We start from the raw sequence: 72089 nt of genomic DNA on the forward strand, positions 1-72089 counted from the left end.
AGAAGATCATGTGGAACACCATAAACATTGGATTTGTAGAATTAATGGATTATGTAGTGATTAATGGAAGTTAATGGGCTATTGGAGTTGATTCATAGGAAGGAAACAAGATCTTGGAGTGGCTTACGACGTGTTTCCTTAGGATAGAGATGCTTTATCATGGACCTTGGATCAATAGACTGAGCACTTGGATTGTGGTGATTAAATTCAAGTTTAGCAGCTTATATGCTCTACCCATGGATTTTTAGGGGTAGCCATTCATATGAGTTTGGGGATAGTTGACATGTATATGATTTTGTTAGACCTCCCCTCGGGGAGTCATGAGGATATGAATAACATGAGTGATGATTGGAGTTGACCTATACGGGGTGATTCTTTCGGTAACATGATGTGATTCTTTGGAAGACTAGATAGAACGATTGGCATCTCAGAAAATGTGCTCAAGGATGGGATGATAAACATTCACTCGCACACTAGAATCCTTGAAACCCTTACGCCCTACCAAGCCACAACATGGTCGGATCCTGACCTTGGGCTTTGGCTCTAGATCGATAAGACCTTGGCCAATGCTCAACCGCGTCCATCACCAATGCCTCAGCCCACTTTACGTACCCCATAGACTTCATGGAGTGCTTGGACAAGTTAGTTGTCATCTTTCTTTGATGACATACTTGTCTACCCGAAGACGGAAGAAGAATCGTTGAGCTGGTCAAGGAACATCTGAGGATCGTCATGTCTAGGAGGAAGAACTACACCAACCACCATCTTCAAGAACTATACCTCCGCATCAAAGACCAGGCATATCTGCAAACCACTTCTCTCAAAGGAACCAAGCATTTCCATGTCAAAGGGAAGCTCACACCAAGATTTATCGTCCCTCTCCAAGATCACTGCAAGACGAAGAATAGACGGCTACCAGCTAGAGTTATCTCCTGAGTCACCCACTGTGCACAACGTTTTTCCACACGACACCACTCCGGAAACGTTTCCAACTTCCCAACTAGCCTGGTCTCTACAAGGACATCGACCACGAGCCATCGACCTCCAGCCCAATCTGACCTATCACAAGCTACCCATTAGAAACCTGGATCAAGAAGAACGTCATACACGAAGACACACCAACAAGTACTTTAAGTTCAATGGAGCACCAAACGGAAGCAGAAGCAGTATGAGGACGTGAAGACTACCCCAAATCCAAGTTTCCGTACTTCCTTTCCGCGCCTAGTCTGGGAATCTCGGGGACGAGATTCTTGTAAGGAGGGTAGGTCTGTCACACCCTGATTTTCATGCCACAACGCTTAAGCTAATAAATCATGATAAAATGTGGTTTGACAAAAACTTTTGAGTGTTTTGGACCTTGCCTTGTTTGGATTTTTGTCTATTTTTTGCAAGTGCTCTAAAAATCAAATAAATTCTCCAACTCCTAACTCCTATACTTCATCTCCTTGCTCCAAACTCTTGAACCAATGATCATGCCATGTGTATAGGACATAAAAATAATTTCTTACAAAACTAATTTGGACAAAAAGTATTTTCTAAAATTAGTTATCCAAAAACCCTTGAATTGAGATTTGCACTGCAAGTACTTGATTTGAGGTGTGAAAATATTCCAAAAATATGTTTGACTCCTATTAGATATAGGATACCCAGAAACCACAAAAATATAATTTTAAAAGTTATTTCCTATTTTATTTAAAGAGCTTTTTCTTAAGGCCAGAAATGGTCTTTAATAGGGAAAATTATTTTATTGTTTCAAAAATATTTGAAAATCAGGGAAACTCAGGGGGCATATATTTCCATATATAAGAGTTTCAACACATGGTCATGTTCAAAATATTGGTCAAATCCCTCAAAAACCCTTTCTGGATATTTCAAGCTTTTGAAATATTTACAAAGGAAATATTCCCCAAAAATTCCAAGAAAATTCTAGCATGTCACATATGACATGTTTGATGATCTTGCCAAGTCTCATGTCATGGAGAATAGTATAACTCCATGAAACCCTCTCAAAACCACTTCTGTCCTTTTTCAAGTTTGAACATTTTTGCACTGTCAAACATGTCCAAATACTCTCAAACTTGGTGCACATGCTAGAATGGTGTAACAATGAATCTAGACCAAATGGCACAGGTTGGAGAGAATGTTATCTTGATCAAAGTACCCCAAAACCCTCTCTGACCAGAATCAAATTTGAACAAGTTTGTACTGCCAACTTTCTCTCCTTGACCCCAACTTTTGTGGGAATGTTCACATGACCAAATGAGGCCAAGGCCACTACACCAAGTGGTGCATCAAGGGGAAGTGATTTCCTCAACTAGATCTACACAAGTTCATTTCTACTAATTTCTAGGGTTTACAAAAGTTGCATTGGCAACTTTGCCCAAATAAGCTCCAAATTGGTGGAAGGCCCTAATTATATGTGTCATTTCACCCTGTGGAGTATCATGCCAAATGGAATCCTTTTCCTTGCCCAAACAAGCAACAGACACCTTCTGCAAAATTTCCAAAACCACCTTTTTGACCACTTCCACTAATCTCCATGACCCTATCTTTTTACCACAGCTCCTCCTAGTCTTCTCCTATCTTCAGTAACTCTTCCCTGGCCTCATCTCAATGATTAAGGGTTGAAATACCCCCATTTACCCTTCTGGACAGCAACATTCTTCTCCTTTCTCACCTCCCTCCTCATTCCAGTGTCCCTCCATGGCATCCAATGCTTCCTCCCCTTTCTTTACTACTCCCTAGCACTACTAGACACAAGTGGCCGCGCCCACTTCCCCCTTTTTATACCATGGCATGCCAGAGGGGTGCTCCAGAGCGCGCTACAGTGCTCCCACGCACTGTAGCTGCTCTCTGCCCAAGCCACCCGACCACCTCGAGCCTCCCCCTCACGCCAGTCGAGGTGCCTCGACGTCCGCAACATGCCACGCCCCTGGCCCCCTCCTCCTTCTCCCTCCTGCTGCCTCCATTCGCACGCGCGCCGGCCGCCCGAGAGCTCCAATGGGCATGCTCACACGCGCGCTGCCCTAACGCTCCCCCGCTCCTTGTCTCCTTTCCTCTGGGCGTAGACCACCCCTACAAACACCCCGGACACGCCCACGTGAGCCCCCGTGGCTTGCAGCGACGGCAACAGCCTTGCCGGCGCATGGGCTCACGGTGCACCATCGCCCCGCCATATAAGGCCACCCCGAGCCCTCTCTGTTCTCCGTTTGCTCTCTACCCCTCCCGTGCATCACCTTGACCAACCTACCTCTCCCTCTCATGCCCTCCGCCCACCTCCATGGCCGGAGCCATGTCGTCGGCCTCCTCCTAAATTCGCGCTCTGTGGTCTCTCCCCTCCCCTTTAGACTCCACTAGAGCATCACAAACCTCCCCAAGGACATCTCCCGAGCTCCATTTCTTCCTCTCCGCGGCTGCAGCGTCGTGTCCCACCCTCGCCATCACCGCCGTCCGCCGCGGGCGATGCACTGCTCGCGTCCGACCACCCCAACGATTGTGGCGCACCTCGACTGATGAGGCATGCTCTCCTGAGCACGCCGGTGTGCTGGGCGTCGACGGAGGTGGCCTGTGCCGCCGGGGAGAGCGTCGGCGCTGCTCGGCCTAGCCTCCTCTGTTCCCGTCGCGCCGCGCGGGAGGTTGAAGGCGACCTGCCGCTAGGGCCCGCGTGTCAGCAACCCAGTGGGCGGGCCCACCCGTTTAAGTGGAGACGGCTTCCGCCATTACCGCCTCTCCCGCGCGAAAGCCTATTTTCAGGAAGCCGCCTCCGACGTGGCCCCTGCGCGCGTGCAGCCGAGCCGCTGGGCCAGCCCGCTGCCTATCTCTCGCCTTGCACGCATGATAAGGGTAAAGCCCCCTTTCCCTTTTTCTTTTTCCCAGTAAACTTCAAAAGCACTTAAATAAATCAAATCAACTCCAAATTTGATGATTCAAATTTATAGGGGATCCACAAATCATGATCTATCACATGGTGCTATTTGCACATTTTTCCAGAAACCTTCTCTTCAGAAATATTTATTAAAACCCCATTTTCCATTTCTGTGATGAACTTTAGAAAATCATAGAGTGCTCAAATTTGATCCAAATGCCATGATTCAAATTCCTAGATGTTTCTAAGTTCATAACTTAGTTTATGAACATTTTTATTAATACTTTCTGCACCACATAAAATAATGAGCCATTTCTTCATATTTTTCAACTTTGCAAATTCATAGGAAATTCATTTGAACTCCAAATCCAGTGAAACCAACTCCTAGATGCTTCTAAAATCATGTTTTGTTAAATGGGTGCCTTTTCTCATTTTTCAAAAATCTGTTTTTGTACACTTCTTGCAATTCCATAAACCCCTTGATTCCATCATATCGAAATGTTTAGAAATATCCATTGATCCACTTCCAATGAAATCACTTTGGTCATTCCTCATATGACCAGAGGTATCCAATAAAATTCAACTTCATATTTTTAGAGCACATTTATTCTTGCCTTGTTGTGTTGCTTATTATGATTGTTTCCGACGTTAGTTGCCGAAGTAGACGGAGTACTTGGAGAAGGACCAGAAGATCTCAAGACTCTGATGAACCAGGCAAGCAGCCCTTTGACCATGATGAACCATTTTTTCATCATAATAGCATTTTCGTTGTTTCATCGAGTGCATGATATATATCTTGAATGGCAACCTTTCTAGGCTTGCCTCCGTTGCATACTCCATTGATACTTGCATTGTTCATGACTCTACCCTTGCTTAGAGTTGTGTTGGTGGGTTGTAGAAATATGCTATAGTAGATGGCTACGCAAAGTGGGTCAGGGTTATGCATGGAAAGAAACAAGTGTGGTTTGACATACTTGCAAACAGCCCAGTGGGTGCCACTAATGCCCCTGGGAGATGACGATGAACTAGGTCACTACTTGGTGGAGAGGTAGTGTACCTAGGCTCGATAAAAGTGTTGTTTACAGAGACGGATTAGATTTAAGATTTGTCGACTGTCCCAACCTTACATGCGCAACCACTCTACCCTTATATGGGAAAGGGCATTATTGATTACCTAGGCCGATACTAGCTTGGAGCCCGCATTACTAGTGAAGGGAGAGTTGTTGTTGCGCTCTCTCGGGACGGGGTCGTGCCAGGTAGGACGGCCATGACTATCTTCACAGGGCACCGGACACACCGTTGGTACCCCGTGCTTGTGGTATGTGATGAAAATGGGAGCGAGGCTCCACAATTTTAAGATGTGAAATGTTGGGCACGGAGGTTACTGCCAATCGAGTGGACTCTATGTTAGTGTCGTCTAGGGAAAGATAGTGATCGGGTGCTTACCCCGGGTACTTGAGGTACCGCGGGTCGTGGATGACACGGAAGTTCCCCGGATCTTGTGGGTAAAGTGTGCCACCTCTGTAGAGTGTAAAACTATTCGAATAGCCGTGTCCACGGTCAAGGACAGTTGGGTGGTGCTGCTTAGACTACGTCCATATGTTTCTGACGAACAACACGGTATGGTGAACCTTTTGATGTGATTCGTGAGGAAGTCACGATGAGCTTGAGTATGAGTTGTTCACAACTCTATCCCGATGTTGATGTCTGTAACCTCCTGATACTTGTTGCAGACGCATTCATATCCTTGATAAATGTTGATCATACTTGCATGAGAAAAACTAGTTTTCCACAAATGCCAAATTAGCAGTAGTGCCTTGCATAATAATTCTGTTATCACCCTTGGGTTGCTTGCGAGTACATTCAAAGTACTCATTGGCTTGCCACTGGTTATTTTATTGGCCAGGCATGAGAGAACAGGATATGAAGAAGAATACTTCGGTGACGAGCATGCGAGCTAGGACGCTTCCCAGTCAGAATGCTTGTAGGGTTAAGGCAGATGGCATGGGTCCAAGTTATCGACGAAGATTTCCGTTACGATGCTATACTCAAGACTTGACCATAATGGTCCTACTTGTGTAATACGGTATGTATGGATGTAAGTCTCTTGTTATTCAGCTTCTGTGTGTTCAGTGAGCATTGATCTCTGGGATCACTGTACACGTGCATTTGGTGATCACGACTTATGAGTTGGGGTCCCCACATCTTCTTTTATTTTGGTTCCGTAGTCGGACGCTGATTGTATCTGGATGATGTAATGCCTTATTCATGTATTGTGTGAAGTGGCGATTGTAAGCCAACTATGTATCTCTTTCCCTTATGTATTACATGGTTGTGTGAAGATTACCTCACTTGCGACATTGCTTTCAATGCGGTTATGCCTCTAAGTCGTGCTTCGACACGTGGGAGATATAGCCGCATCGAGGGCGTTACATCATGTTATCTTCTCTCCAGGGTTTTGTGATGAAAAGTATTTGAATTCATGGAGATCATAAAATTCAAAATGAAAGTTTGGGAAAGTCCTTTTATTCCCTCTCATTTAACTTTCAAAAAGTTTCGAATTATACTCAATTTCACTCAAGCAATCACACCACAATCAAACAATAAATCAAATCTATCTATTTATTATAACATTCCAAAATTTAGAATTTTGGGATGTTACAAACCTACCACCCTTAAAATGAATCTCGTCCTCGAGATTCAGAGAGGCTAGAAAGAAATAGGTTAGGTTTGGGGTCTTCTCAAAATCCATTGATCATCTCCGAGGTCTGGGGTTTTACCACCCTTAGAAACGTTGTTACGGTCCCATCAATACTCATATACTCCATCCTTATTCTTGACAGGGCCCGTCTTCTCTGGGCTCTTCCGGTAGTGGCATAACCTTTACCGCAATTCTTCTGTCATTTCTTCTTGGTAAGGCTCTTCCATGACTGGGTCTTCTTAGCTGACGGGTCTGGCGCCAATACTAACCAACTATCGATATCTCATGGTGGTCATCAATTTATGGTTTCTCCTATAGGAAAATGGGTCTGGGTTGAACCTCACCGTATGTCCTACGATTGGCAACAACTGCCTTGTACAAGGGAAAAATACCTATACCATTCTAAGGTTTAAACAAGGTTTTGATCATCATCTCTCTACTATGGGTAAGTCACTCAGATTTACCATCCCATATAGCAAGGAAAATAATAAGAGTAAGTCGGTATGGTGATCAATCCATCCCGCACCCAAATCATTACCTTGTATACGGTTTAGTGAATCTCGCATTCTAACACTCGGTCATCCTCACAAGCATTGCAGAATTTCTCTTGTCGATGAACCATGTTCGGATGAATCCATCAGTTCTGCAAGCTGAACAAACATCTATCATTCCTTCACATCTCTTAGGTTTTGCGTAAACTCCTATAAGATCGTCTGTCGATAAAAATCGTAAATTCTTCCAGGGTTTTTCCTTCAGCAAGAGTGTGCTTTCTTCTTGGTAGGTCCTGGGGCCTGTGGGTTATGGCCCATCTCATCACTTGAAATCCTTGAACTCATCGTTGGGGAAACTGATCACTATTCCAACATCCAGCTTCCTAGCATTCTTAAATCCATCCAAATATACTGTCTCCCTTCCTTCTATTGGCACCAAACTCAGACGTGATTACTCAGCCTCGGACTCATCTTGGAATTACCATTGCTCCATATTACCAACATCATACCACCTTTATATCAAATAGTACTTCATCCCTCCGTACTCTTGGGGTATCACACATATCGAGGCAAAACTCATACTCATTTTGTCCGAAATCCACTCAGTGGAATACCCTTATCTTCTCCAGGGGTCAAGGGTCCTCACAGGGTACTACCACCCTTGAAATGCACAAATTCATCCATAGACCATATTTCTCATATCCTCGAAAAAATCCTTCTTCATAGAGTAACAACTCATAAAATCCATATCAGTACCAATGATGCCAACTTTATTTATTCTCCAATGATTACAATCTCTCGATTTTCCATTACATGCCTCAAATAAACACCTCAATGTAAGAGAAATGTTCCCTCTACTACTACTACTACTACTACTACTACTTCTTTTGTTGCAACTCAACTATTTATCCCAAGTCTCCTTCTCTTTGGGACAATCTCTGGCAAAGTGCCCTGCTTCATTACAACAGAAACATATTACTTCTGACAAGTCTCGTGGTTTCCTTGTGATTACATAGCCTCCTTGGGTCCTCGGCTTCCTTTTTGGGCAACTGCTAAGGTAGTGCCCTAACTCCTTGCACCTGAAACAGGTGATATGACTCAAGTCCTTCCTGAAATCCAATCTATTTCTCTTCCCGGACTTTTTCGTTCCAATTAGGGCTTCTATTTCCTGTGCGTCATACTCTACTTCCTCCGTCGGGAATTCTACTAGATCCCCATTCATACAATTCTGGGAGATGTGTCCTTCTTCTCCACATGAATAGCAAGACTTCGTGCAGGGTTTAATTGGCTCTTCTTCGGGTGTGTCCTCCACCTCTTCCTTCATCATAGAATTCTTCTAAACTTTCCATGAGGGCTCCTTTCATTTCTTCTTTCTTTTGCTGGATGGTTCTTTGTACCATGGGGTAAATGTGACACTGAGCAGGGTAGTGGGTAGTCCCTTCACACAAGAAACAAGTGATCTGCCTAGTTGGGCATTCTTCAGGTGGGTGACTTCCTTCACCATTAGGGCATTCATCCTTGTGTTCTTTATGGTTGTGTCCTATTTCTCCACAAAGCTTGCATGCACAAGGTTTCTTCATATCCTTTCCAGAAGGCTTCAATTTCTGGGACACAAACCGAGACTTTAGCAAAGTCAACTTAAAATCTTTCCAAGTGGTTACTCCTTGCCATCCATTGATGGTTTGGTACATCCTCCACCAAGTAGCAGCACCTCTTTCAAAACACTGAAGAGCATGTTGGGTCATATTCTTTCCGGCTATAGTGCTATTCTTCATGAAATCTTCCATGTTCTGAATCCATCGGTCCGTCTCCAATTGACTCATCGGTCAAGAAAATACAAGCTCATCTCCATTCATCCTCTATTGGGTCCATGGGTTTTGGGGTGAGATAAGAGAGATAGAGAGGGATACACACAATGCAAACAATACTTTTGAAGAGACAGATTTTATTTGTGGCTGTCGGAATAACATCAAACAAATGACAGCTCACAATCGTCGCATCTAACGTAGGTATATAACAGTGGTTTGGTCTTCTAAAGGTCAATGAATCTTCAAAGTCGTCAAACTCTTCACATCTTGTTCATGTCTCTGATGGCTACTTCCGATCATGCTTGTCCTTCTCAAGTTCTTTTGCCAGATCATCTCTGTTGACGCGAAGTCTCTCATGACGTCCTTCAATATTCTGGCGTTGCGTTCCAAACTTCTGGGTTTCAACATCCTTGGCATGAACCATGGTCCTACTGTCCTTCAGTTCCTGACGGATCTCTGGTATCTCGAGGTTTTGCTCCTCCAGCTTGGCTTCCTTCAGCTTCTGGGTCCTGAGTTCTTCACGTAACACTTCTTTGTCAAACATGGCTTCCTGCAGGTCCATCCTAAACTTCTTGAGGTAACACTCCAGATCCTGGCGATACACCAACTAAGGTTAAAACTTCATCTTGTTGATAGGTGCTTCATCAGCCTTCTACCATCCAATCATTTCGAAGAAATGTATGTTTAACTCAGCGCGGTGACCTTAGTATCAGTGGCGATGACATCACGGAAAACCATGTTTCTGCCCTTGTCATTGCCATGAGCTATCTTCCATAATTGATATCTCCAGCCTTAGGGTTTTCTTAACAAAAACTTTGAGTTTTTAACTCTCCATGTTCCGGTCTTTCTCCGACACACCTTGATCTCGGGTATGGACAGCTTCATTAGTCTGCCAAGTTCCATAAGAGTAATCTTCCTAGGTCATACAAATATGGGAATTCTTCAGAGCCTTCAAATTCTCCTAGTCTTCGGAGTCTTCAACCATTGTAGTTTCCATTATTTTAATGCACGGCAAAATCCTCTTCATTCCAAAGTGGTCTTAGTTGTCCGATATCTTATACTTCTTGGAGTGGACTCATCAGTCGAATCTTCGAGTGGTCAAAAGGAAAAAAGGGTATGGTCTCACTAAAAGGGAATATTTGAATAAGCTCAGAAGAGAAGAGAGGTAAAAGATCTATTTGAAAAGAAAGTTGTAGAGAAAATCTTTCCTATGGGCTTGCCAGTTTCTAGGGGTCACGTCCTATAGTCAACATGTGCTCTGATACCATCTTGTAGCGACCCGACCTCAGACGGTCAAGTCTCTTTGCTTAAGTGTCATCCCTGGATCGGTATGCTGACACACACAGTACTCGAGAATTTATAACAGAGGTAAATCACATCTATAAAGTAACTAAATACTATTACGTCAATACATATAGCGGAAGTAACAAAGGTTGTGGATTCCCATCAACACCAATGGAAAAGTTGAGTATAGAAATCGTAACCCTAACGTATAACTTACTCGTCGTAAGAATTCCTGCAACATGAGACGTTGCAGCCACAAAGGGTCAGTACATTGAATGTTCTGGCAAATTCACACAATAGGATAATGATGAATAATAGCTATCACTACATGCATATATGGCAGGTGGAAAAGCTCTATGGTTATCATGTTTTTGCGAAAAGCCAATTTTTCCCTACTACAAAGGAACATAATTTATTTAACTACAAAGTTGGTTGAAAATATTGAGAAGGTTCCTCCAACTCAATCCCAAATTAACATCAATAACCCAACAAATTATTTAAGTAACATGATGAGATCAATATGATAATCCAAGTACCATAGACTCAAGATGTCCATAACCGGGGACACGGCTAACCATGATTAGTTTGTACACTCTACAGAGGTTTGCGCACTTTTCCCCACAAGACTCGATCTCCTCTGTTTGATTTTCTCGCATTACATGGTGTTTGAGAAATGGATGGCCGAGACACAGTCTTTCAGGAGCATTTACTCTCTACTCCGGGCAGACCGGTACACCTACAATCCCCCTACATCTGCTAGTCCACCTCTTCAAGAGCTCAGCAACTTACTTAACTATGCCAGAGCCCATAATCGCTTGTGGATGCACACGAAAGTTTCTAGCATGAATAATCTTATGATCCCTTTGAGCTTGGGTGGCATTCCATAGGTTGATCACACGGGTCCTCCGGGATCCCCTTGGGCAAGCACTGGGTTCTCCAGGTGCCTGGGCAAACCACTGGGTGCTCTAGGGTGCCCCTACCATTCCACCCAGATGTGTATTAAAGTAGCCACCTTAAGTTAACCATTAATTATGAACTCTCAAATCTGTCATGAATACAATCAACCAAATCCATGTCTACGAGCATAGCATAGTAGTATAAGCATAACGCATAACTAACTCCCAGGGTTTGATACAGGACAATAGGTTCTACCTCATCAACTACTTCCCAATACCCACATGTTATCAAATCCTAACCATGCAATGTTTGAGGGTGAAACTAATGCATAAAAACTCGGTATGAAAGGGATATGATCTAAGTGTGAACTTGCCTTGTACAGTTGATGAAGATGATTCGCACTCATAAATCATGATAGTTCTACTCGTCACACTCTGTTCAATCTATCGTGAGCAAGCAATAGTAACCATACATAAGCAATCACTCAAAAGATCTGGAAGAACAAAGAAGACAGTTCAGAAAACATCAAAACCAACAAATAACTCTTGCAACATAAAACAATTTCTAACAGTACCAAAATTATGTGAATTTGGCCTTATTAGAAAGTTTAAGTCAAGAGCTTCGATTTGCGAAAAGAATCAACCAAATCAGAGTTACGAAACTCAAGTTATGATCAAAAGAAGTTTGAATATGAATCTGAACAAATTTTGAAATTTCAAATTTTCAAAAAGTTGATGTGACAGGTTCACTAGATAGGTGGAAACAAGACAAAACTATAGGCGCTGGTTTCATCTAATTTGGATGAACGAGTAAAAAGCTATGGCTATTTGAAAAATCAGGGCCAAGCTGTTTTACGGAAAAAAATAGCTACGGCTAAAAAAAATTAGGTCTAATGTATAAATACATAGACTAATTGATAATGTAATTATTATATCGTACTAGTCTAGAAATAATAAACTACAGACGTATAAAAAAGAAAAAAAGAAGAAAGATACCTTTATAAGGTAGAGAAAAGACGATTTTGGAGAGAGAAGACAATTTTCAGAAGTCGCGCCGGAGAGGAGAAAAATATTTTTCTTAAATGAATCTAGTCAAGCCAAAATATTGATTTAACCTGAATCGGATGATTTTTGAAAGCTCTATGGGTCTATATTTATAGGTGGAAAAGAGGTTTAGGGGTCAAAGGCTAGGCAATGTGGGACTAAACATATATGTACGTAGATGAAAAGAAAACGAAACAGGGAAGGCGCGTCGCATGGGCTAAACGCGTAAGGCGGTTAGGCCGGAGCTGATATTTTTTTAACAAAATTCAGCCTAAGTAAAAAAACTGAAATGGCTGGTTGGGCCTGGCCCATTTAAGAAAAAAACATGAGGCGCCCGCTGCCACTATGCTACGCGTGTGGGCGACAAATAAACATGGGCCACACGTACAGTTTTATTTTTTAAATAGAAACAGAAGGAAATCTGAATAAAGAAAATAAAATAAAATTTTATATATCAAAATTTTCAGAAACATATTTTTTACAACATGAACATTTTTGTCAAGCCAAATTAAATCGAGAAAAATTCAAATAATTCAAAGAGTGCTACAGCCCTACTAAAATCCAATAAAAATCATTTTAAAAATACCAAAATGACTTCAAATTTATTTATCTACAATTTTATGATGTAGGGAATCATGTTACCCTATTTTCCATATATTTTTCTTTTGGAGAAAAATAATTTGAATAAAACCCAAATTACTCCAAATTGAAAATAATTTCAAAAGGACTTTGAATTTAATTCTCTTAAAACTTCCAACTCATATTTCATATATTTTGAACAAGTCATTTTATCTTCTCTCATGAATATCATTGGGTTGCATAAAGTTTCTGAGTTTGAAATATTTCCCAATGAAATTCAAATATTTTCAAATACCCTTTTCATTTAAATGGAAGCAGTCATGTTATGTTCTCTCGAGGGTTTTGTGATGAAAAGTATTTGAATTCATCGAGATCATAAAATGCAAAATGAAAGTTTGGGAAAGTCCTTTTATTCCCTCTCATTTAACTTTCAAAAAGTATGAATTACACTCAATTTCACTCAAGCAATCACACGACAATTAAACAATCAATCAAATCTATCTATTTATTATAACATTCCAAAATTTAGAATTTTGGGATGTTACAACTTCTGTGACGCGTGATTTATCATCATGGAAGTGGACAGTTTCGTGATGATAGTTTTGGTAATGTCATGGAACACTTGTACGACAGCACAGGTATGACTACCTTGATTCTGTCATAAATTTGTCATGGATGTACATGCATGACAGAAAACGTGACCTACTGTGACAAACACGTATCATCACGAAAGTGTATTTTTTGTAGTGCTTGCCGGGCAGGCGAGCCTGGCAAGGTTGGGTCTGCCTTGGAAGCAAGCCTTCTGGCCGCCCCGGTAGGCCTGTTGGGGCTTACGGAGGTAGAACCACGCCACCGCACCACCTCATCACGACCCAAGTCGTCAATCGGTGCGGTGTCAAGCTCCAAGGTGACTAAGTGGTTGTTATTCGCCACATGCCAGCCACCTCCTACAAAAAATATCTCCAAGTGACACCCGTCCTGAGACGTGTCATGTAAGCAGGCACGAAGCTGGCAAAACAGCCCAGCAGCGCATGTCGGGCAAGCTGTGACGCGACGTTGAGCGGCACATTTAATGCGCCCTGTCAGCCTACAGAGTTATGTATGATAGCATTGTTTGCTATCTAATCAGTGCATAATGACTGATTTGCCATTGTGGTGACCCCTTGATCTATAAAAGGAGGCCCAAGGAAACCGTGGAAAGGGTTGGATGGTTGAGTGCCTAATATACGCCCTCACATACGCATATACGCACAGGCGCTTCAACCCCGAGGCAACCCTGCCGGGCAAGCATGTTGTGCCCACCACCATTTTTCCACCATCAATCCACCAAAGCAGGAGTAGGGTTTTACGCCTCACGGTGGCCCGAACCTGGGTGAAGATTGCCCGTGTGATCTCTGTCGTGTTGTTCCACGCTCATGTGCTCTTTGTGCAACGTTACATCCCCCCGCCGAACCAGAAAGGGAACTTTGGTCCCATAGGTGGCCGTGGTTTCCCGCGACAGGTTCAGTCTTGCGGTGTCCTTTCCCAGTGATAGTAGGGGTAGCAAGGCACATATTGTATTGTTTTCATCGGGGATAAAAAGATGGGGTTTTCATCATATTCCTTGATTTAATTCCTCTACATCATGTCATCTTGGAGCGGGCTGCTTTCGATGCTCAGGCGCAATGGATTCAGTCACAGTCTTACCGGCTCATGCTAGATCAGAACGCTTCAAATGAAGTCATGAGGAGGAGGCATCAGACTCGTCTGCCCTTGATTTACGAAGCAAGAAATATCTTTAACACGCCAGGATTAGGAACCAGTAAACCGGCGGTGGTAAATCGGGTCGAAGCGCCTGGGACGGGTATGCCTGTTCAGCCGCGCACGATGGACCCGCCTCGTTAGAACAATAACCCGCCGCAGCACATGCCGACGCCACCGGGTCATTACTCTAACCCTTTGGATAACATGATCGATGTGCGGCGTCACGATTGGCGGCTCTCCCGGTCGAAGGCGAGTCACAAACGGCGGTTGAAACATGAAGGGCTATAGAGCTCCTTCAGACAGCACTGGTTCAGCAGGAGGCTTATTCTTACAGCCGTGGCGGGATTCATTCCACCCCCGCCCGAGCCGGAGTTACAGTAGACATATCGATGAGCCGGCTGTGTCAAGCAGTGGGCGGAAGCATAACCCGCCTCGTGGACATAACCCGACGGGCGGTGGTGCTGATTCTCAGAATATAGTGGATCAAGGTAGAGCGCATCGAGAGGCCGAGCTGGCGGCTCAATATGCGGCTCGTCAACCTACTCCGGTTCGTCCAACCACTTCGGTGGAGCTAGGGGTAACCTTTAGAAATTTGGGCATGCCATGCTTAGTACCGGATCTATGTAATGAGCGTTTGCCAAAGGATTTCAAGGGTCCTCACAAGGTGCCTAACTATACAGTCGATTTACCTCATGAGGCATGGATTGAGAGTTATGAGATGGCCATGGAATTGCTAGATGCCAGCGATGCTGCGTGTGCTAAATATTTCCCCCTGATGTTGGAGGGAACGGCCTGCACTTGGTTGAAGGGGCTCCCTGCCAATTTTATTGGGTCATGGGCTGAGTTAAAAGCCCGGTTTATCTAGAATTTCAAGCATACATGCAAGCAGCCCATGTCAATTGTGGATTTAGCCTCCTATGTCCAAGAAGAAGGTGAGTCGACAACCCATTGGGTGTGCCGGGTCTCAACAATCCTGCACTAGTCGGATCGCATCAATGCCGACTTAGCAGTGTTGATGTTGGAGAACAATTGCCGTTTCATGCCCCTAAATCAGAAATTAGCGCGGCTCAAACGCCACTTCAATGACATGGGGACACTGATGGCGGCTCTGGTTAAGTATGCTGACTCTGATGGTACCAAGGACCCCGAGTCTGATGATGAAAAGTCGGGTAAGGGAAAGAAGAGCAGCAACACCAAGGGGCAGTAGCATAACCCGGCGAACCAGGGAGGCAACAGTAAGCGCAAAGCTGATAATAGTTTTGACTTTGTGGCTAACACCAATGCACAGAACAATGGTCAGCGTCGAAAAGGTAAACCGTCCCCACGAACCGGAGGATCTGGCCTCAATCTTGAACAGATGCTAAATCAGCCCTGCCCAAGACATGGTACGCGAGAAAGACCATCCAGGCACCTTTGGAAGCATTGTTACATTATGAAGGAGTACAATATTTCCAATCTTTTTCAGGACATTCATGGGCCAGGTGGCGGTTCAGCATCCGGCTCTCACGGTCCGGGTTATGGCGGTGGCGGCTCTAACTCTGGATTCCAAGGAAATCAAGGTAATGGTTGTTACAATCGGCAGAGTAGTCAGGGGAGTCAACAGCAGCAACAGTCTGGTTACCAGAGCAACCTGAAGTAGTTGAATAGTGGACAATATCATGTCTTCACCACTAGCTTATGTAAGCGTGACCTGAAGCTTCATAAGAGGGCAGTCAATGCCGTTGATCCGGAGGTTCCCTGTTACTTACGCTAGTCTGAGCAGCTCATTGTGTGGAGTCGGGAAGATCACCTGCCCCGGGTTGATAATCCGGGTCACTTGGCTTTGGTGCTCGCACCTCAGGTCGGAGGGTATAAATTTACCAAGGTACTCATGGACGGAGGGAGCAGCATCAATATCCTTTATTATGAAACTTTTCGTCGCATGGGGTTAACTGATAAAAATCTTAAGCTGTCAAACACTATTTTCCATGGCGTGGTGCCTGGTAAGTCGGCGTACCCAGTTGGTAAGATAGCTCTGGAAGTTGCTTTTGGAGATGATCATGACTCTAGGTCAGAGACATTGACCTTTGAAGCAGTCAAGATTCACAGCCCGTATCATGCTCTGTTTGGACGGTCGGCTTATGCCAAGTTCATGGCACGACCTTGTTATGTTTATCTGCAACTCAAGATGTCGGGTTACAAGGGGACCATTACAGTGCATGGGAGCCGTAAGATAGCTCTAGAATGCGAGGAAGATCATGCGGATTATGCTGAGTCGGTTTGTGCAACGGAGGAGTTAAAATTCTATAAGGAGAATGTTGATCCGGCGGATATGACATCTTTGAAAAAGCCAACTACAGAGCATGATCCGGTCTTAAAGTTTAAATCGGCGGATGATACCAAGAAGGTATTTTGTTCCTGGTGATTCATCCAAGCAGTTCAGTATCAGTGCTAATCTGGATCCAAAATAGGAAAGCGCGCTCATCGAGTTCATCCATGAGAACCGCGACATCTTTGCATGGAAGCCTTCAGACATGTCGGGTGTACCGAGGGAACTCGCTGAGCACACTCTTAATATTGATCCAAAATTTAAGATGGTTAAGCAGTTTCTCTGTAGGTTTAATGAAGAGAGGCGGAAGGCCATTGGAGAGAATGTGGCCCGGATCTTGGCAGCCGGGTTTATCGTCGAAGCTTTCCATCCTGAGTGGTTGGCCTACCCGGTGCTAGTACTTAAGAAGAACAGCACTTGGCGAATGTGTGTGGACTACACGGATTTAAACAAGGCGTCCGGCTGATCCTTTTGCTCTCCCTCATATTGATCAGATTATCGATGCTACGGCGGGTTGTGAGCGTTTGAGTTTTTTGGATGCTTATTCCGGTTATCATCCGATCAAGATGGCAGTTAAGGACCAGGAGAAGATGGCTTTCATAACTCCCTTTGGAGCCTTCTGCTATATGACTATGCCTTTTGGACTCAAGAGTGCCCGGGCGACTTATCAGAGATGTGTGCAAAATTGCCTTCATGATCAAATTGGGCGCAATGTTCATGCTTATGTGGATGATATTGTGGTGAAATCCAGAGAGAAAGAGACATTGATAGATGATTTAAAGGAAACTTTTGATGATCTCCGGGTTTATAAAATGATGCTTAACCCGGCCAAGTGTGTTTTTGGTGTGCCGGCAGGCAAACTCTTGGGTTTTTTGGTGTCTAACAGGGGCATTGAAGCTAAACCAGAGAATATCAAAGCCATCACTTCTCTGGCTAAACCTGTGTGTGTCAATGATGTGCAATATCTGGCGGGTCGTATTGCAGCATTTAGCCGGTTGGGAGAGAAGGCCATCCCTATGTATCAGATGATGAAAAAGACAAATAACTTTGTCTGGAGTGATGCCGCTAATGCAGCATTTGAGGACTTGAAGAAACAGCTGGCTGAGCCACCCGTGCTTGCTGCCCCTGTTGATAAAGTGCCTTTGTTGTTATATGTGGCTACTAATAGCCGGGCTATTAGTGTAGCCATTGTGGTGGAACGAAAGGAGGCAGGCAAGGAATATCCGGTTCAAAGGCCGGTTTACTACATCAGTGAGGTGCTTATTGAGTCCAAGCAGAGATATTCGCACTGGCAGAAGCTTGTATATGGGGTGTTCGTGGCCAGCCGGAAGCTTAAGCAATATTTTCTAGGGTGTTCTGCTCCTTTAGGGGACATTATTCAGAATAGAGAAGCCACAAGTCGAGTAGCCAAGTGGGCCATTGAGCTTGGTCCTCATGGTTTGAAATATATGCCTCGCACAGCCATCAAGTCTCAGGCGCTGGTGGATTTCATCAATGACTGGACAGAGCTGCAGATGCCCGAGGAAAAGCCAGATAACACATACTGGACTATTCACTTTGATGGGTCCAGGCAATTGGAGGGCTCGGGGGCTGGAGTTGTGCTCACTTCCCCTCGAGGTGATAAATTTTGTTATGTTCTCCGTTTGATGTTCCCTTGTACTAACAATGCAGCTGGATATGAAGCCTTGCTTCACGGTCTTCGGATGGCTAAGGAGATGAACTTAAGCTTGGTTAGGTGCTTTGGTGACTCAGATTTGGTGGCTCAGCAAGTCTCTGGTACTTGGGATTCTAAGGACCCACTCATGGCGGCTTATTGACGAGAGGTTGACGTTATTGCTGGTCACTTCAAGGGTTATCAAGTTGAGCATGTTGATCGGAGAAAAAATGAAGCAGCGGATGCTTTAAGCCGGTTGGGTTCTCAACGTAAACCGATGCTGCATAATGTCTTTCTTGACGATCTGCATAACCCGTCGGTCAATTTACCTACAGAAGAGGGTTTGGCTATTCCTGACCTGGAAGCTCAGTTGGTGGCAGCTCTATGTAATTACGGATTGGACAGTCCCTTATTTGGCTTATATGACCCGAGGCAAGTTACCTGAGGATTAAAGCTTAGCCAGGTAGATAACCCGGTGGTCTAAGTCAATGACAATTGTTAATGGAGGGCTACATCATCGTAGTTTCACAGGGGCGTTTCAACGTTATGTTTCTCTGGAAGAGGCTGTGAGATCCTGTGTTAGATTCATGATGGAGACTGTGGTCATCATGCCGGTTCAAAATCGCTCGTGGCTAAAGCTTTTCATCATGGGTTTTATTAGCTAACAGCTCATGCTGATGCGGAGGACCTGGTCAGCAGGTGTGATGGATGTCAGAAATTTTCATGACGAGCTCATGTGTCGGCTCAAGAATTGAGGATGATTCCAATTACTTGGCCATTTGCAGTTTGGGGCTTGATATGGTTGGACCTTTCAAAAGATCCAAGGACAAGAAGACCCACCTTTTGGTGGCGGTTGATAAGTTCACTAAGTGGGTAGAGCCAGAGCTAGTCAGTAGGTGTGACGCAGCGACGGCGGTTCAATTCATGAAGAAGGTGATCTTTCATTTTGGCTTTCCACACAGCATCATAACAGACAATGGCACTAATCTCTCTAAAGGTGCTATGGAAGAATTTTGTCAACGTGAGCATATCCGGCCTGATGTATCGTCAGTGGCTCACCTCCAATCTAATGGTCAAGCTAAGAGAGCCAATCAAGAGATCTTGAGAGGCATCAAACCCCGACTTATGGTTCACCTGCAGAGGACGCCGGGTTGTTGGGTGGAGGAGTTACCTTCCGTGTTATGGAGCATTAATACCACCCCTGACAGATCTATGGGATACACGCCTTTCTTCATGGTTTACGGAGCAGAGGCAGTTCTCCCTAGTGACATCCGTCATGACTCACCTCGTGTGGCGGCTTATGTTGAAGCTGACAATGAAAAAGCAGGTCAGGAAGCACTTGACCTATTGGATGAGGAGCGTGACATCATGGCGGCTCGTTCAGCGATTTACCAGCAAGATCTGCGCCGTTACCACAGCCGCCAGGTTAAAACCAGAACTTTCCAAGAAGTCAATCGGGTGCTCCGGCTAATCCAGGATCAGCCTGATATGCACAAGTTATCCCCACCTTGCGAAGGACCCTTTGTGGTCAGCAAGAATCTGAACAACGGGTCATATTACCTTATCGATGTTTGAGACCACAAGGACTCATGCACGTCGGAGGAAGAGACCCGTCAGCCGTGGAATATTGCTCATCTTAGGCCTTACTACACTTGAGCCACTGGCTCTTTTGATGTACATATTTTTGACAATGTAAATATTATGATCAATATAATAAACCGGCATCCCTGCTAAAGCAGGGTCTCTATCGCTTTTCTTTTAAATAATGAGTTTTTGGTCACTTGGGGGCTTTTGCTTTACAGAGCGAAGTTATGATTACCCTTTGATGCGGCTTATTGGCCACACACACAAAAAATAATCTTGGGGGCTTTTACCCAAGTTAAAGGGACCAAAGAGAGTCTGTTGCAAAAGCACAACTCAAACATAGGTGCCCCTTGAGCACAACTCAAAATATTACTTGGGGGCTTTTTTGTTCTAAAGAACAAAGAGTTCTTATAACCCTTCTAATAGGCTTAAAAGCCAGGCATGGAAGCTAGGTGTATTCACCTAAAACCCTGGGTTATCCTGCCTTTTTAAGTAAGCCACTCTGCCCAGGTAATCCTGGAATGACCCGCCGAATGTTTGACAAGTCAATCTTATGTAGACACTGAACTTGTCAAAGTTAAAATGACAATTGGTTATGTGAGGTCCATCTTATAAGGTTTGTATATAGGTTTAACTCAGTGGCTGTGCGGCCCGTGAAAGCACTCAATTTTCGGCCTGGCAGCCCATGAAAAGCCTCGTTTTTCGTTTGTTTTTATTTGACAGGTTTTCTTTTTTGAGGTTTATTTGATGAGGCTTATAAAGATTTATGATTATAATTCACCGATGTTTATTAACCCCGCCTCGCTTTGACTATAAGTCACCAGTTTGAGATAAGATGATATCCGGTGTTTATTAACCCGGCCCGACTTTATTTTTAAACCGGCAATCTTTGATAATTACCAGTGCTCAAATTTTGGGTTATCACCCTTACTCCACTAGCTTGGTAAACCAACAATGTGATCAAATATCAAAGGTATGAAATTTTTTCAATCATATATGGTTATAATTAGTTCAACCTTGGTTATAAACTGTGATAGTTTCCTATGGTTTATATCGGGCATTATAACCCATCCAGCGGTAAACCCCCAGTACACTTTTCACCTGTTGTATGCAGGAACAGATTCAAAATTGCTAATATCATACATCATACATGGCATATCTTAACATGGCGGATGAATAGTGTCATGCACAACAAATATGCATGATGGCATAGCAGAATAAGAGTTTAAAGCTAGCCTATTACAAGGCGATTGGTGCCCAAAAGGGTAAATGTTTTTAAAGAAAGCTGATGATAAATCGGCCATGGTTCATGAATCTTGGCCTGGCTGGCTTGAAGGTTGTGATTCATCCCTTGCCGGTTCATCTTCCTCCTCCACCGTCTATAAGTTGGGTTTGCACCAGCCAAAGCCATGCAAGGCGACGAATTCAGCTTCGTCGTCAATCAGATCAGGCAGGTCAATATCAGGGGCGAAAGTGTGCTTACGAATCGGTGGAATTAAATCCATCACTTTATACGAAGGAGTCTGCATCTTCTGATTATCTGCATCGTAAGCCGGCTGGTACTTGGTGAGATTGGTCTCTTCAGCGATGATTGTTGCATGCGGACAAATCTCTTTGACACAGGTGGCAAAGTCTTGTTGGTCAAAAGAGGTTCCATCTTCCTTCACACTAGGATACCCACTAGCTACATCTGTCGGGTCTAGTTCGGGTACCCATGCTTTGGCACGGCTCAAGGCTGTTACAGCTCCAGCTCTAGCACAAGACCGTTTGATTTCCTGAAACCTGGTGGGTAAGATGGATAGTTTGTTCAAAACATCACTTAACAGATTTGGTCCTTGATTCATTGCGGAGATAGTAGCAAGAGACTGCTGAGCTCCAGTGTATAATTGCTCAACAAGAGTATACACTGCCTTGAGCTTCACCAGTGTGTCTTGGCTAAGGTTGCTGCTCCTGGGACCTGAAAAATTTCAAAGATTGGTTAAGTGGCGGCTTACATTATGAAGAAAAAAACTTACTTTGGATAAATAACATGGGAACTTACTAAAGATAGCAGAAACCATCTGAGACACACGATGTTTTAAACCGGTTATCAATTTTTCCAACTTAACCAAGCCTTTTTATCATCAGCCAAACTGGTCTTCAATTTTTCCGACTCAGACACACTGAACTGGAATTTTGATTTAGCTTTCCAGATCTCATTTTCTTGAGCCACCAGCCGAGTATTGGCATCGTTCAGTTGAGACTCTAGTTCAGCAGTAGCAGCTTGCATAAAGCACAAGTTTATCAAACATATTTCAAGGCGGATTACAACAGTTAAGTCACAAGCACTTTGCAAGTGAAACCACTTGGCACTTGGGGGCTAATGTCTGTCAACGCATTTTTTTCAACGGAAATGGATTTTCTAAAGTCCCAAGTGTTTTGCAAGCAACAACACTTGTCACTTGGGGGCTAATGCATATTGCTTGTTTCTTCCTAAAGATGAGCCGAGTGAGCTATCAACAATCTCAGTCGAGTCATGGGGGCTATACAGTTTAGTTCTATTCTTTTACAATGATCAATAGGACCGGCTCATTCATACTGATTAAACCGGCCCTTGGGGACTAGAAACGCAAAGTTATGCTACTATCAGCATCCGGTTTAGTTGTAAACCGGACTTGGAGGGAGTCTAGGATAGAAGCTTGTAAAGTTTTTAAAGTCTACAGATCTTTCAATCCTATCATAATCAGAAGACTGGGGGCTGGCAGGATATATAACTTATATAAGTCGGAGGACGTACCTCATACTTATGGTGCATCTATTTGACCATCTTAATTTCCAAGTCACGACTAGAATGTACTTGTTGGTGTACAAAAAGAGGGGTACACTTTTTGTACCCCTATAACTGTGCACGGGCAGTCTGAGCCGCGGATACCACCACACCAAGCAAGGCAAGGGAGGTGAGCCAGGGTAAGACCGAAGCTCAAGAGAACTAGAACGACTCCAAGGCCAAGACCACGAAGAGCAAAGGGGACGAAGCGGACTCCCCCGGCAAGATCCTTGCCGGGAGACAGTTCTAGCAGCCCCGGCAAGACCCTTGCCGCGGCGACTCGTCCCGCGCCTACGGAGCAAATCACCCTTGATTCCACTGCCCCCAAAAGGGCAAGGATTCGGGAGACATCCCCGTGGCGGCATGCAGATCTTTGTGAAGACAATCAAGATCAGGTACGCACTAAGGAGACGACAACCCTTGGTGGGAACCCAGTCGAGGAAGACCACAAGGCCCCCGGCAAGCGCCTTGCCGGGGATGACAGCAGGCGCCTCGGCAAGACCCTTGCCGGGGCCCCGGCAAGGCCCTTGCCGAGGACACCCGCAGGGCCACCATCAGGCCCACGCCGACTAAACCTCCACCACCACATGCATGCAGCTGCCGACCCAACCAGCTGGGCAGGCACCCGCGTGGCGGCATGCAGATCTTCGTGAAGACCCACCACTGCGCCACCTCAGCTGCCTGCCTGCCTACATGGCATCGCAGGCGTCGCTGGCCAGGGCGCGTGTCGACACAAGAAGGAGCGGCGACGGATGAGACAGGTTTCTCTCCCGTCCCCGATAAAGCAAGGACACCTAAGCAAGACGCATTGAATGCACCTTGTCATGTGATGCGAAGGATAACCTCGCAGCACTGTACCCTTTCCACCTCCTGTGTGCCACTGTGGCAACCCCTTTTTTCTATAAAAGGAGGCCTGAGGCGACCAGAGGAAGGATTTGGCTTTTTGGAGCTCCACACGCCCCATAGCTAGCTCAAGAACAGAGATATACAATCCACCAAAGCAGGAGTAGGGTTTTACGCATCCTCGCGGCCCGAACCTGGATAAACGAACCGTGTGCTATCTGTTTGATCCGCTCTTCTCACGACCCCACGCCCTGCTAACCACAGTAGGGATTCTTGTGATCCCATAGGTGTCATTCCCACCGACATCTTTGGCGGGCCAGGTAGGGGGCGCAGTTGTGAGAATCGGCTTTAGCAGTTAGTTCGGCGCTTCTTCATCATCATGGCACCCAAAAAGAAGACGACGGTGGCGGTTGGCCAGTCGGAAGCCGGACAGCCCGTCCCGACGCGGGGGAGCAGCGGACTGGTCGCAGAAAGGACCCGGGGCGCTGCTCGCAAACACCAACACCATCCCAGCAGCCGGAGTTTGGGAGGTGGCGATGTTTGTGCGCCTGGTAACGGGCCACACGTCGCCAAATCCAAAGGCGGAGCCAAGCCCTTCGCGGGTGGAGCGGGGCCTTCCAAGGTCATCGCCGCCCCGCCCGAAGGCGACGCAAGGGCCTCCAAGACTCCCACGCCGGCGCCAACAGCGCGCTCCTCCCAGGCAGCGCGCGACGAACGGCGTAATCACGCCGAAGATCCCAGGCGTCGCCGCGGGAAGAGCCCCGAGCGCCACTCCCGGGACGTAGAAGACCTGCCCACTCGCCGAGGCGCTGGTGAAAACGGCATGCGACCGCGGGGTCGTGATAGAGCTCCTTCTGACATGGTCAGAAGTCGAAGCGCGTCGCGATCCGTGCAGGTTTCGCTGCCACCGACGCCAGCAGAGGCCCTCGCGCGCGCAGTTGCTCCTCGACTTTCCTCCCACTACGGGGAAACTCGACGAATGGAGAGCCACTATCCGACGCCTTGTTGCGGTGGCCAACAAAGACGAACCAAGTCCGGTGGGGCCCCCGGGTCGACGCTACGATGGAGTCCCGCGGACCAGTGGCGGAAAAGCCGGCGGCGCCGCGACCATGGTGCATTCACCTCTTCCCCATCCGGTACCGCGGACGCCGGCTAGTCGCGACGTTGCGGGCGACGACATCTCCATAGCATCGTCTGACCTGTGGACCCACTGTGACCAGCGCCAAGTTCTTCGAGAACGAGTCCATGAAGACGCTCGAACCACTATCGAGCGCCGGCGCGGAGCGCGCCACCAGTCAGACAGGCGAGCAGGGCCTGTTGTGAACCACCCGGCCCCGGAGAGCCCTGGAGGCCTACCTTACGAGGTAGGTTGTCTGGCTTTTACCCGTGAGCTGCGGCAGTTCCAGTGGCCCACTCACCGCACCTTCAAACCTGACGTTGGCGAAAAGTACAACTGAAAGTGCGTTATATCGACTAGAGGGGGGTGAATAGGCGATTTTTATGAAAGTCTTCAAATCTTGGGAGTTATGAAGACAAACAGTGAAGATTATGCCTATTACTATACAGCGGAAGTTAGATTACACTAGGCCAGCCATGGTCATGTATTCAATAGAGTGAAAGCACAGTGACAAACAGCTTCACTGTAATGAGGATCAAGTAGGAAGAAGTTATGAAGCCAAACAGATCATGCATTCACGTTGTGAAGACAAATGATAAAGCAAGCACGCAATGACTTCACAATGAGTAACAGCAAGAGAAGGAAGTGAAGATGAAACCAGTGACTCGTTGAAGACAATGATATGTTGGACCAGTTCCAGTTGCTGTGACAACTGTACGTCTGGTTGGAGCGGCTAGGTATTTAAACCTTAGGACACATAGTCCCGGACACCCAGTCCTGAACACACAGTTCAGGACACCAAGTCCTCACCGTAATCTCCTTGAGCTAAGGTCACTTAGTCCTCGCCCAATCACTCTGGTAAGTCTTCAAGGTAGACTCCCAAACCTTCACAGACTTCGTTCACTGGCAATCCACAATGTCTCTTGGATGCTCTGAACGCGACGCGTAACCGTCTGGAGGATTCACAGTCCTCAAGTGTAATAAGTCTTCAGATCACACAGACAAGAAGACTTAAGTGATGCCCAATTTACTCTGGCTCTGGGTGGTTAGGGCTTTTCTCCTCACTAGGAATTTTCTCTCAAAGGCTTCGAGGTGGGTTGCTCTCAAACGACAAAAGCCGTGCACTGAAATCTGAGCAGCCAACCGTTTATGGTTGTGGGGGTGGGCTATTTATAGCCACTTGGCAACCCGACCTGATTTGTCCGAAATGACCCTAGGTCACTAAGGAACTGACACGTGTCTCAACGGTCAGATTTCGAACTCTCATGGCAACTTTACTTGGGCTACAAGCAAAGCTGACTTGTCCGGCTCTGGACAAGATTTGCTCTCATTGTCTTCACTCGAAGACATAGGTTTTTGATTTAGGCATCACTTAAGTCATTCTGACTTGTTCTCCTGGACCCCACTTAACAGTACGGTGGTTCCTATGACTCAACAAAAATAAAAACAACTACGAAAGATCTAAGTCTTTGAGTTCCATAGGCTTCATAACGTGTCTTCTGTTGTCATAGTCTTCAATGTGAATATCTTCATATACCACCTTTGACTTCAATGTCTTCATTCATTTTTAGGGGTCATCTCTGGTAGTAAACCGAATCAATGAGGGACTTCTACCTGTGTTTTCCTGCAATTCCGACAAACACATTAGTCCCTCAACTAGGTTTGTCGTCAATACTCCAAAACCAACTAGGGGTGGCACTAGATGCACTTACAATCTCCCCCTTTTTGGTGATTGATGACAAACTAGTTGAAGTTTTCAACGGGGAATATAAAGTGTGAAGTCTGTAAAGGAATTGTCATCATAAGTTGCAAGTGCTCCCCCTAAAGATGTGCATATAAGTTAATTTGCTTTTGGAATGCAAATGCACATGGCAGGTTGTACTTGTGGAGATCAGCTTCAGCTTATGATGACAATCTACTATGCATGTGAAAGTATATGAAGATAATAACATGCATAATGGAAAATGGACGTCTGCAGAATGAGATGAGTGCGGAATTTATCGTCACACATGCAGAATTTATCTTCGCAAAAGGAGTGGTAAAACAAGTAGCAGACGACCATCGAGTTTTAGTGTTTACAACTCAAAAGAACCAAATGAAGCAAAACAAGAGTTGCAAACACGAAGCAAGTATAACAAAACAAGGCACCCGCCCATATTGACCCGCTTGAAGACTATAAACATCATATGCTTCTCCCCCTTTTGTCAGGAATAACCAAAAAGGTTTGAAGACATAGAGTTTTCTACGCGTTCCCAGGCGCAGCAGGGTCGGTGGAGTTGTTTGGCGGTGCTGAGCTTTGAGGTGCTGAAGCGGGTGGTGGTGAAGTAGCATCATCATCTTCATCAATGATCCTCGCAGTGACGGTGGCAGCAGATGAGGAATACTCAGAGTCTTCAAGTGACGGTGTGTTGCGCATCACAGCCCTCCTAGGAGGTGTGGTGTCAAATTTGAAGCGCTCTGTGAAGCCATCCTCTACAAGTTCAGCTTCAGTGCAGATCATTGAGAGCCCTTTCCACGTACAACGGCAAGTCTCATGCGTAACGAAGGCATTCTTGGTGGCCAGGTTTCGAAGACGGTTGACATCCACCAAGAGGCTCTTCATCTGACGTTTCAGCCAGTCGTGATGCCTATCTTGCTTTTGGTGAAGGGCCACAAGAAGCTCTCGGTCAGTGAGGACACGAGCACGCTTCTTGGGTCTTGGAGCGTTTGTGCTATCTGTGGCTTCAATTGATGTTGGTGCATGTGTAGTGCCAGCCATAGGATAGACCCTGGACATGGCTTCAACACCTTCAACATTCTGCGTGAAGCTCTGGTGTTCGGCATTCTGAAGACTTATTGGTTGCTTGGCAGGCTCAGGGTATATTGCTTCAGTAGAGATATCCACATCTGGCAGGAAGATGCGATGGTTTCGGGCTGAGGGTTGATACGAAATTGTAGAGTGCAGTTTGATCAGCCTCATCACCCAAGGGGCATAGATTTTTAGACCAAATAAGTCCGAGCCTGACGCAGCAAGTTGTCGTATGAAAAGATCCTGTGCATTGAAGCATTTGCCATGCATGATATAGAATATGAGAGTCTTCATTGCACCCTCAATCTTGGCATGTGGAGAGTGTCCCTTAATGGGCCAGAGAGTCCGCCGGATAATATGATATATGGTCCTGGGCAGGTACTCTAGGTCTTCAACGAAGAACTCAGTTGGATAGGGTGCATCTTGAGGCAATGGCTTCATCATTGAGAGCATCTGACTCATATTGGGTTCAGGTCTCTGAAATATGCTCTCAATAGCTTCAGAATGAAGTTGACACCCTTCCTCGAAGAATTCGCCTAGAGTGGGCAGGCCAGTGAGCTCAATGATATTGAATGCATTGGCTTCATGATGGACATTTCCGGTCATCCACTCCAGGATCCAAGTCTTAGGATCTCTGTTGTAGCCTTTGATGTGGAGAGTGGCATAAAACTGAAGCAGAAGCTCTTCGTTCCAGTGCTCTTCATCAGTCACGAACGGCAGCAGACCCACTTGCCTGAAGCAGTCCAAAGCTTCCTCAAGACATGGCAGACCAGCAATAGCTTCAACCTCAAGGCGCTTGTGTGGGAAGATGCGACCTTGGTTGTATAAGATGCAAGAATAATAGCTGTGCTGTGAATAGCTCCAGAACCTATCAGATACAATCCTTTCCCTTGAATAGGGGTTCTTGGAGCTATCGAAAAATGTGTTGTCTGCCTTGAAGCTGTTTACATCAAAGGAGCCAGGTGCTGATGCAGGACCTGGGAACCTTGGAAGCCTTGGGACTGGCTTCTGTACATGAGGCATGTGCTCTATGTGATAGTCAAATTGTGGACCTGCAGCAGACTCAGGAACTGAAGTGTCTGGCTCAGTGGCTTCGCTGTCCGCTGAAGCATTTGGTGGGGCGGGCTCCACATTGGCTTCAGTGTTAGTAGTTTGAGGGACATCTTCAGGCACGTTCTCTGGGGGAACTGCATCTTGATGGAGCGAGGGAGTGAGTTCTGGAGGTGCTTCTTCATTGTCTTCGGCTGATGCAGCCGGAATTTCTGCAGACTGGACTTGAGGCCGTGGACCTTTGCGAAGCCTACGGAACGCAGACGACGCTTGTGATGTCGGAGTGGGCTGGGCCTGAAAGTCTTCTTCCTCCTGAGGGCGATCCGCCCATGACTCATCTTGTGCCATTGGCGTCAGAGGACGACCAATGCTGATGGGTTCGCTTGTTTCAAGCTGAGGAAGGGCTGCATCACCTTGCACATTGTCCTGATGACCAATGTCTTCAGCAGCTAGTGGGTCGGCTGCTGGAATATCTTCAGCGTCAAGTGCCTCTGTGGGAGCAGGCTCATGAACTGTTAGTCTTCTTTCTGCATTGGGGTGAATGACAGAAAGGGGTTCAACCATCAAGGGCTCTGTGGGAGCAGCTCTAGATTTCTTAGTCTTGCGCTTCTTTTTTACTGGGGGCAGAAGGAGAGGCTTCAGAGCTCTTCCTTTTTCTGGCTTCAGCTTCTGCAGCTCTTGTCTTCTTTAGCTCTGAAGCTGTTGACCGGCTCTTTGGCTTCGAGCCAGTCGTGGCGGTTGGGAAGACAATGGAAGTGGCTGCTTGTCTTGATGCCTCTGGTTCACTCACAGCAGGCTGCTTCTTCTTCTTTGCGGCCATCTTGGGGTCGATGCCTGGACGCCCAAGTGCCTTGCGCTTTTCAGCCTCGTTGTAGGCTTGAACACATTTGTCAGCCAATGACTTCATCCTTTCACGCGAGCCTTGAGCTTCAGCACGCTTCTTCAGAAAGTTTTCTTTGAGATCATGCAGCATGATTTTGAAGCTTCTCACTTCCTGCACGCTGAGACTGGCCATGTGCTTCTTGAACTGAGCTTTTTCGTGATCAATTTTCTGCTTCAGCTCAACAATGCGCTGAGCAATGGCCAGTTCTGAAGCAATTGCGCCTTGGAAGGCGACGCTGAGTCCAACAGGCAGCTGCAGATCATTGAAGCTTATATCTGGTGTGTCAAACCATTCATCGATGAAGCTGTGGATGATGACGACATCAAAGAGAGGCAGATTGTTGAAGATTTCCGCTTCCTCCTTGCTTTTGATGAGCTGTTCTAGTGCGTCATCGCCCAGATCTTCATCGCTTGATAGATCAATGGCTTCACTACGCAGAATGGTAGCAGCAGTGAGCTCTTTGCCTGTGTGTTGCTGGGGCTCCTTATCCTTCAGGGGCTTGGAGATGCGGGATACATCTTCAGACTGCACACTGACTTCAGGAGGTGCAGTTTTCAATGGCTTCGCCCTTGAGATTTTTGAGGCAGGGGCCGGCTTCGAAGCTTTTGGTTTCTTTGTCTGCTTTGGCTTCGGCATAGCAGGAGCTTCATCAGACTCAGAATCAGCTGGAGGGTCATTCACAGCAGTCCCTTGGACTAAGATGTGGCTGATCAGGCCCTCAAGATTGGCAAACGAACCGATGATATTGGGTTCCGCGTCGCGTGTGCCATCTGCCCTTGGTGAGGAGGGACCAGGATTGAAGTCAAGCCCAAATTTCTTCTTGTTTAGCTTCGCACACTGTTGAGCAAACTGAAAGTTGCGTTTGAAGAGATTGTCGTCACGACACCAGAGAAGTGATGACGGATGTGCATCATCAGGCTGTGGTCCTCGGACCATGCATGGGTAGAAGTCTTGAGCAATGGCTTCATCTCTGGTTCTGGGTACAAGGTTCTTGTATAAGATATCCCCCCATGGACTCTTGATTGCATTCTTTTCAGCATACTCCTGGGTGACGAAGTTGTATTTGAACCACTGTTCTGCCCAATAGCGTCGAATCCATTGGATTCGGGTTTTGCACTGCCCATAGCTCTCTTCTGGATCTGTTTTGTACATTTCTGCCAAGTCTTCAGGCAGATCCTTGGAAGTTCCCTCACGTCTCTGTCTGCCCCCTTTCTTGCTGCTGCAACTGAAGCCATAAACTTTAACTTGAAAGGCTTCAAAACTTTCAAAGGCTTCAAAGGCTTTCTTTTTCTGGACAAACAGGAACTGGCTTCAGGAGAGTTTATGTGATGCTGTAGGAATTCTGCAAATGAATGCAGACTATGAGAACCGAAGGATTCTCCCACGGACATGTACCTGTGACAGCATTAAGGTGCGAGGGAAGGGGAAGAGGTCATATGCATTCTCAGAAGGTTTTGAAGATTAATCAGTTTAGAAGACATTGACCTCATTGTGCGAAGACATTCACTTCTAGATAAGAAGTTGGTTCCAGATTTGTACGAACCCATAGATCAGTACAAGTGAGGAATCTAACTACTTTATGAAGCACAAGTGAATATACTAGGCATGTTATGAGATGCAGCGAGAGATCTAACTGGTGTGAAGAGAAACTTCTTATGGTTGAAAGTGACAGAACCAAGAGATCAAAAGAGGCTGTAAAAAGAAGTTTTATTTACCACACTGGAACTGCTAGACGGAAGGAAGTTGATGCCGAGCAGTTCAGTCCTCCGTGCCCTAACTTGGCGACGGAAAACACCTACGGCGACGGCGGAGAGGACGATGTCCGCGGTCGGCGTGAGGACGGCGTTGGAGAGGTTGCGGCAGCGAAGCGCTTCGTCTCGGGCGTCGTCGAGTGCTAGCGGTGGCGCTAGGGTTCGTGCGACGATGGAAGAAGGAGATAATGACTGCGGTAAGTGTGAATTTATAGACTCAGAGGCGGCACTGTGCTATTACGCAGGTGCCCCTGGCGGTTCGCATTTGAGGCACGCGTGGCCAGTTAGCGGAAGTTTGGGGTTTGTTCCACGTCCCACACACGCCTAAATTGTCGGGCGGTCGTTCCTGCTTCTCCGGATCTTATGTGGAGGAATGAGCATTAAAAACGGACTTTTATGGTTGTCTCTATGTCTTCAGCTGACAAGGACACAGTGAAGACATTCGACAGTTTCAACAGAATGCATATGACTTGGATAGATAGAGTTTGAGATAGAAAGCATAGAGAGGTTAGGGTCCGATCACATTCACTTAGTTTAAAAGATTCAACCAAGAAGACATAGCTATAAGTGAATGCTGTAGAGGACAGAACACTTAGAGCATATATATATATATATATAATCATCGTAGTGAAGATAATCATGAAGACATGTTAAGTTCAAAGCCAAACCAATGTGAAGATAATGCAAGGTAACGCCATGAGTTAAACAATTCAAAATGGAACGTTTGGTGGTGGCGTTACCCACCGTATAGGAAGTATTAGACCCAGACACGGCGCACAATTATGTGGTGCTCTGAAGTCAAATTCCATATTAATGTATTCACACTTAGAATGTATGTCTTCATTGATTGAAGATATACTTTACTTTGTGCGTTGCACATCTAAGTCATCAATATGCATAAGTGTTAGGATGTGTGCCTGATCACAGGACATTTGAGGATTCCAAGATATTTAGCTCACACCGTAACTTGCAAAACCTCTTCTCATCCAAGGGCTTGGTGAAGATATCTGCCAATTGCTCTTCAGTGTTGACGTGTATGATATCAATGTCTTCCTTCACAACATGATCTCTGAGAAAGTGATGGCGAATTTCAATGTGCTTTGTCTTCGAGTGCTGAACTGGGTTGTTGGCAATCTTGATGGCGCTTTCGTTGTCGCAGTAAAGTGGCACTTGCTTCAGATGAATGCCATAATCCTTGAGTGTTTGCTTCATCCACAGAAGCTGAGCGCAGCAAGATCTAGCAGCAATGTATTCAGATTCAGCAGTGGAGAGAGATACACAGTTCTGCTTCTTTGAAGACCAACATACAAGTGATCGTCCCAGAAAGTGACATGTGCCTGATGTAGACTTGCGATCAACTTTGTCACCAGCATAATCAGCATCCGAAAATCCAACCAAATCAAACTCTGAGCCCTTTGGATACCATAATCCTAGAGTTGGGGTGTGAGCCAAATATCGAAGAATTCGCTTCACAGCTAAGTGATGCGACTCCTTTGGTGCCGCTTGAAATCGAGCACACATGCAAACACTAAGAATGATATCTGGCCTAGATGCACATAAATAAAGCAAAGACCCAATCATGGAGCGGTATACCTTTTGATTGAACTCTTTACCATTGTCGTCAGGACCTAGATGATGTTTGGCTGGCATTGGTGTTGTGAAGCCTTTGCAGTCTTGCATACCGAACTTCTTCAGGCAATCTTTGAGATACTTCTCTTGAGATATGAAGATGCCATTGCGCTGTTGTCGGATTTGAAGACCAAGAAAGAACTTCAGCTCCCCCATCATGGACATCTGATATTGCTCTTGCATCATATATCCAAACTCTTCACTGTACTTCCGATTGGTGCAGCCGAAGATAATGTCATCCACATATATTTGGCACACAAACAGTTCACCATCGTATGTCTTCGTGAAAAGAGTGGGATCCAGGGAACCAGGTATGAATCCTTTGCTCTTCAGAAAGTACTTGAGTGTATCATACCAGGCCCTAGGGGCTTGTTTGAGGCCATACAGTGCCTTGTTGAGCTTGTATACCATATCAGGATGTTTTGGATTTTCAAAACCAGGTGGTTGTGCAACATACACTTCTTGTTCAATCTTGCCATTGAGAAAGGCACTTTTCACATCCATTTGATATAGAAGTATGTTATGATGATTTGCATAGGCCAGCAGTATGTGTATGGCTTCAAGCCTAGCCACAGGAGCAAAAGTTTCATCGAAGTCAATGCCCTCTACTTGAGTATATCCTTGAGCAACGAGACGAGCTTTGTTTCTGACAACTTGACCATGCTCATCTTGCTTGTTGCGGTATATCCATTTGGTGCCTATTATGTTGTGCTTCCGTGGATCGGGATGCTTAACCAGTTCCCATACATTATTCAGCTCAAACTGTTGAAGCTCTTCTTGCATAGCTTGAATCCATTCAGGTTCCATGAAGGCTTCTTCAACTTTCTTGGGTTCTGATATTGAGACGAATGCGAAATGCCCACAGAAGTTTGCTAGCTGAGTTGCCCTTGAACGAGTGAGTGGACCAGGTGCATTGATGCTGTCAAGTATTCTGTCAATCTGCACTTCATTTGCAACACGAGGATGTATAGGGCGAAGACTTTGCTCTTGCTGATCTGCGTTGTTGTTTGGAGGAATGTCTTCATGCTGAGCATTGTCTTCATGTTGATCAGGTGCTGAGATGATGAGTTCTTCTTCAGGATGAGCTTCAGAAGGCATAATCTCTCCAGTTCCCATAAGCTTGATTGATTCACTAGCTGGGACTTCATCTAGCACATTTGGCGGTTTCTCTCTTTGTGAACCATTTGTTTCATCAAACCGCACATCCACTGTTTCGACCACTTTGTAATGGAAGAGATTGAAGACTCTGTAGGAGTGTGAATCCTTTCCATATCCAAGCATAAAGCCCTCATGTGCTTTTGGTGCAAACTTTGAGGTGTGATGTGGGTCCTTGATCCAGCACTTTGCGCCAAATACTCTGAAGTAACTGACATTTGGCTTCTTGCTAGTTAGGAGTTCATAAGATGTCTTGTTCAGAAGCTTGTGAAGATAAACACGATTGATTGTATGGCATGCAGTATCAATGGCTTCAGTCCAGAATTTTCTTGGAGTCTTGTATTCATCTAGCATTGTTCTGGCCATTTCAATGAGTGTTCTGTTCTTGCGTTCGACGACGCCATTCTGCTGTGGCGTGTACGGAGCTGAGAATTCATGTGTGATGCCCAAGGTATCAAGATATTATCAAGGCCAGTGTTCTTGAATTCAGTGCCATTTTCACTTCTAATGTGCTTTATCTTGGCGCCAAAATTGTTCATAGCTCGATTGGCGAAGCGTCTGAAGACATCCTGCACTTCAGTCTTGTAAAGGATTATGTGTACCCAAGTATATCTAGAGTAATCATCAACAATGATGAAGCCATAGAGGCAAGCAGTAGTAGTAAAAGTTGAGTAGTGAGTGGGACCGAAAAGATCCATGTGGAGCAGTTCGAAGGGTTGTGTAGTAGTCATGATTGTCTTCGAAGGATGTTTTGCCCTTGTCATCTTCCCTGCTTCACAGGCACCGCATAAATGATCTTTCTTGAACTTGACGCCCTCGATGCCTATGGCATGCTTCTTCTTCGCAAGGGTGTGGAGGTTCCTCATGCCAGCATGCCCAAGCCTCCGATGCCAAAGCCAGCATTCTGAAGCTTTTGCAAGAAGGCATACCGCAAGTTGTGGTCCTGCTGAGAAATCTACCACGTACAAATCACCTTTCCGATACCCTTCAAACACTAGAGATTTTTCAGATTCCATTAGCACCAGGCAGCGATATTTTCCAAACATTACAATCATATTCAGATCGCAAAGCATTGAGACAGAAATTAAGTTGAAGCCAAGGGATTCAACAAGCATGACTTTATCCATGTGTTGATCCTTTGAGATTGCAACTCTACCTAGACCCAATACCTTACTTTTACCAGTGTCAGCAAATGTGATGTGGCTCTTGTCGGATGGACGTAATGTTGAGTCCATAAGAAGGCTTCTTCTGCCAGTCATGTGATTTGTACACCCACTGTCAATAATCCATTCTGAAGATTTTGAAGTCGCTGGTGTCGTACCCTACAGTATAGTTAGGGGGATAGGCTTCATGAAGAGAATTGTGAAGCATAAACATTTGACGAAACAGTGGGTTATGAAAACTTAAATCCAGATTAGGACTAATAGGGAGAGTAGCATGCGATTCAGGAACGAAGTACATATTGATCCCATTCGGGCATTTTATCTTGTGCCCTACAAGATTTTTAAGGTCCCCAGCAATAGCATCAGAAGATTTTGTTTTTCTGCTGGAGACCTTTCCCTGCAAAAGAGAGTTAAGCTTTCTTAACCACCCACATCTTCAAGGGTGGCTTAGAAGCAATAAGTCTAAGTGCAGCATCTGAGAATTTTGGCTTTGAAGCCTTAGCAAACAGTCTAGCAGGTGGACAATAATACTCATAGGAATAAGCAGAATAATTTTTGGTCACATGAACATGGTTCGATGAACCGCTCTCATACTCATGTGCCTGAGTATGGTTTCCCTGCAAAACATTTGTGTTAGTGTGACTCAGGTGAGTCCTCTGTTTGTATGAAGCCATTGGACCGTATGAAGCCTTTGGTCTGAGATTTGTCTTCTTCAGGTGAGGTGTCATGAAGACATTCACAGGAAGATTTTCCAGACACTTTTTGGAAACCCAGATCTTCTTCATAGGCGATCCATTCCTGCAGTTAGTACCAATGTACCTGGCAAACACTTCACCATTCTGATTCTTAAACAGTTTATAGTTTGCATCAAAGGATTCATCAATGATAATGGGGTTAGCACAAGTGAAGCCAGATAAGTTGGATGGATCTGCTGGAAGTTCCTTTGCAGCAACCCATGTGGTTTTGGGGTACTGCTCAGGTTTCCAATAAGAGCCATCTGCATTGATTTTCCTCACAAATCCAACACCCTCTTTCCTAGGGTTTCGATTCAGGATCTGCTTCTTGAGGACATCACATAGTGTCTGATGTCCTTTAAGACTTTTGTACATCCCTGTTTCAAGCAATGTCTTCAACATAGCATTCTCATCAGCAATAGCAGTGGTATCCTCAGCAGAGGGGTTAGTTACCACGTCAACAGTTGAAGATATTGCAACAGCAGTAGAAGTGGAACATTCAGCAACAGAATTAGCATTATCACGCTCAATGCATTTAATACATGGTGGTTCAAATCCTTCCTGAGCGGGACTGATCTGTTCGGAGCGAAGTGACTCGTTTTCCTTTTGAAGATCTTCATGAGCCACCCTCAATTTCTCAAGTTCTTGCTTCCTTTGAAGATAATCATAGGAAAGCTTTTCATGAGTTGTTGAGAGAGTATCATGACGATCTTCAAGTTCCTGATACTTAACGTGAAGGTTTTTTATGTCTTCAATTAAGGATTCAGATCGAGTCATTTCAGCACCCAACAGATCATCGCTTTTGTCTAACAGTTTTTGAATATGTTCCATAGCTTTCTGTTGTTCAGTTGCAATTTTAGCAAGTGTTTTGTAGCTAGGTTTTGAATCACATTCAGAGTCATCGTCACTAGATGTTTCATAGCGAGTAGTGCGTGTGTTTACCTTGGCACCACGTGCCATGAAGCAGTAGGTAGGAGTGGAGTCGTTCTTGTCATTTGCGTTGGTGTCGGTGATGCAGTCATTGTCTTCAGTGTTGAAGATGGACTTGGCGACGTATGTTGTAGCCAGACTCGCAATGCCAGAATCAGACTCCTCCTCAGACTCCACCCCTGCCTCCTCAGATGCGGACTCCTCCTCTGAATCCATCTCCTTTCCAACAAACGCACGTGCCTTGCCAGATGAGCTCTTCTTGGGTGATGAAGACTTTGATGAAGACTTGGAAGAAGACTTTGAGTATTTCTTCTTCTTCTTGTCGTCAGAATCATATTCCTTGCTCTTCTTCTTCCTTCTGTTCTCATTGTCCCACTGTGGACACTCAGAGATGAAGTGTCCAGTTTTCTTGCACTTGTGACATGTTTTCTTCTTGTAGTCATGAGCAGAAGCTTCATCATTCCTTGAGCTTGATCGTGAAGATTTTCTGAAGCCTTTCTTCTTGGTGAATTTTTGGAACTTCTTCACTAGCATTGCAAGTTCTCTTCCAATGTCTTCAGGATCATCAGAACTGCAGTCAGATTCTTCTTCAGATGAGGAGACAGCTTTTGCCTTCAAGGCGCGAGTTCACCCATAGTTTGGACCGTAGATATCTCTTTTCTCAGAAAGTTGAAACTCGTGTGTGTTGAGCCTCTCAAGTATGTCAGACGGATCGAGTGTCTTGAAATCAGGACGTTCTTGAATCATCAGGGCCAAGATGTCAAACGAACTATCAAGTGATCTCAGCAGCGTTTTGACGATTTCATGTTTGGTGATTTCAGTGGCGTCGAGGGCTTGAAGCTCATTTGTGATGTCAGTGAGTCTATCAAATGTGTGCTGGACATTCTCATTGTCATTTCGCTTTAAGCGGTTGAAGAGATTGTGAAGGACACTGATTCGTTGATCTCTCTGGGTTGAGATGCCTTCATTGACCTTGGAGAGCCAGTCCCAGACTAGTTTGGATGTCTTCAAGGCACTCACATGGCCATACTGTCCTTTGGTCAGATGACCACAGATGATGATCTTGGCAGTAGAGTCCAGTTGAACGAATTTCTTGACATCAGCAGTAGTGACACCTTCTCCAGCCTTGGGAACGCCATTCTCGACGACATACCATAGGTCGACGTCAATAGCTTCAAGATGCATGCGCATCTTATTCTTCAAGTAGGGATATTCAGTTCCATCGAAGACGGCGCACGCAGCGGAGACTTTGATTATCCCGGCAGTCGACATAGCTGAAACTCCAGGTGGTTAAACCGAATCACACAGAACAAGGGAGCACCTTGCTCTGATACCAATTGAAAGTGCGTTATATCGACTAGAGGGGGGTGAATAGGCGATTTTTATGAAAGTCTTCAAATCTTGGGAGTTATGAAGACAAACAGTGAAGATTATGCCTATTACTATGCAGCGGAAGTTAGATTACACTAGGCCAGCCATGGTCATGTATTCAATAGAGTGAAAGCACAGTGACAAACAGCTTCAGTGTAATGAGGATCAAGTAGGAAGAAGTTATGAAGCCAAACAGATCATGCATTCACGTTGTGAAGACAAATGATAAAGCAAGCACGCAATGACTTCACAATGAGTAACAGCAAGAGAAGGAAGTGAAGATGAAACCCAGTGACTCGTTGAAGGACAATGATATGTTGGACCTGTTCCAGTTGCTGTGACAACTGTACGTCTGGTTGGAGCGGCTAGGTATTTAAACCTTAGGACACACGGTCCCGGACACCCAGTCCTGAACACACAGTTCAGGACACCAAGTCCTCACCGTAATCTCCTTGAGCTAAGGTCACTTAGTCCTCGCCCAATCACTCTGGTAAGTCTTCAAGGTAGACTCCCAAACCTTCACAGACTTCGTTCACTGGCAATCCACAATGTCTCTTGGATGCTCTGAACGCGACGCCTAACCGTCTGGAGGATTCACAGTCCTCAAGTGTAATAAGTCTTCAGATCACACAGACAAGAAGACTTAAGTGATGCCCAATTTACTCTGGCTCTGGGTGGTTAGGGCTTTTCTCCTTACTGGGAATTTTCTCTCAAAGGCTTCGAGGTGGGTTGCTCTCAAACGACAAAAGCCATGCACTGAAATCTGAGCAGCCAACTGTTTATGGTTGTGGGGGTGGGCTATTTATAGCCACTTGGCAACCCGACCTGATTTGTCCGAAATGACCCTGGGTCACTAAGGAACTGACACGTGTCTCAACGGTCAGATTTCGAACTCTCATGGCAACTTTACTTGGGCTACAAGCAAAGCTGACTTGTCCGGCTCTGGACAAGATTTGCTCTCATTGTCTTCACTCGAAGACATAGGTTTTTGATTTAGGCATCACTTAAGTCATTCTGACTTGTTCTCCTGGACCCCACTTAACAGTACGGTGGTTCCTATGACTCAACAAAAATAAAAACAACTACGAAAGATCTAAGTCTTTGAGTTCCATAGGCTTCATAACGTGTCTTCTGTTGTCATAGTCTTCAATGTGAATATCTTCATATACCACCTTTGACTTCAATGTCTTCATTCATTTTTAGGGGTCATCTCTGGTAGTAAACCGAATCAATGAGGGACTTCTACCTGTGTTTTCCTGCAATTCTCACAAACACATTAGTCCCTCAACTAGGTTTGTCGTCAATACTCCAAAACCAACTAGGGGTGGCACTAGATGCACTTACAACAACGGCAAGACTCACCCGTCTGAGTTCCTCAGCATCTACACCATCGCGATGCAAGCCGCCGGAGCCCGCAACGATAAGGTGCTTGCGAATTACTTTCCATTGGCTCTTAAACCCAATGCCATGTCGTGGTTGATGCACTTGCCAGTAGACTCTATTTCCTCCTGGTCGGATTTGTGCCATGAGTTTGTGGGCGCCTTTACTGGAGGTCACCAAGCCCATGGCCAAGCAAGCGACCTGCATGTCATTCCCCAGAAGGGAGGCGAGAGTCTGCGCAAGTATATACAGAGGTTCAGCCGGGTACAGTACAATATCCCTGATGTTCACCCTGCCGCCATCATCAGCGCGTTCCATCAGAACGTGCGTAACCGCAAGATGCGCGAAGAACTGGCAATGAACAAGGTGAGAGATGTGGCAGAACTCTATGTTCTTGCTGACAGATGTGCCCGAGCTGAAGAGGGAAGGAAGTACCCCGGCGAAGATGCCGGCGTGGAAACCGACTCCTCAGATGAGGATATTGCCGCCCCGGCAAAGAAAGGCCGGCGCCGCAACAGGAAGCGCAAAGGTAAAGCTGTGCTTGCCGTCGAGGGATCTGACGACGCCGGCTCCGCCAAGAAAACCAAGGCAGATGACCCCGGCAAGGAAATTGCCGGACGTGTCGCCTGCCGGGCCTTGGCGGCTGCCGAGAAGCCAGGAAACTCCGACAAGCAATACTGCAAGATCCATCGCACCAAAGGCCATGATCTCCAGAACTGCCGACAGGTTGAGCTCCTTGCTGAGAAGCAGAGGGCTGAATATGAGAGGCGGGACAAGGAGAAAGGCCAGGACGGTGCTGAGGGGTCTGGCAAGAAGCGTGATGGCCAGGCGGGCCGTCGCGGCAAAGATAAACAGTAGGAGAGGCCCGCCCGGGGCCGTGACAAAAAGCCACCACACGATGATCACGAAGAGGATGATGAGTCTGGTGACCAAGAATTTCAGAAAGCTACAGAGGCCATGTGCGTCGATGGCGGCGCCTCGCTGCATACCTCTCACCGCCAGCTTAAACAGTGGGCGCGTGAGATTACAGCGGTGGAACCGTCGTTTGATGCCCAAAGGCCGCTGAAGTGGTCCAGCACACCTATCATTTTTGACACTGAGGATCACCCTGATCGCACTACTGCAATCGGGTGCTTTCCATTGTTGGTTTCACCAACAATACGCAACCTCAGGTGACAAAGATGCTAGTCGATGGCGGGGCCGGTCTGAACTTAATCTCCCCTGCCGTGATCGAGAAATTGCAGATTCCTGATGAAGACCTCGAAGAGACGGGCACGTTTCAAGGGGTCAACCCGGGAAGAAGTCAACCAAAGGGAAAGGTCACGTTGCCTGTGACTTTTGGGAGTGATCTGAACTACAGGCCAGAAAGGATTGTGTTCCACGTTGCCAAGATCCCCTTGCCTTACAACGGGATCCTTGGCCGCCCAGCGCTGGCCAAGTTCATGGCGGCGTCACATTACGCCTACAACACCCTGAAGATGTTGGGGCTTGTGACGATCATCACCGTCCCATCAGACAAGAAGGATGCGCTAATTTGCGCTGACCAACTCTACCAACAAGCAGTTGCAGCAGCCGCCACTGCTAAGGCGCTTGCTCCTGCCGCTGGAGCCCCGGGAAGGCAAAAGAAGAAGACCGGTGAGACCTCAGGCACCCACTCCGGCAAGCGCACCTCTTCGGAGTGTAGCGCTCCCGTCGAGGACATGCCAGAGAGCTCCGCCGACAGAAACAAGAAGTCCAGGGCCACACCGCCGGGAACCAAGAAGGTTTCTGTCAAGGAGGATGGCACGGGAGGAGCTTTTACCATAAGCTCCACCCTTGACGACAAATAGGAAGACGCTCTCTTCACCTTCCTGCGGGCGAATGTCGATGTGTTTGCATGGCAAGCATCCGACATCCCCGGCGTTCCCAGGGAGGTGATTGAGCACCACCTTGCTGTATGTCCTCATGCGCGGCCCGTCAAGAGGAAGGTCAGAAAGCAAGCTTTGGAACGACAAGAGTTCATCACAAAGGAGATCCGGACACTGGAAGCAGCGGGTTTGGTAAGAGGAGTGCTCCATCCAACGTGGTTGGCCAATCCGGTGGTAGTGCGCAAGGCAAATGGGAAGTGGAGGCTGTGTATTGATTACACAGATATTAATAAGGCTTGTCCCAAAGACCCCTTCCCGTTGCCGTGCATCGACCAGATTGTTGACTCCACAGCTGGGTGTGATCTGTTGTCATTCCTCGATGCCTACTCCGGCTACCACCAGATCTTCATGACAAGGGAAGATGAAGAGAAAACGGCATTCATCACCCCATGTGGTACGTATTGCTTTATATGGATGCCTTTCGGGTTGAAGAGTGTTGGTTCAACGTTTGCAAGGGTGGTCCAGATTGGTTTTGAACCCCAGCTCCATAGAAATATGGAAGCTTATATGGATGATATAGTGGTTAAAACCAAGAATAGGGCAACCCTCATATCAGATTTACAAGAAACATTTGCAAACCTATGCAAGATCAATCTAAAGCTGAACCCTGAGAAGTGCGTCTTCGGCGTCCCGTCTGGCAAGCTTCTCGGGTTCTTTGTGTCACAGCGTGGGATAGAGGCCAATCCGGACAAGATCAAAGCTATAGAGCAGATTGAAGCGCCCAAGCGAGTCAAGGATGTGCGTCGGCTTGCTGGTTGCGTTGCCGCCATGAGCAGGTTCATTTCCAAGTCCGCCGAGCGCGCCCTTCCCTTTTTCATGATTTTGAAAAAGGCGGGCCCGATGGAGTGGACGCCAGAAGCCGAAGCAGCATTGCAAGATTTGAAGAGGTACCTCTCCTCCGCGCCAATACTAGTTGCGCCTAGGCCACAGGAACCGTTGCTGCTGTACCTAGTGGCAACGAACCAGGTGGTCAGCGCCGCACTAGTGGCGCAGAGAGAAATTGATGATGAGGTAATAGCAGCGACGGAGCCCGATGCCACCGATGCCGAGACGACGCAGCCAATTGAAGTGCCGCCGAAGAAGAAAATGATGCAGCACCCAGTCTACTTTGTTAGTTCCCTCCTGCAGGGGGCTAGATCGAGGTACTCCGGTGTGCAGAAACTGCTCTTCGGCCTTCTTATGGCCTCGAGGAAGCTGCGTCACTACTTCCAGGCGCACGAAATCACTGTCGTCACTCGCCTCCCTCTGCAATGGATATTGCACAATCCAGACGCAACGGGAAGGATCGTAGAGTGGGCACTGGAACTGTCCAGCTTTGGCCTCAAGTTTGAGAGTACCTCGACGATTCAAAGCCGAGTCCTGGCGGAGTTCGTTGCAGAATGGACCGCGACGCCTGACGAAGAAACCCAAGAGACTGCTCTCCCCGACAAGGAGGCAAGTTGCGACTGGATCATGTACTTTGATGGAGCTTTCTCCTTACAGGGCACCGGGGCTGGCATACTGCTTGTCGCGCCCACCGGAGAGCACCTCAAGTACGTTATCCAGATGCACTTCCCCAGGGAGGTGTCAACAAACAATACGGCTGAGTAAGAAGGGCTGCTTGCCGGTCTTAGGATCGCGGTGGACCTCGGAATCAAGAAACTCGTCGTCAGAGGCGACTCGCAACTTGTCATCAAGCAAGTCAACAAGGATTACCAGAGCCCGTTGATGAAGGCCTACATCGATTAAGTGAGAAAGCTGGAAGAGCGTTTTGACGATATACAGGCAGAATACGTTCCCCGAGCGGAGAATGATATCACCGATTACCTGTCAAAACGCGCTGGCCTCAAGCTACCTGTGGAACCAGGTACCTTTGTGCTTCGGCTAACTCAGCCATCCGTTGATCCATCAACAGAGCAGAACAAGAGGAGAAAATCAGGGCCCGGCAAGTACTTTCCCGCCGAGCTCCCAGAAGCCGACGGCAAGGATGTTGCCGGAGACACTGAGCCCGCCACGGGACGGCTAGCTCCGACAGAGCATCAAGCTCTTGCCATGGAGATAGCCGCTCCGATAGCGGAGGAAATGCCTTTAGTCATCGCCGTCGAGCCCCAGGCTCCAGCATGGGCACAGCATACCGTCCGATTCCTCCAAATAGGGGAACTTCCTGAGGAGCAGGAAGAGGCGGAAAAAGTAGCCCGTCGCTCTACTATGTACCAGTTCGTCGATGACGTCCTGTACAGAAAGAGGCCGAACGGCGTGAAATTGAAGTGTATCCCTCGGGAGGAAGGACTGGGGCTGTTGGCGGAGATGCATGGAGGCATATGTGGATCCCACATCGGGTCAAGGGCCCTTGCCGGCAAAGCATTTCGGCAAGGCTTCTTCTGGCCCACCGCCCTCCAGGATGCGATGACACTAGTCACCAGGTGTGAAGCGTGTCAGTTCCATTCAAAGAAGCTTCATCAGCCAGCTCAAGCCCTTCAAACCATTCCTCTCTCCTGGCCTTTATCGGTTTGGGGGCTCGACATACTGGGCCCTTTCCCCGCGCTCTTGGGGGCTTTGAGTACTTGTACGTTGCAATCGACAAGTTCACAAAGTGGCCAGAAGTGGAAGCAGTGAGGAAGGTCACAGCACAGTCAGCCGTCAAGTTCTTCAAAGGACTGGTGTGCCGTTTTGGTGTACCCAATAGGGTTATCACCGACAACGGCACGCAGTTCACAAGCCACACCTTCATGCAATATATTCAAGACCTCGGCAGCAAGGTCTGTTTCGCTTCTGTTGCTCACCCACGAAGAAATGGTCAAGCTAAGAGGGCAAATGTTGAAGTACTGTGAGGCCTGAGGACAAAGACCTTTGACAGACTGCACAAGAGTGGAAGGCGATGGATTGATGAATTGCCAACGGTTCTTTGGTCAATCAGAACGACACCAAATTGAGCCACCAGCCAGACACCCTTTGCCCTGGTATACAGGGCAGAAGCAGTTCTCCCCACGGAACTCATATACGGGTCACCTCGAGTACTCGCTTATGATGAGCTTGAGCAAGAGCAATTGCGGCAAGATGACGCAGCGCTCCTTGAGGAAGATCGTCTTCGGGCGGCTGTGAGAGCAGCGCGCTACCACCAAGCCTTGCGCCGCTACCATAGCCGCAAGGTTCATGCCCGAAGCTTTGAGGAAGGCAACCTTGTTCTTCGGCGCGTTCAATCGGCCAAGAATTCCAACAAGTTGACGCCAAAGTGGGAAGGCCCTTATCGGGTAATACGAGTCACCAGGCCCGGCGCAGTCCGCCTGGAGACCAAAGATGCCATTTCGGTGAGTAACTCCTGGAACATTGAGCATCTTCGCAAGTTTTACCCGTGAGGCGTGGCTTGCCGGGCCCCCCGGCAAGCCACCTTTTGTACGAGCCTTGTCGATGACGCATGTAACCCTTTGTACAAAGCCAGGCGCAGACCCTGAGCATAAATAAATGAAGCACTGGCGCCCTAAGTTATAGCATGCATGCTAGGTCGAGTCTCGTCCTTGGTTAGGGTTGATAGTGCTTAGCGGTGACTAACCCCTAGCTTAGAGGTCGAGTGTGCGTCTCTTTGTCTTTCTTTTGTCTTCTTTGGTTCACAGGACACACAGATATCCGTGCTGAACCACTTGGGGAGAAAAAAAAGAGGAACAGACCAGCATCTAGCCCCCGGCAAGCCAGTATTTCCGGGGGCTGCAAGAGCAAATATTCACCCATGGCGAACCAGGGTTGCCGGGGACTACAGATTCAGATAAGTTCTTCATCCCTTATCATGAATTCCATTATGGACTGAGGTATGTGAAACCTTGTTTTCCCCTAAGCTACCGTGCTCCCATAACTCTAGGCCCTAGGGCTCGTTCCTGGGGCCAAGTTTGGTCGTAGTCGCGGCAGCGAAAGGATGAAACAAGGAGCCTGAACCTGCCTCATCCCTGCCTCCGCCAAAGGCGTGAGGAAGGTTGAGCGAAGTGGGGAGATGGAAAGGCCTGTTGCCGGGTAAGGAAATGTTTATCTTGAAGATATCAAGGATTTACTCCTTGTCGTGGGTTCCACCCGCAAACAAATGACCCGGCAAGCATCCCTTTTTCATTAGAAAAACATTCCACTCAGGTACAGTCCATAGGGAATGAAAAACATGAATGATGGGATTACAAGTTTTAAGTTCAACAAAGGCTCGAAGGCTTACAAACTAAAAAGAGATAAGGTGCCCGTAATCCCTTTCTTGTCCCTCTCCTCAGGAGGCAGGTCAAGGAGGCGAAAAGGACAAAAGGAGCGCCTAGGCGAGCTACAGGTGGCAGAAGACACCAAGAGAACATCTTGGTGGCCGTCCAAAGGCTGGATGGTGATGGCGGCGCCGGAAGTAGAGCTCGAAGACGAGGCGGCAGGACGTCAGCACGCGTCGAAGGCATCGGTGCCCGCGTACTCCGACTTGACGGCCTTGCCGCCCGCCCTCTTCCACTTCCGCAGCCTCCCAACGCCAGCCGCCCAAGGAGACGACCCCGAGAAGTTCAGGGAGCCGGCAACACAGATGATGGGGTCGTCGGTGCCGCACGGAGCGGCACCCGACACCTAGTCGGACCCGTCATCCTGCCGCCTACTACCCTCGTCGTTGTTGCCGCTGTCCTCCTCGTCACTCCTGCCCGAGGAGGAGTCTTCACTATCATAAGAGCTCTCCACGCAGCACCTTGCATGGTTCCCAAAGATCCCGAAGACCTTGACGGAGAGAAGGCCACCCTCCATCAGCTTAAAATGGAGAGTGAGCCCCTCCGTCAAGCGATGGATATGAGAAAACGTCTTCCATCCCCGACGAAGATACATCACGTGAGGGGCGGGGAAGTCAACGCGGACCCGCGTGCCACTGATCCCGCAGCCCCTCATGTGCAGCCGCAACGACTTCGGCGGATCCAGCTCCATCTCCCGCGCAAATGGAGTCGGGAGACGAAGGCGACGACGCGGCGGCCGGCGCAGCCTGACAAAGAACTCACAAGGGTCATCCCCAAGATGGCCCTCCATTGGAGGAGGAGCTACTGGCGGTGGCGAGGCCGGCGCGCCGCCCCGTCCTGCCCTTCCCTGAGCGCCCCGGCCTCGCCCCCTCCCCCTTCCCCTCGCAGCTGGCTCTGCCACCGCAGGCGCAGGAGAAGGAGGGACGCGTTGTCGAGCGGCGACCCTCGCCGCCACTATTGAAGGACCGGGATTCCCTCTCTCCATGACGGATGGAAGGGAGGAGCAGAAGCTGAAGGAAGAAGAAGATGAAAGAATGCGGGACGCCATCCCCCCCCCCCCCCCCCCCCCCCCGCTCTTTATAAAGGATCGGGGTTGGGGCTCGGCCGCCCCGCTCGGCCAATCAAGATGCGGAAGGCGCAGGGAGCCAGGACCGACCCGCCGCCCCAACAAGTGACGGCCCGGTTTCCCGCCTCCACCGTTTGCCACCCCAGGCGCATGGGAGACACGTGGCGGACGTGCAGAACCGAGGGGACGGGTGAGACGACCACTCCCCACTCCATGATCGTGGGGAGTGGACGCCTTGAAGACCGCGCCTCAGCCCCATTCAGTAAATGGGCCGCGCCTCCACGCCTCCCTCCGTTTATGGGGAAGGCGCGAACCGCCCCTTTACTGCGATGTGACACATGCCTACGAGAACCAACCCCACGCATGCCGCCCACATCACACGCGCCTCCCCATGCCGCGCCACGCGCGGGAATCGTGGGAAGCGCAGCACGCGAAGAATCTTACCGCGGTAAAAACCGCCCCGCCTGCCCGCGCACCGTTTTTGGGCCTAGCCCAACAACGCGTTGCGCTTATGTGTGGCCCAGGCCCGGGGACTCTTGTCAGTGTACAAAAAGAGGGGTACACTTTTTGTACCCCTATAACTATGCACGGGCAGTCTGAGCCGCGGATACCACCACACCAAGCAAGGCAAGGGAGGTGAGCCCGGGTAAGACCGAAGCTCAAGAGAACTAGAACGACGCTAAGGCCAAGACCACGAAGAGCAAAGGGGACGAAGCGGACTCCCCCGGCAAGATCCTTGCCGGGAGACAGTTCTAGCAGCCCCGGCAAGACCCTTGCCGCGGCGACTCGTCCCGCGCCTACGGAGCAAATCACCCTTGAGTCCACTACCCCCAAAAGGGAAAGGATTCGGGAGACATCCCCGTGGCGGCATGCAGATCTTTGTGAAGACATTCAAGATCAGATACGCACTAAGGAGACGACAACCCTTGGCGGGATCCCAGCCGAGGAAGACCATAAGGCCCCCGGCAAGCGCCTTGTCGGGGATGACAGCAGGCGCCTCGGCCAGACCCTTGCCGGGGCCCCGGCAAGGCCCTTGCCGAGGAAACCCACAGGGCCACCATCAGGCCCACGCCGACTAAACCTCCACCATCGCATGCATGCAGCTGCCGACCCAACCAGCTGGGCAGGCACCCACGTGGCGGCATGCAGATCTTCGTGGAGACCCACCACTACGCCACCTCAGCTGCCTGCCTACCTACATGGCATCACAGGCGTCGCTGGCCTGGGCGCGTGTCGACACAAGAAGGAGCGGCGACGGACGAGACAGGTTTCTCCCCCGTCCCCGATAAAGCAAGGACACCTAAGCAAGACGCATTAAATGTGCCTTGTCATGTGATGCAAAGGATAACTTCGCAGCACTGTACCCTTTCCACCTCCTGTGTGCCACTATGGCAACCCCTTTTTCTATAAAAGGATGCCCGAGGCGACCAGAGGAAGGATTCAGCTTTTTGGAGCTCCTCACTCCCCATAGCTAGCTCAAGAACATAGATATACAATCCACCAAAGCAGGAGTAGGGTTTTACACATCCTCGTGGCCCGAACCTGGATAAACGAACCGTGTGCTATTTGTTTGATCCGCTCTTCTCACGACCCCGCGCCCCGCTAACCACAGTAGGGATTCTTGTGATCCCATAGGTGTCGTTCCCACCGACAGTTCTTGACTGAGATAACCAGATAATACTTCACTATTACTCAATTGAGCATAGTGGGAGACATCGAACCTCACTTTCCGTCTTTCCATGACTTGTTATTTGGCATAATGTCTCACTAGTATAGTTGGATTCCCCGGCTCAGTAAATCCGGTGCTAGTGATTAAAACGTCATCAGCATGAGTCTCTAGCCAGTTAACTGAGCTTGACGGGTCAGTCGTTGGCGGATCAATATTGGTTTCATTAGCAGACAACTCAGCCGTTTCAGGTTGAGTGTTGGGAGCAGGATCTTCTGGTTGTTCAGAGTGTTCTGGTACAAAGGGTGTCTGGTCTACTTCAGCGGCTTTCGGATCCTCGGTCAGTTTGGTCACCATCGCTTTCTTGTTGGGCTTTGCTTGACCACTAAAAAGAATTTGGACAAGTCAGCATAATGATGAAGATATAAAGGTACAGAAGAAAGATAATTATTCTTACCCAGGGGCAGTCTTGAAAGCCAGCAATTGAGTCTGCGATGAATCACCAGAGGAAGAGCGGGAAATCTCCTACAAAAATATGTCAAAGGAATTGAGTGGTTCATGAAACCAAAAAACCTGCCAGTAAATAAAAAGTTAAGGTCAAAAAGAACCTCATTTTGACATTTCCGAGGAGTGTTTGGTAAGTCAGAGGATAAATCTTCACCTCCACTGGTAAGGGTCTGGCGGCGGCTCTCATGTTGCTATCGTTTCAAGAGAAAATGGGGATCTAAATAAGTCAAGGGGTGTGAAAACCTTACTTTCCGGGTTACCCGCCGAAGTTTCTGCCTTGGTAATGGTTATGAGTCAGAGGAAATAATAGTTACCTCTTCTTCGACTACTTGGCTGGCTCCCACGTCATCCTGGCAATAGTCAGTGTCAATAACGTGGTTAAAAAAAGCCAAGAGAGTCAAGGGCTACCTCCGACTCAGAGGTTTCGTCCAGCTTAATCAGGTCAAAGGCGCTTGGTTTCTTCCTAGACCTCCTGATGGTCTTTTTGGCGGCTTTCGCGGCAGCCCTAGCCTTTTTGGCAGCCCCATGGTCATATTTCGCCTTCTAGAAGTCAGATTTAGCCTGCGGGAGAGTAACATAGTTGAGTTCACGCAATGTTTGGGTGATGAAGTAAGGTAAAAGAAATCAAGAGACTTACATCTGGCGGCGGGTTAAGCCTGCAGAAAGGATTCAAGCCCACTTTGCTGCAATCTTCAAATTTGCTATTTACAAGCGTTGTTGCCATTTCAATGATGCCCTATTCAGTCAAACGCAGAGAGCTATGGCGTAAGGGATCGTCCCTTCCTCTAGTATAAATACACATTAAGCCGGGTCGGCGGCTTAAGGGTATGAACCGCCATGCGACCCAGCGGCGGATTAAATCGACTCTGGTTAAACCATTTCCTAGCAAGGCTTGGACTTTTCTGATTGTAGGAACGAGTTTCTTGCGCTCAGCGGCGGTAAGTTTATCAAGAAGTTGATAACTTGAGTCGAGACGTTCAGCACGATAACCCGGCAATGGATTTTCATCAGACGGCGAGATATCTTTGCAGTAGAACCATGTTTGATTCCAGTCCTTGGGGTGACTCGGCAGAGCTGCTTGAGGGAAGATGGCATCTCTTCTGCACTGAATTGAAATTCCATCAAGTTCCAAGCTGGCCCCGTTGGTGAACTCATTTTGCCTGTTCAGGTAGAAGTATTCCCTAAAAAGCTCAACGCTAGGCTCTTCTTGAAGATATACCTCACAGAAAACTTGAAAGTTACAGATGTTTGATATGGAATTGGGTCCAATGTCTTGCGGATGGAGCTTGAAGAAGTGCAGGACATCCCTACAGAACTTAGAGCTGGGCAGCGAGAAACCCTGGTTCATATGATCCGTAAAGACAATAACTTCACCGTCCTTTGGCTGAGGTCTTTCTTCGCCCGGGTCAGGAGCACGGTAATGCATGACACATTTCTCTGGCAAATATCCAACGGTGACAAACTCCTTCAAACTACTCTCAGTGACGATGGATGAAACCCAGTTATAGGTCATAATTGTCTTTGGCAGCATGGTGAAAGGACAACCTAAAGAAAGGAAATAATGTGTCGACTCAAGTTAGTTGGTGGGATTACAAGTTAACAATTGCAGTACATGTTCAGAATGGCGGCTTAAGTGAGGGCTAATGATAGATGAAGTAATGATAAGCCGGCAGAATAAGCTGACATGACTAAAGATATTCAAGATCTACCAAGAGTAAATTTGCTAAGTATTAGGACAAACAGGTTCCACAGGTTGAGGCTATAATTCGGATCTACCGCTGCTCAGAAAAAGGGAATAAATTCAAAACCTACAAAGGCGACATTGGAAAAGTAGAGGTGCCCTAGAGGAGATCTGTCGCGATGAGGATATATTCTAGTATCAAAAACAGGTGCTAAAACTACTACCGCGCAAGATTTATGTGGTTTTTGGGATCTAATCCATGGATCTAAATAAGGAGAAAGAAGGGCGGCAACGAACACCGGTGAACACCGATAAGTTCTAATGACAAATCTATGTCGAAAGAAAGGAGGGCTTACTGGCGCCTTGGTTTTCTGGTCATTTCAGGGTGATGCAGCGGCCGGAGCTGAGGTCGGAGACGAAGATCGACGGTGGCGGGGCTCGTGCGGGTTGGTGCGTCGCAAGGAGGAAGAAAGCGAGAAGGAGAAGGAGAAGAATGGAAGGTGACTCCGTGGTCATATTTATAGGCTTGGAAGTACAAATGGCAGGCGCGGGAATCGAGGAACAGTAAAATGGATATGTGACGGCACGGGTGCCTTGATTTTCAGAGGGTTAGTAAAGAAAGAGATTTATTAAAGATTTGGATTCTATGCAGCATTAATCACAGGTGACGTCATGATGGGTTATTGCAATTCCTGGAGATGACGTCATGACGGGTTACAATATTTCACAGTAAGAGGAGGAAGGATTTTTATAAGTCTTGAAGATTGACATGAACAAGTTCAAATCAACCTGGGGCCTAATGTTGGGGCTATGACAATCAGGTATGACCCGCCCAGGAGGGGCCGGGTCATCCCTATGGCGGTTCATCTCAATGAATCCCAATAGCATATTAACAATGGCGGTTCATGTATAGGCTTAGTAGAGGGCCCAAACCCGAAGGCGGCTTAAGGCCCACGGATATAAACCGCCATGTACATAGACTTGTATTGTAAGGCATGTAAGAAAGGTCACCGAGCCGGATACATTGTATGAGCCGGCTGGGACTCTGTAGGCCGCAGGGCGTCAACCCGTGTATATAAGGGGACGACCCAGCGGCGGCCTAGGGCAAGAAACAATAGATCGAGAGCCAGATTAAGCGTATTTGCTCCCTGCTCATCGAAACCCTAACAATACTACCTCCAACTGCATTAGGCTTTACCTTCACCGCAAGGGGCCGAACCAGTATAAACTCCTCGTGTCCTTTGTCCTGATTAACCCCTTTAAGCTAACCTCATTGCAATGGCTCCAGGACTAATTCCTCACACTAGGACATTTGTCGTGACAATTCCACGACACCGTGTTAATCGATATTACACTATAGGGAAAAGTATGAAAAAGACCTTAATTTCGTAGTCAAAGTCATTAATGAACCCTGAACTTTAAATCCCTGAAATCAACACCCTATCTTATCTAATCCCAGCTTATCCCAGCCCTTTTTGTCTGAGAAGGCGTTTGACTGAACAGTTTTGCGGTATGAGTAGCTATTTTTGGCAGATCGATGGAGACTTACCAAGGTGGCCGTTTAGTCTTTGATGCATGTAGGCATGAGGACGTGTGCTTAATCACTGGACGTTCGGTTTTCTGCACAAGCTCCATTTTTGCTAGCTAGCTAAGCCAAGTTGTAAGTGCATCTAGTGCCCCTTAGTGATTTTGGTGTATTGAAGACTTCTAGGTTAAGGGACTGATGCGTTTGTGAGTGTACACAGGTCTATAAGTATATGAGGAGTTTGATATTTACAGAGAAAGTCGACCCCTAAAAATGAAGTTCTTCGACTGAAGACCTTGAATTTCTGAAGACTTTCTGAAGACTTTGAAAGTGAAGAAATTGGTGTAATCCTAAAGACTTTGTATTCATTCGAGGAACATGAAGCATGAAGACTTTTATTTTCGTAGTTTCATTTTCTCTTTCTTGAGTCATAGGAAACACCGTACTCTTAAAGGGGATCAAGGAAATACTAAGAAAAAATTTCCAAGTGATGCTCAACTCAAATCCTACACCTACCAATCCCTTCGAGTGAAGCCATTGGAAATCTCATACAGTTCACTCAATTTCTTCAGTGACAGAGACGAAGTTCTTCTAGTCTCTCAGGAATTTGTTCTGACTGAGGAGTTAGGAATTCGCTAGTGCGGATTGCCTACATAGTGAGGAACATGATAGCCCTGAGGAATTTGATACTCAAAATTCCGACCGTTGCTGTTCTATGCGCCAGTTGTCCCAAAATATCTACCCACCTAACGGTCATATTATTGAAGGGCATTTATGTCTTATCATGTCGGGTTGGTCCCTAGGTTATAAATAGCCGCCCCCTACAACCACTAGCTGGTTGGCTGCTCCGAGAGAAACTGACAGTTGTCATTTGAGAGCATCCCATCCTCCAAGGACTTTGAGTGAAAATCATCAAGTGAGGAAAACCCAAACCCAAACCCAAACACCTACAAACCCCAAGTGATTGAGCATCACTGAAGAGATTGATCCTGCATGGATCCGACGCTTGTTACCTTTGAAGACTATGCATCTTCCACACGGTTAGGCGTCATGGTCTAGAGCATCCAAGAGGAAATTCTGGATCGTCGAGTGACCGAGTCTGTGAAGGTTTGGAAGTCACCTGAAGACTTACCACGAGTGATTGGGCGAGGTATGTGTGACCTTAGCTCAAGGGGAATACGGTGAGGACTAAGTGTCCTGAGCTGCGTGTTCACGACTGGGTGTCCAGGACTGTGTGTCCTCAGGTTTAAATACCTAGCCTCCCTAACCATACGTGCAACTGTCACAGAAGTTGGAACTGGTCTACCAAATCATTGTCTTCACCGAGCTAACTGGTTCTATTTCCTCAACCCTTCCATTTCCTCTTATCTGTATGCTGTGCTTGTTCATATCTGTTTGAAGACTTTGACTAAAGACTTTCTCTATTTCCTCAGTTCAATTTCTTCAGTCTGTTTGTCTTATCCTATGTTTACGCTTTCTGTACTTTGTGCTTGTTTTCATTTCTTCATGAAGACCATGCTCATGCTCTGTTATGATTACTTCTGAGTACTTATTCTGCTCCAAGTAGTTCTTCACTCAGGAATTTCCTCACCCTGAAATTCCTTAGTGAAGAATGTATAAAAATTGCCTATTCACCCCCGCTCTAGTCGATATAACACACTTTCAATTGGTATCAGAGCAAGGTACTCCCTTGTTCCGTGTGATTTTGGTTTAACCACCTGGAGTTTTAGTTATGTCGACCACTGGTAAGATCAAGGTTTCTGCTAGGTGTCCTACCTTCGATGGGACGGACTACCCCTACTAGAAGAATTATATGCGCATGCATATTGAGGCAATTGATAATGATCTCTGGTACGTTGTGGAGAATGGTGTTCCCTCTGTCACTCCCACCATCAACGCTGCTGATATGAAGAGATTCAAGCAACTCAACTCTCAAGCGAAGAATATCATATGTGGCCATCTGAGCAAAGGTGTAGGATCGAAAGTATGTCTAGAGGGGGGTGATTAGACTACTTGACCAAATAAAAACTTAACCTTTTCCCAATTTTAGTTCTTGGCAGATTTTAGCTATTGTAGGACAAGTCAAGAAATCATCACACAATTCAAGCAAGCATGCAAAGAGTATATTGGCAGCGGAAAGTAAAGCATGCAACTTGCAAGAATGTAAAGGGAAGGGTTTGGAGAATTCAAACGCAATTGGAGACACGGATGTTTTTCCCGTGGTTCGGATAGGTGGTGCTATCCTACATCCACATTGATGGAGACTTCAACCCACGAAGGGTAACGGTTGCGCGAGTCCACGGAGGGCTCCACCCACGAAGGGTAATGGTTGCGCGAGTCCACGGAGGGCTCCACCCACGAAGGGTCCACGAAGAAGCAACCACCCACAAAGGGTCCACGAAGAAGCAACCTTGTCTATCCCACCATGGCCATCGCCCATGAAGGACTTGCCTCACTAGCGGTAGATCTTCACGAAGTAGGCGATCTCCTTGCCCTTACAAACTCCTTGGTTCAACTCCACAATCTTGTCGGAGGCTCCCAAGTGACACCTAGCCAATCTAGGAGACACCACTCTCCAAGAAGTAACAAATGGTGTGTTGATGATGAACTCCTTGCTCTTGTGCTTCAAATGATAGTCTCCCCAACACTCAACTCTCTCTCATAGGATTTGGATTTTGTGGAAAGTAGATTTGAGTGGAAAGCAACTTGGGAAGGCTAGAGATCAAGATTCATATGGTAGGAATGGAATATCTTGGTCTCAACACATGAGTAGGTGGTTCTCTCTCAGAACATATGAGTTGGAATTGTGTATGTGTTCTGATGGCTCTCTCCACAAATGCATCAGTTGTAGTCTTGCCTCTCCTCTCCTGCATGTCATCCTGAAGTTGTTCCACTGCAGACTGAATCTCTGTTACTTTGACATCCAAGTCATAGAACTTTTGTTCCATGATCCTCTCTAAGCTCTGTTGATTCTGAGTGAGGGTGGCCAGTCCTTGCTCAATCCTCAGTGTGGATGCAATCAAGTAACCAAGCTGCTCTTGTTTGGTTTTCAAGAAATACTCAGATGCCTCCTCTTGAGTTGGCATCTTGGCAGCTTTCTCCTTCCTCGCCTGCTCCTTCTTTGCTTGTGCTTGAACTGATGATGGTTCATTCTCATTCATCACAACTTGGTTGTCCTCAAAGTCTGGATGAATAGGCAAGTGTTCCTTGTCCAACAAGTATATGCCTGTGCCCATCTTCGAGTTGATTAACTCCTCAATCTGAGGGGCATAACCACAGCTCCTCTTCTGATCTGCTGCAGTCCTCTTGATAGTCTCTACTATGAGGCTCATGACCTTGAATTTCTGAGGTACATCAAATACATGAAGCAAATTGATTGCATGGCCTCTGATCATCTTGTGATCACCTGACTTGGGAAAGAGAGTGTGCCTCAAAATCCAATTAATAGTTGGCAGCCCTGACAGAAGATAATGCATGGACCCAAACTTGAAAGTATCAAGTGCCTCGTTTGGAATTTCCTTGTACATGTTGGACATAGAGTTGTGGTCCATCTTCTTCTTGGCATAAATGTCCAAGTCATCCTCATGCTCTTCTGGGGCATTGATCAGCTGATCCCATTCAGCAACTGTAGACTGGTACCTCGTACCTTCTGACATCCAAATTATCCTACCATCTGGATAAAAATGTGTTGTGGAGTAGAACTGCATGATAAGCTCCTCGTTCCACTTTGTGAGCTTCTGCCCAACAAAGTCCTTTACTCCACATGCCTTGAAGCTGTCCTGCACTCCAGGGTAGTACTCTTTGTTGTCCTTGATGTATTGCCAATCAACCCATCTCATATCACATACAATTGGCTTCTTGTCCAATAAGACTGTCTCATAGAAGTCCTGTTGTTCCTTAGTGTGGAACCTGTAGTCAACAGCAGTCCTCCTTGAAGCATACGGATCTGCTTCTCTCCACTTCCTCAGCCCTGAGTCTCTCCTAAGCTTCATATCCTCAGCCATAGGATGAGCATCGTTGTGGTCTGGGATCTTGGGCTTGAGTTTTCTGAGAACTTGATCTTCATCATCTTCTGCAGTGTCAGGCACTGGGGCCTTGTTCTTCTCAGCAGCTGGGATGCTTCTTGTATTCCTCTTTGGTTTTTGCTTTGGAGCTGGCTTGGCCTTGGAAGCAGCTGCCCCTGATCTTATGGCATCACCCATCAGCTTGGGTGCCTTAGGTGCTGGTGCAGCTACCTCTTCTTCTTCCTCCTCATCTTCCATGATGGAAGCCTTGCCAAGCACTCTGGCTACGGTTTTCTTCACCCTTTCCTTTCTTTTCTTGCCTTCAGCAGGAACTGGCTCTATGGGAGTGGGCTTCTCAGTTGAAGCTCTTGCCTTTGACATAGGCTGCCTACCTGCTGGCCTTTTGATCTTTAACCCTGGCTTTGTGCCCTGTGCTGGCTCAACTCTCTTGGAAGTTGCTTCCTCTTCTGCCACATAATCCTCATCTTCTGAGTCTGAGGTTATCTTCTTTCTCTATCTTGTGGCAGCTTTAGGCAGATTGCCAGGGGTGCTCCTGCTGCCATCATCTGAGGAACTTGAGGGACTAGTGCCCTCACTCATCTGCACTTGCTGCTCTGACAAGTTCTGGCTATCACTTTGGTCTGACATGATGCAAACTCTGACTGCTGACCCTGTGAATAGGTTATAGATGAGATATAGTGGATGAGCATCACAAAATGCAGAGATTTTTGCAAAAGAATAATTCAAAAACTTAGTTTTAGTTTCCCACTGAAAGCATATCGGATCTACCGATTTCTAAACTCGGTGATACCGAAGCAGTTTTGGCACCTAAACTAGTGAACTCGGTCAGACCGAGTCACAGTTCGGTGGCACCGAGACTGCTAGGGTTTCACAGAGTTCCAAAATCAGTCACACCGATAAGTAATTATCGGTCAGACCGAGTCTCACTTGTGCAATGGCATAAGCCAAATCGGTGGGACCGAGTTTTTCAACTCGGTGGGTCCGAGATGGTTTCGGCGGAAACCTAACCCTAAAATTTTCGAATTAAACCTAATCTACGAGTTCATTGACTGGATAGAAGTTTAACAAATGTGGCAAGAATCATGATGATCACAATGTGCTAAGAATCGGATTGGGGAATAGCACAAAGATCGAGTCCATACCCTAGTTCGGCGGAGACTCACTACGGCGGCAACGGCGGGGTTGAATTTCCGTTGACGGCGACGGAGACCAGCGACTGGAGGCGGCTGGCGGCGAGGAGACGATCCGGAGACCAAGTTGGCAGAGCAGGCTATCGCGCGGGCGAAGGGGTTTGGAGAAATTTCCAAATTTTTGCCCGTGACTATATATAGCCCGACCCTGTCGGTGTGACCGAGTGGAACAACTCGGTGGCACCGAGATGCAAAACTGTATACAGTTGTTGCAACTCGGTGTGACCGAATGGTTCAAATCGGTTGCACCGAGATCGAAAACCTAGATCAACTTAATGATCTCGGTAGGACCGAAAGTGGGGTATTGGTCATACCGAGAATCATAAAGAGGTTTTGGAAGTTTAAGTCTATGACGAATCGGGGACTCCGAGCGCTCCTCACACAGAGTGGTTCGAATCTGACTTGATCAAATTTTGTGATGTAGCATGAATAGAGTTTGAGACGAGAAAAGCATAGATAGCTAGAGGAGGTTCTTAGGCATTCTTGTCCATCCACTTGGCAAAAGGAAATAAAACCAAACAATCAAAACAACAAGTGGATGTCCTTGAATGAGTAAAATATGCAACCAGCATGCTCACACAGTAAGATGGCAAATGAAATATGTGACAAGGCATGCACAACCAATTCTAGCATCTATCAAGCAATTTGCGATGACAAGGTCATCTATATATGAGTATATTGACTTAGGAGTCAAGTGAGAACACTTGATCATAGGTCATACTCATCGTTTAAGCTCAAGTGGGGTTACCACTTTTACATAAAGCATTGTTGTGTTCACATCTTTAGAGTTGCTTTAGCTCAAGTCTTAGAGTAAAGCTCCCCCTAGATGTGATATCCCCCCTTAGAGGGATGAACTAACCTCGGGTTTTGTCGATGATGACTTCATGTAGATGTTGAAGATGTGGATGCTCAATGTTGATGTAGATCACTTGGAGCTATCCATTTGAGTGAATTGCACTTTCAATACCTACATGGGTTAGTCCCACAAGGAACAAACAAGGATATCCATAGACATAGAGTGATGCACACACAAGATGATGTCCATGAAAACTTTTAGGTTACCTTGTCCCTTGTCTTACCAACAAGAGGGTTTGTGACTCCTTGAACTAGTGCAAGATGTGGAAGTTGATTGCACGTGTTCTTGCCAAAATGATAAGAGTGAAGTATGTTGGCGGAGTCACCCTCAAGAACTCTCTAGTTCTTCTTCTTTTGGATCCACACCATCTTGATGGGAATCCTTGAAGTTGTAGTCGTACTTGATGAAGTGGAACTTGAAGTAGTCTTGGGAATCCACTTGACTAAGGTCTTAGGAGCTTCTTCAAATGCATCAATTTCCTCTTGAAGCTTGTCCTTGCCTTTTTGCTTGTAGTCTTGTGGTGGAAGATCATCTTGAGCTTGTGTCCCCTTGAAAGAAGTATCATACTTCTCTTGTTGAGGAACAAACTTTGTCTTGGGGTATTGATCTTCTTCCCACTCAACTCCATTGGCATTGAACTTTCGTTCAAAACCAACACCTTGATTCTTCCGGTGCATTCCTTGCTTGCGCACAATTTCCTCGAATTGCTTACTCCCGGCAAGGCTTTTGTACACTCCTTTCTCTATAATTCCCTTCAATAAGCTATTTTCTTGCTCAAGTGTAACTTGGCTAAGAGAATCATTAGTGGAATCAAGAGAACTACTAGAAGCAACAATATTGGATTTAGCATGATCATTGTTACTGCTAGAGGAAGAATCTTTCTTGTTCTTGTTACTAGACTTGACTTGAGGCATGTAAGTGGATAAGAGTAAACGCTTGGCAATGTAAGAAGAACTTTTCTTGCGAAGATCATCATTGATTGCTTTTAAGAACTCATGCTCTTGCTCAAGATTGAGATTTTCAAAGCGTAATTTCTCATGAGCTCTTAAAAGTTCTCGATGATCTTCGAAGATAGTTTCATGAGCTAACTTAAGAGTTTTTAGTTCTTTAGTTAGAGCCTCAATCTTCTCCTTATCATTGTCATTCGTTTTATCTTGATTAGCATGATTAATTGACGTTTCATCATAGTATTCATCACTAGAGTTGTCAACAAGCAAATCATCACCTAACGAGTCATCTTGATCACTATTGAAATCAACATACTCGGGGTGTGTTACCTTAGGACCTTTGGCCATGAAGCATCTTCCAATTCCTTCATTTGGTGAGTCAAATATGTCGTAGGAGTTGGTTGACACAAGTGCTAGACCGGCAACACCTTCATCTTGAGTATCTTCGGAGTCGGAGTGATAACTTCTCTCGGAGTGGCTGTCGGAGTCGGAGCCGGATACCCATTCACCAACATGAGCTTGATGTCTTCGTTTTGTGTAGCTCCTTGATGATTTTTCCTTCCTTTCCGAATCCTTGCTTCTCCGTGAGTATCTTCGTTCATAACGATCATCTCTACTCCTTCTCTCTCTTGGTGGTGATTCTTTGCTTCTTCTTTTTGGAGAATCTTCTCTTCTCTTATAGGGAGCCGTGCACTCATTGGAATAGTGTCCGGGTCTTCCACAACTGTAGCAGTTTCGCTCTCGACTAGAAGATCTTTTGTCATTGTAGGACCTTGACTTGAAGCTTCTATCTTTGCTTCTACTCTTGTAGAACTTGTTGAAGTTCTTCACCATTAAGCTCAATTCTTCATTGAAGTTTTGTTTCTCACTTGATGATGTAGGGGCTTTACATCCACGTTGATGGAGACTTCAACCCACGAAGGGTAACGGTTGCGCGAGTCCACGGAGGGCTCCACCCACGAAGGGTCCATGAAGTAGCAACCTTGTCTATCCCACCATGGCCATCGCCCACGAAGGACTTGCCTCACTAGCGGTAGATCTTCACGAAGTAGGCGATCTCCTTGCCCTTACAAACTCCTTGGTTCAACTCCACAATCTTGTCGGAGGCTCCCAAGTGACACCTAGCCAATCTAGGAGACCACCACTCTCCAAGAAGTAACAAATGGTGTGTTGATGATGAACTCCTTGCTCTTGTGCTTCAAATGATAGTCTCCCCAACACTCAACTCTCTCTCATAGGATTTGGATTTTGTGGAAAGTAGATTTGAGTGGAAAGCAACTTGGGAAGGCTAGAGATCAAGATTCATATGGTAGGAATGGAATATCTTCAACACATGAGTAGGTGGTTCTCTCTCAGAACATATGAGTTGGAATTGTGTATGTGTTCTGATGGCTCTCTCCACGAATGAAGAGGAGGTGGAGGGGTATATATAGCCTCCACACAAAATCCAACCGTTACACACAGTTTTCCAATCTCGGTGGGACCGAATCAACAAACTCGGTCGGACCGAAAAGGTAAACCTAGTGACCGTTAGAGATTTTCGGTGGGACTGACATGCAACTCGGTAGGACCGATATGGTTAGGGTTTGGGAATAACGTAATCTCGGTGAGACCAATTACACAAACTCAGTGAGACCGAGTTTGGTAATAAGCTAACCAGAGAGTTGGTCAGGCAAACTCGGTGGGACCGATTTGCTCTTTCGATGAGACCGAAAAGTAACAAAAAGGAAAAACTGAATTTACATTGCAATCTCGGTGGGACCGATCCGCTCTTTCGGTGAGACCGAAAAGTTACGAAAGGGAAACATAGAGTTTGCAATCCCATCTCGGTGAGACCGAGATCCCTATCGGTAGAACCGATTTGCTTAGGGTTTGGCAATGGCTATGACAAGTGAGACTCGGTGGCGCCGGATAGAAAGAATCGGTAGGACTGAGTTTGGCTTAGGGTTTAGGTAATATGTGGATATGGGAAAGTAGTTGAGGGTTTTGGAGCATATCACTAAGCACATGAAGCAAGAGGCTCATTAAGCAACACCTCATCCCTCCTTGATAGTATTGGCTTTTCCTAAAGACTCAATGTGATCTTGGATCACTAAAATATAAAATGAAGAGTCTTGAACTTTTGAGCTTGAGCCAATCCTTTGTCCTTAGCATTTTGAGGGTTCCACTTTCACATCCATGCCATGCCAATCATTGAGCTTTCCTGAAATAGTCATCTTGGAATAGCATTAGCTCAATGAGCTATATGTTGTTATGAATTACCAAAACCACCTAGGGATAGTTGCACTTTCAAAAGGGCAGTATGGCAGAGTGAGTGCTTTGAAGACACCTAAGCTTATCTGGGACAGGCTGTCCAAGGTCAATGAGGGAGCCTCAACACAGCGTGACTCTTGAGTTGACGTTCTTCGAAATCTCTTCAACCGCTTCAAAAGACTCGACAATGAAAATGTTCAGTAAAGCTTTGATCGCCTCACTGACATCTCAAATGAGCTTCAAGCACTCGATGCCACTGATATCATCGACCATGAGGTGGTGAAGAAATTGTTGAGATCGCTTGATTCCTCATTTGATACCTTGGCATTGATGATACAAGAACGTGGAGACTATAAGTCACTTGATCCCGCCGATATCCTCGAGAGACTAAACACTCATGAGTTCCAGCATGCTAAGAACAGAGATCTCTATGGACCAAGCTATGGTAGATCACGGGCTCTGAAGGCCAAGGAAGTGTCTGAATCTGAAGGTGAAGATTCTGACAGCAGCCTTGGTGACCCTGAAGAACTGAGCCAGGAGCTAGTTATGCTCATAAGGAAGTTCCAAAAGTTCTCAAGACGTGGTCGCTTTGGAAAATCCTCAAGAGGTGGTGACTTGGGAACAGAATCCTCATCCCATGATTACAAGAAGAGACTATGCCACAAATGCAAGAAGCTTGGACACTACATTCAAGATTGTCCTCAGTGGGAAAAGGGATCAAAGAAGAAGAAGTACAAGGATTACAATTCTGATGATTCAAAGAAGAAGAAGAAATCTTCAAAGTCCTCGTCATCAAAACCTTCAAGGTCCTCATCTCACAAGAAGAGCAGCTCCAAGAAGGCTTGGGCGTTCATTGGCAAGGAAATGGACTCTAAGGCTGAATCTGAGGAAAATGAGGAACAGGAGGAATCTAAGGAGTCAGACTCTATTGTGGCGAGCCTAGCCCTCGCTACCGCTTTCGTCAGCAAGTCCATCTTCAACACTGAAGAAAAGGACCTCCCCAACACTACTGATGACGGAGATGAGGACTACGCTCCCACCTATTGCTTCATGGCAAAAGTCTCAAAGGTACTCAAATATCCCTCCTCTGAATCTAGTGAGGATGAATCTGATGAAACCTCAAACTCAGTTGTTCTAAACTTGCTAAGATTGCTGTGAAACTACAAAAGGCTCTTGAAAAGGTTCAAAACATGCTAGATAAAAGCGATGATATGTTGGGGAAGGAAATGGATCGCACTAAAATTTTAACTGAAAATCTTCAGAGACTTCAGTCCAAGTTTGACAATCTTCAAGGTCATCATAACACTCTCCTATCTAATCATGAGAAGCTTTCTTATGAATTTCTTCAAAGAAAGCAAGGTCTTGAGAAATTAAGAGTGAGTTATGAAGATCTTCAGAAGGAGCTGATTCATTACTTTCTCAACAGATCAGCGCTACTTAGGATGAATTTGTTCCTCCATGTTTGAAGTGCATTGAACGTGAAACTGCTAATTCTTCACCTGAATGTTCAAATACTTACATTGCTGCAAATTCTTCAACTGCCTCTTCTATCATTAATTCCTCATCTGAGGACATTGCTAGTATCACTGATGATGGAGGGCTGAAGGAATTGTATATGACAGGCATGTACAAAAGCCTCAAAGGGCATCAGGCTCTTTGTGACGTGCTTAAAAAGCAGATCCTCAACAGGAACCCTAGGAAAGAGGGTATTGCCTTTGAGAGGAAACTCGATGCTGATGGGACCTACTGGAAACCTGAGCAGTATCCGAAAACATCATGGGTTGCTGCAAAGGGACCTTCAGTGGATCCATCTACTTTATATGGATTTACATGTGAATCTTCATATTCTTCTGATGAGTCAATTGACTCCAACTATAAACTGTTCAAAAATAAGAATGGTGAAGTATTTGCTAGATATGTTGGCACTAATTGCGGGAACGGTCCTCCTATGAAGAAAATCTGGGTTCCCAAAAGGTGCCTTGAAAATCTTCAGGTGAATGTCATCATGACACCACCTGTGAAGAATAGGAACCCTAGATCAAATTCTTCATATGGATCCAAGTCCTCATACGGACCAAACTCCTCACATGGATCAAATTCCTCAAAAGGATCAAAGTCCTCATATGAACATCATCATGCTAACCCGTCTATTTCGCAGGGAAGATCTAAGGATTATGGATATGTGCATTATTCTTCAAATCATTATGTTCATAAGTCCTCGAAGAATTTCTCTGCTTATTCTTATGCTTACCCTAACCACTCTTATGTGAAATGAAGTGGATTGGCATCTATGCCACCTTTCTCTTATGGAGCTCGCAGAATGATGAACTCTTTGCCACCCCTTCAGATGTGGGTGGTGAATAAAAAGAACTAATCTCTTATGCAGGATCAGGTCTCCAGACGAACTTAATCGTCTGAAGAATTTGTTGGAGACCTGAACGTGCTTGAAAGGACGCAAGCTAATCATGAAGAAATGAATTTCCATTTCTCACTTCCTCATACTGCTTTATCTGTTTTATTGCTTGATGAAATTAATACCATATTCTTCACTGATGAAGTATATGAATTCGTAAGCTGCACTAATTCATCTGCAGGATGATCAACCCAAAGCCACTGAGTGGGTCCCCGATGGTGGATGTACAAATCACATGACTGGTGACAGGAGCTTATTGATGGACATTGCTTTATCTCCATCACATATGAAGCATATCACCTACGCTGACAAAGGCAAAACCAAGGTATTGGGTCTAGGTAAGGTTGCAATCTCAAAGGATCGACACATGGACAAAGTCATGCTTGTCGAGTCCTTAGGGTTCAACCTCATGCCTGTCTCAATGCTTTGTGATCTTGATATGGTTGTTGTCTTTGGCAAGTATCATTGTGTTGTGATCATGGAAGCTGACAATTCCAAAGTCTTCGAACGCTTTAGGAGAGGATATTTGTATATTGTTGATTTCTCTACAGGACCACAACCTACTACATGTCTACTTGCAAAAGCTTCAGAAGGCTGGCTATGGCATCGACGACTTGGTCATTCTCACATGAGGAATTTGCACACGCTCACAAAGAAGAAGCATGTCATTGGCATGAAAATGTCAAATTCCTCAAGGATCACTTATGCGGAGCCTGTGAAGCTGGAAAAATGACCAAGGCCAAGCATCCAGCGAAGACTATCATGACTACTACTCGACCATTTGAATTACTTCACATGGATCTTTTTGGCCCTACTCACTATGCCACATTTACTAATGTTGCATCCTTATATGGCTTTGTCATTGTTGATGATTATTCTCGATATACATGGGTCCATATCATCACTTACAAAACTGAAGTGCAGGAAGTCTTCAAACGATTTTCATCGAGGGCTTCAACCAACTTTGGTGTGAAGATAAAGCACATCAGAAGTGATAATGGAACTGAGTTCAAGAACACTGGTCTTGATGACTATCTTGATGAACTTGGTATTACTCATGAGTTATCTGCTCCTTATACTCCTCAGCAAAGTGGCGTTGTAGAGCGCAAGAATAGGACTCTTGTTGAGATGGCCCGCAATATGCTTGATGAGTACAAGACGCCTCCTCGCTTTTGGCCTGAGGCAATTGATACTATGTGCCACATCATCAACAGGGTATATCTTCACAAATTCTTCAAGAAGACTACATATGAACTCCTCACTGACAAGAAACCCAATGTGAGTTATTTCAAAGTCCTCGGTGCTAAATGTTGGATTAGAGATCCTCATCACAGTTCTAAATTTGCACCGAAAGCACATGAAGGTTTTATGCTCGGTTATGGTAAGGACTCGCACACCTACAGAGTCTTCAACACCTGTCATCACAAGGTTGTTGAAAATATAGATGTGCGGTTCGATGAAACTAATGGCTCGCAAAGAGAGCACCTACCTCCTGTGACAGATGAAATACCTCCTGAGGAATCTATTAAGTTCAAGGCTACTAAGGATGTCATTCCTACTGAAGAATCTGCTAAAGAAGTCATTCCAGAACATGAAGAACGTCATGTTGATGCACCTGAGGAAAATGGTGCTGAAGAAAATGTTGATCAAATTCCTCAACGACAACCAGCTCATCCTCGTGTTGCAAATGAAGTGCAAATTGAGAAAATCATCGGTGACATCAACATTCCAGGTCCTCTCACACGCTCAAGAGCTTCACATTTATCTAACTTTTGTGGGCACTTTGCTTTCGTCTCTATCACAGAGCCTACTAAGGTAGATGAAGCATTTCTGGAGCCTGAGTGGATTCAAGCTATGCAAGAGGAATTACATCAACTCGAGCTCAACAACATCTGGGAACTGGTCAAACTTCTAGATCCTCACAAGCACAATATCATCAGCACAAAGTGGATCTACCGCAACAAGCAAGATGAAAATGTCCTTGTGGTGAGGAATAAGGCACGGCTTGTAGCTCAAGGCTACACATAGGTTGAAGGAATTGATTTTGATGAAACTTTTGCACCTGTTGCTACACTTGAAGCTATTCGCATATTACTTGCTTATGCTAACCATCATGATATCATCTTATATCAAATGGATGTGAAAAGTGCATTCCTCAATGGTAATCTTGAGGAAGAAGTACATGTTGCTCAACCCCCAGGTTTTGAAGATCCAAAGCAAGTCTTCGGACTCAATAAGGCCCTCTATGGCCTCAAGCAGGCCCCACGGGCGTGGTATGATACTTTGAAGGAATTCCTCATGAAGAAAGGCTTCAAACCCGGTTCACTTGACCCAACTCTTTGCACTAAATCTTATTATGGTGAATTGTTTGTGTGCCAAATTTATGTTGATGATATCATTTTCGGCTGTACTGACCAATGTTACAGTGATGAATTTGCCTATATGATGAGTGAGGAATATCAAATGTCTATGATGGGGGAATTGAAATTCTTCTTAGGTCTTAAGATTCGTCAACAGCGCAATGGCATATTCATATCTCAGGAGAAATACCTCAAGGATGTACTGAGGAAATTCGGCATGCAAGATTGCAAAGGGGTCAAAATCCCTATGCCCACAAATGGTCATCCATGCACTGATGAAAATGGTATTGACTTTGATCAAAAGGTATACCGCTCCATGATTGGTTCTTTATTGTACTAATGTGCATCTAGGCCAAATATTATGCTTAGTGTTTGCATGTGTGCCCGATTTCAAGCTACACCAAAGGAATCACACCATAAGGCTGTGAAGCATATTCTTCGATATCTAGCTCACACACCAACACTTGGATTATGGTACCCCAAGGGCTCGGCTTTTGATCTCATTAGATATTCAGACTCTAAATATGCTGGTGATTGTGTGGACCACAAGTCAACATCTTGCACATGCCATTTCCTCGGACAATCTTTGGTCTGTTGGTCCTCGAAGAAACAAAATTGTGTATCACTGTCTACTGCTGAAGCTGAGTACATTGCTGCTGGTTCTTGCTGTGCTCAACTACTATGGATGAAGCAAACACTCAAGGACTACGGCGTCAACGTGAAGAATGTGCCACTCTATTGTGACAATGAGAGTGCCATCAAGATTGCTCATAACCCAGTTCAGCACTCGAAGACAAAGCACATTTAGATTCGTCATCATTTTCTTCATGATCATGTGTTGAAGGGAGACATCTCTATTGAGCATGTGAAGACCAAAGAACAGCTAGCCGATATCTTCACTAAGTCCTTGGATGAGAAGAGAGTTAGCAAGTTGCAGTGTGAGCTAAATATCCTAGAATCTTTGAATGTTCTTTGAAAAGGACACTCAGCCTAACATTTATGCAAAATTGATGACTTACATGTGCAACACATGAAGAAATGTTTTTCTTCAATCAATGAAGAATAACACTCTAAGTGTGAAGAAATTAATGAAGAATTTGATTCTCAGAACCCTACGACAATTGTACGCGGTGTCTGAAATCATCATTCTTATACGGTGGGTCACGCCACCACCAAATGTTGAAAATCTTCAATTGAGTTTTTCCTCATTTCTTTGAAATTCCTCAGTTGTTTTTCAACTTGCATTGTCTTCACCATTTCCGTCATTTTTCTTCATTGGCTATATATATATATATATATATATATATGAGTTTATGTCCTCTACATCATTCACTTATTGCTATTTCTTCTAGCTGTTCTTTCTGCTAAGTGAATGTGATCAGACCCTTTCCCCCTCTATGCTTAACTCAACCCAGACTATTCACAAATTCTTCATGTGCGTTCTATTTGAATCTTGTTCAAAATCTTCATTGTGTCTTTGTCAGCTGAAGAAATTGTGAACAGAACTTTAAAACCTATCTTATCTAAATTTTCGGCTTTGCCGCTCAAACTGTTCCGCATTCTATGCGATGTTTATCTATTCACCCACGATCTCGCAGGATCGTCACCTCTCCATACATGGGTGACACATGTCAAGCGAATGAGAAAGGTCAAGGGCACGTTCGTCCTATTTCCTCGGGCGAGTGGTTTTTCACTTCGGCTATAAATACCGCTCTCCCTTCCTCACTTCACTTTTACTTCGCTCGACCTCACTCCCTCGCTCGAGCTCCCCAACCCTAGCGCTGTCGCTACTTCCATCGTTGCCGGTCAAGAAGAGCTTCACTGCCTCGACCTCGTTGCCGCTGTACTCATGTCGGATGCATATTTCTTCACTCCACCACCGCCATAGCTGTATTCCTCAGCCAAGTTAGGGCGTGGAAGATCTGAACCGACGAGCTTCAAATCTACACTTCCTAGTTCGTCATGTTCTTCGTCAAGGGTAATTAAAAGTTACTTTTACTGCCCTTGTTGATTCTGATGTTTTCTTCAAATCTTCAAAAGGTGTTTATTCCTCAACTCTTCACACACTAAACACCTCACATATCATATGTTCTTGATTTGTTTCTCTAAGAAAATTTTTCTTCAAGATTCCTCAATTGTGTGCATTTTCAATCTGTACAACTCTGGAACCTAAGTCAAAGAACGCTAAGTGAAATTCTTCAAGACTCAACTGGTCAAATTCCTCAAACTTGTTCTTATTGCAAAACCTTTTGAGAACGCATATGACCTCTCCAAATTCCTTGCAACTATACTTTGTTCACAGGTACACATGTCCACTGCTGAATCACTAGGTTCTCATCAACTTGACTCATTTGTAACGTTCCTCGAAGAAAAGTTGCATACCTCTTGAGAGAACTCAATCATTCAAAACCCTCAGGTGAAGAAAATGGCAGATGGCAAGAAACCACAGAAGGGAGGAAAGAGGCCTGAGGTCAACACTGCGTTTGAAAACTCTGAGGATATCTACAAGGATTATTGCACTCCTGGTGAGGCCAAACATGGCGAGGAGGACAAAAATCAGCGCAAGGTGCGCATACAAAGAATAGAAAGGAGATGGGCATGGGAATGGAGGGAGTACAGATATGTTACTCCCAAGTATATGAAGAAATTTGCTCTTAATCCTCCATGCCCAAGACCTCCTTTGGCACCTGGCCAAGAAGCTGATCCCACCAGCCTCAAGCATGGTGAGGATTGTACTGATGAATGGGCCAAGCGCCAGGACAAGCTTGCCAGAGTTGCTAAGGAAGCAGTGAGGAAATTCAATGAAGACTCTGCTGCTGCTGCCATTGCTGAAGCCTCTCCAAGTAAGCCCAAGAAGGCAATGCCAAAGAAGCCAGCTCATAAGCCAAGTGCTTCTACCCAAATGCCCTCATGGCCAAGTTCCTCGGCAATGCCCTCACGGCCAGTTTCTTCAAAGCCCTCAAGGCCAATTCCTCAACCCACACCAGCTCCTCCAAAGTCCTCAACTCCTCCGTCAAAGTCCTCGGCACATGCGCATCTTGCCTCGTGCCAATGGACAATAGGCATCTCTATTGCCTCAGGCGCCTTTGCAAGTTCTTTAGCTCCACTGCATTCTTCAACTGGCCCCACTCTGCTGAAGACCAAGGCAACTGCTGGAAGAGGCTCTCGACAAAGTCCTCAAAAGAAGCAGGTCGCTTTTCAAGTGCCATCTGATGAATACGAAGTTGATGATGAAGAACTTGTTGAAATCATCAGGGACAGGCAAGTCAGGGTGGCTAGAGCCAAAGGCACAAGTGTGTCTCTGCTTTTTGATCCAAAGTTGATCCTTGATTACATTGATCTCTGGCACAAGGACCCCAACACTCCCATGCCTGATTTCAAGTTGACTCCTGGCCAAAGTCATATGTTGACTCACTTCATTCAAGAAGAGAAATGGAAATTTGAAAAGGCCAGGCAGATCAAGAAAGTGCAATACAAAAAGGAGCGCTTCCTGAAGAAAAACGTTGTCTCTATGAAAACTGAAGAACTTGTCACTATTCAATGTGAGATCAAGAAACTCAGTGATGAATTTGACGCATACCACACTGATTGGCTGGGAGCCAAGGTTCGTTTTATGAGACTCGCTGACAACTTCACCTCCACTGTTGCAGCACAAACGCAACAAGAAATTCCTTAGGCTGCAGCATCTGATCAGCCTACTGAAGAAAATCCCAGCACCGCTGATGACACTCAAGCTATGGAATAAAATGCTAATTCTAGGGCTGATGACTGCATTCCAGCCGCTAAAGAAATTGCTAGGGCAACCACTAGTGTTGTGCCTGAAGAAAATGAAGAAGTCAGGGCAACTGCATTAGTTGTGCCTGAAGATCTTGGACCAAATTCCTCTGCTCCTCCTGCGCCTACACCAACTCCTATCCTTCCATCTGCATCAGATGTGAAGAAGACCAAGGCTGCAGAGCATGCAGTTGTGAAGAAAAGGAAGGCATCAACTGCATCAGATTCTTCAGCTCCAAAGAAAATGAAGCCACTGACAAGTTCCTATGACAATCCAATTGATGTTGTTCCTGTCTCATCCATGCCATCAAAGGACCTTGTTCCTTTTGATGAAGAATACGTGATCCCAAGAGGATCAGATGATGACATTCCTTCTCCTGCTTCGTCAGATCAGTTGGATGAAGAAATTGAAGTCGATGAAATCCCTTCAACCACAATAATCTCATCGCCCATGCCTCAGTTCACTGTTGAAGAGGCCGGCGTTGAAGAAATGGATGAAGAAGAAGATGTGGACATTGGATGCACAACTCCAGTGATGAACGATGACTTTTGGGAAAGTCGGCACCCCAATTCTCCTCTATTCACACCCCTTCAACAAATTCCTCAGTCCCCTGTAACCACTGAAGTTCAAATGGGATCTGAAGAACCTCGTGCCACACCATCTGTCCATGAAGAGATTCCAGCCACTAGTGCTGAAGAAAATGTAAATGAAGAATTGAAGTCCCAGGCTGACACTGAAGAAGAACCTGAAATTCCTTAGCCTACGGAACCTGAGATCGAGATGACTGACACTCCTCACCCCAAGCCAAAGGATCCCTTCTCAAAGAAGCAAAAATTCAAGGCTGATGACTTGTTTGGCGAGCATGTATTCTTCACTGACTACAATCCTTATGACTCTGCTCGTCTAAGGAGGAAGCGTTTCTGGACTGCCAGCCAGGCCAACTTCTATTCTTCACTGCTTTTCAACAAGGACAAAATCTTCTACCATGAGCATATTCCTCACGTGGACATGGAATCGTTGCCTTGTTTCTCTCCTGTCCTCGATGTGCTTCATGACGCAGGCCTACTCAATTTTTGCTCTGACATTGTTGATTGGAATGAAGAGCTTATTCTTCAGTTCTATGCGACATTGCACATCACAGGTGATCCTGAAGATATCAACACTTGGGTCTTGGACTGGATGACCGATAACACTCATTATAAGGCACCGGCCTCTGAATTACATCATGCCCTGCCCATCAGTCCACCCAGTGCAGGAGCTTGCTGCCTGTACCAAGAACCTGAACTCACTGCTCATTACATGCAAGTTCTAATGAAGCCTCTGAAGCCCGGCCAAGCCCCAAGGACCAAATTCCTTGTGAAGGACTTGCTCTATGTGCCCAGAACAATATATCGCATTCTGACGAGGACAATGAGTCCTATCAAAGGCCACGACTCATCTGATGAGGAAATACTTGGCATCATGAAGAATCTGCTATTCAACATCATTCTTAGCATTCCTGTTAATTATTATGATTTCTTCATGAGGACTCTGGCAAATGTTGCACTCTCTCCGTTTGAGTTGAAGCCTTATGCTCCTTGGATTATGAGATTCCTCAAAACAAGGTCTTCACTCAACTACAAGGCTGATTTTCAGAATCACCTCAGCTACCTGCCCCCGATTGAAGTCCTCAAGTAGACTTATACCTCAACTGATGAAAAGGGGAAGGCACCTGTTGTCATTGATGAAGGCATTTGTCCATTGGATGGTCAGTTTCGCAAAGCTGCATCTTATTCCACCAATGATGACTCTTCCACTCATGACTCTGCTGCAAATGCATCCAAATCAAATCCTCAAGCCACAACTCCCAGGGTGATGACTGACCGTGAGCTGCGTCTTAGTCTTCACCAGAAGGTGGATCACAACCATAAATGGGTTAAGTGTCAGTTTCGTTCAATTCTTCACAACATGAATGCTACACATAATGCAGTGAAGAAAGACCATTACTACCTCCATGAGCACCTGGGCTGTCTTATCACATCTGTATGGTGAAGAAGATCTGAAGCAAATGGGTCTCAAGGAGAACTTTGACTGGTCTACACCTCCTCTGAAGAAATTCCAGAAAGTCAAAGTTCCTTCCTTGGTGGCCAGATCATATTCTTCATCACGCGACA

This window comes from Triticum urartu, chromosome 4 (genome assembly GCF_003073215.2).
Source record: "Triticum urartu cultivar G1812 chromosome 4, Tu2.1, whole genome shotgun sequence".
Classification (NCBI taxonomy): domain Eukaryota; kingdom Viridiplantae; phylum Streptophyta; class Magnoliopsida; order Poales; family Poaceae; genus Triticum; species Triticum urartu.